Source organism: Schistocerca americana, chromosome 3 (genome assembly GCF_021461395.2).
Source record: "Schistocerca americana isolate TAMUIC-IGC-003095 chromosome 3, iqSchAmer2.1, whole genome shotgun sequence".
NCBI classification, from domain to species: domain Eukaryota; kingdom Metazoa; phylum Arthropoda; class Insecta; order Orthoptera; family Acrididae; genus Schistocerca; species Schistocerca americana.
Window position 1 is genome coordinate 476953823 of NC_060121.1, and position 72089 is coordinate 477025911.

The window sequence follows — 72089 nt, forward strand, 5'->3', positions numbered from 1 at the left end:
AAAAAAAGATCAAAAAGCCGGGCAAGTGAATTGTTGAACGTGGTCCAAAGATGGCCGAAATCGAAAGAAGATAACAGGAATATTTATCAAATTTGTTGTTTTGTGTATTTTCTAAAAAAATGTTATTTAGAGGTCAGTCTTTTCTTCTAGTGATTTAAGTACATAAGACATGCTCCAGCTCAAACTATTTAATGCGTTTTTGAGTAATGTGGTTCAATGCGTTGGCGAGTATCATATTATTATTTATGCAAAATTTTGTTTTATATCTTTAATATTGAATGAGGTAATTATACCTAAGTAAGCAGAAATGCTGATTACGGGAAACTGAAATTACAGATTTGCAGGTCATTTTCTAACATGTAAAAATATTCCAGCTCTATAACTTTGTTGATTCTGAGTGTCTTTTTCATCTTCTTTGGTTCTTTTCCTTTGTTATTCTGGCCTCCTTTGTCATACTTTGAACAGCTTTTTCAGCTTCAGTGAAGTATTGCCTATTCACTAGCAGCAGCTGACTTTTCATGTTATTCCCGAATTTCGTACCGACCCTGCTGCGGTTTTTAATCTACTTGTTACTCCGTCATTAAAACATATTGTGGCATCCATCACACCAATCTAAATACCTGACATGCCAACAAAAATAGTTTGTGGCAAGCTTTCTCAACTGCAACTATTAAAGCTTTTGCCAAGAAAACATTTTTTACAAATATCTGTATGTTGGCTTTAACTATACCATAAGAATTTCTCGCATAGGGTGTGCATGTGTACATTTTTGTTCACTTGCTTCACACCTATTATACCTACACTGCGAAGAATTTTACAGAATATCCACTCATGGGCATAAATAGCATGGATGCCAAAAGGAATGAGAGTTTCCCAAATTGCTTTTCTCATGCCACTGACATTCTCACTGTTTCATCTGCTGGCTAGACCATAATATTCTGTGAGGTTTTCTATTTGTGACTTGGCGAGTCTGCCTTGTCCACCAATTGCTTTGCAATCAAAGAGTTTTTCCCTGTCATGTCCTTTCAGAATTTCCTATGTCTTCTCCCATTCTCTTCTGCACATGTCCTATGTGGTCCTTCCATTTTTTTTTAGTTTCAGCTTCACCATAAGGTTTGGCAGCCCCAATACTTTGAAGCCTTTGAAGTCACCATCACCAAGGCAGCTTGTGTATCACACCACATCTAGCAAATGACCTACTAAAAGTAGACGCTGCCTCCTTGCTCTCCATACCACCACTGAAAACTTCAAAGTTTTTGTCAGATTTGTGTTCATTTATCATATTGGGAGCACGTTGGCGGTGTTTTGTGTTCTGTCAGATATTCATAGTTCAGCACCTTGCTTGTGTCCTCAGAGGTAACTGTGACGTCTCCATTCAGCGATGTAGAGCCTCTCTTCTGCCAGTAAATACCCATTGTTACAACAACATGATTAGTTGACAAATATCTACAGCTTCTTTCACTGCCCGATGCGTAGATTCTTCACTGACTTCTGTTAGGGTATTATGCAAACATTTAGAACAGCTCTCAAAGTTGACATGTTGTGGTGGGAGATCCATCATAGCACAGATTATCTGGGCTGCGTTTCTTCCCTCCCCAATACACCTCATGGCATAAGCAAGTCGAATATTAGCATCTCTATATTTTGTGCATGTTACAGGAGATGTCATTGTACATTCCATTACTTTACACACTTGGCATCCCATTACAATTTTGCTGGATATTGTGAGCTAACATCCCAAAGATGTTCTGGCTCACATGCAGTTCCTCTTCGTCGAAATGTCTTGGCTCAAACTCATCTAGGGGTTGAACAACACGTGTCGCATTATAAGCCCTAAATTAGACACTTGTGACCATTTGGTTAAATTGTCTGGCTGATGGCAAGTTTGCGGAATATAAACTTAATATAACATATAATAACAGTAATAATAATATCGGGAATTAAATTAACGACCCATAAATGACGTAGTCCACAAAGTTGCGAATTTGTTAGAATAATGTTTCCTCAGAAATAAAACTAATAGTGAAAGTGGTCGTATTTAGAATTACTATAACAATCGAGCTCATACCCATTTGACACAGTTCTATCATTCACAATCTCATGGAGAAACACAATACTCCACCTCGATATTTACATGAAAAGTTAGAGTTCATTCCAGGCGCGCTGGTGCTCACTGCTCCGAGACTAAGTCCCGCGATAGCACACAACACGAAATTTTTAAGTCGTTTCACTTCCTAGCTGCCTAAAGGCTTACTGTCCGCTTTCGCGTCTCAATTCGAACTCTACCCTCCGGTGTCTCCAGCCGAACTGTCCGTTTTCGCCTCTCCATCCGAACTGCCCCTTTGGTGTCTCGACCAAAACTGCCCTCTCTCTACCCGTCTCCGGCCGCGTTTCCCGCGCGCCTAACATCTTAGCTCAACTGACTAGTGTAATTCCCTTTCCTGAAGTCGTCCACCTGATTAGCTACAGCTTATTCTACATTACTTTACACTTTAACATATTTAAATAATCAAAGCTTGACCACTTCCACGTTCTAAATAAAGTAACAATAATACCCATTACATAATAAACGTTACATTTTTTTAATATAAAACCAATAAATTTTCCTTCTTAACTTTGAATGTCGCGGCCAGTAGCTTTGCACCAATGTGCTTCCTGATAAATAAATAAAGAACAAAAGTAATTATTATGCACTAAACTTTACAACAAATATTCTATTACCTAATTATTAAATAAGGCATAATGCCGTCATCGTTCAATGTGTTTTGTGTGGAGGAGATGATGATCTGATGCTTATCTGAAAATACTGACAATTTAAATTTACTATGCCTATTAAGCAAATAAACTTGCAGAGTTGATATTTACAACTTTTGTCATTTTAATGATGCGCTTCTATATGAAATGTCGATCGTTAAGATCGACCAAAGAGTTCAGATTTTAGCATTCCAGTCGTTCTTACGAAACTTGTTAATTTCACTTTAATAGTAAATCCTAAACAATTATAGACATGACCAATATTCCAGTTTTATTGGGATCACCAGGTTAAAATTACTGAGGCTTGATTCCCTGCACTACTACAGAATTAAATAGTTTTCATAAATGTTTCCCTTCATGGCAGATCTTAGGTCCGCCATATTTAACGCTGCTACGTATCCTTGGCCACAAAAGCCTTCTACTGGGTTTCTCTATGACGTAGGTTCTCGTCTCTGTCTCACTCGCACACTTCAGCGCTTAGGCGTCAATAGACAATAGACGCCTGTGAGGTTCCCCACCTCGTGGTGAATCTTGCGCCCTTTGTGGCATCCGGTCCAGGACGACAGGGTTCGTCTCACAATTCCTGAAGGCTGACTCTTTCGGCCATGTACTTAAATGAGAGCAAAATGCTCGTTAATTCTTCTCTTACTTATTTCCTCACTAAACATTACGGATTTTCCATTTATAAAGTTCTTATATTCAGCAACTGACAAAAAGAGTTCTGAAAAATTTCACTTCCTAATCAAACTGTCACTGTTATTTTCATATTTACAAAACTATCAATTTGTTCACTTGTGGTAAGATGTTTCAACCTGCATATTGAAGCACTGGCTGGCGAACTTGTGGGCCTAACCTCAACTTCACTGCGGCGTAACATTTTTACAATTTCCTACAGCACGCTTGTGTAGATTACCGTAAAATTTCCGAATGCAATTAAACTTCTTCGTTTTTGGAAGTTTGCAATGGTTGAAATATATAGCCACAACAAGAAGTGTACAAGACGAACGAATGTGAGAAACGATAATAAACTTAAATAACCTACATTTATCAAGAGAAAGATCGGTTAAAATAAATCACTGCTCATAGTTCAGTCCATGTGTTCTTCAAAGATACTATACAAATGAGTTGCTATAGAAAAACCATAATCAAAATTAAATAAAGGGGCTTTGTGGGTAAGGTTTTATGTTTGACAGTAAGCATTCAAGCGCCGCATCTCATTTAGAAAGGCCATTAAACACGAAAGTGATGAGGTGCTATACATAAAGTATATATTTTTAGAATCACGGATAACCACAGAAATTTATTAAATAAAACAGTCATTTTTTGGTCCGCACTATGTTCAGGTCCCCTTAATTAAAGTGAATAAATACAGGTTAGCAGTGACAACATTTCCTTAAGAAAATAATTAACAGTACTTCACAGCATATCAATTGCATTTACCGAGACAGAACTCTCTCTGTTACAGTTAAAATTTTCCGTCACACAGCATAACAGGATCTATGTAATTGACTGAGTTTGCGGATGAGAAAAATTATTTTGAATAAGATAACATAGAACTCACTGATAATTTTTTTTAATAGTCTCGAGAGAGTTGAACATAGGATCAAAGACGATAGTGTTTTTACTTAACAAAAGGAGATTAAAGATAAGACTTAGTGTGAAACATAACAAAAGATTACGTTCAAGTGAGAGAAAGTGTCACCTTGATTTTAGATTTCACCGAGATGTGTTATTGTCTTTCACAACATTGTCTTTCTGTACCAGGATAACAAGTCTGGTTAAGATTCGCTCATCCATACAAGATCAATACTTACCGTTGCAAATATTGTCAATCAGAAATATCTTACGCTACACAGTACAGCTCATATACTTCAGTATGTCATTTTTGTTCACTTGTACTTTGCATAACAATTACCTGAAATATAATTTAGATACTTGTCCACAGATCCGCTAACAGTAGTAAACAGTTAGCTTCTCAGTAATCAACATTTCAACAGATCTTTTATATGTATTTCATATCTATGTACGTTTATGCTGATACTTACGATTCTGTAAGTGTGAGTTTGAGTGTGTAAGTGTTGTCTTACTCATCTTAGTCAGGTATGTAAACAAAGCTAACCAGAAGAAGTTTTCGGTGATTTATTTAGTAAGAGTTTAAGCCAAGTCTTTAGAAGGATCGTGGTACTACAAGTCAGATATTGTCAGGATGCTGTAGCGACGATCTTGTGTGCTAAGGTATTAAGTATTCTTGAGAGCATAGTGAACTCTTGCTATCAGAGCTTTACATGGAATGCATAGTGAGAGTATTAGATTTGTTCATACTTAGCAGTTACAATTGAGACCTTGGGGCTTACATCAGAAAATTCATGTATAATTGAAATTTTGTAAAAGTGTCTTAACGAATGCAGTAGTAGTAGTAGCTGTAATAGGTTGGGTGTCAGAGAGGTCAGTTATGACTGTTTTGCAGAACGGAATTTTTCTTCAGAACACTGACTGCGCGATAACTCACCTTAACTCTGTGGTTTTAATAAATGTTTTCTTGAAAGTCTTTTTAAGTCATCATATAAGGGAAAAAATTGGCTTTCAGACATATTATGACACTTGCAGTGTTGGTACTTGTACTGTTCAAGAACTCCCATTGATTGGTGACAGAAGACAGATATCACTGTCACGAGTCTCAAAATACTTTCTTAGATGTTTAGCTACACTGCCTGACAAAAAAGGTGAAGTACCCAGAATGGGAGGAGGAAACTTCTTGGCTTACCCGGATACGTGATGTTGCTGCAGTGATTACAAAATGGAGCCAAATTTACAGAGAACTTGACCATATAAGCCCACTTATCATTATGACGTTGCATCCTCACTGGCATGGATACAAACAGTGATTCGGTTGTAAATTGTTGTAAATGGTTATTGATTCCTGTATTCTGACACTAGGAGGGAGTCGATGCTTGAATCGGTCCCACACATATTCTACTGGGGACAGATCTAGCATCTTACAGGACACGTGATAAAATCACTATTACGCAGCCAGTTCATAAAGACTCATTCCGTGTGGGGACGAACATTGGACAATTGAGAATTGGCACTTTGGTACTGTTGCAAGAGAAGGAACACTTGGGGACGCAAGTTGTGCCGTGGTTACACCGTTGTTGCACCGCGTTTCCTCAGTTAGTACTAGCTGTGACCTCATGCGACATGCAATGGCTCCCCACACCATTACCTTAAGAGTAACACCGCTAGCCCTCTCCAGAACATGGGAAGTGTAGCTGACGATGGTCATCTAGGGTACTGCAGAACTGCAATTCATCGCTGAACATAATGCGATGCCATACACCAACGCCCATGCTTCCTGGTCGTGGAACCACTTGAAATGGAGCCATCTGCTTTGGGGTTTTAACCGCAGTGGTGCGGTAGTTCTATAGCCAGGCTTCTGCTAGTCCCTGGCCAATGGTGCGAGACGACACAGTATGTTGCTGTATGGCGGTGGTGGTGGTAAGTTCCTATGGGACCAAACTGCTGAGGTCATTGATCCCTAGGCTTACTCACTACTTAATCGAACTTAAACTAACTTACGCTAAGGACAACACTACACGCAATGCCCGAGGGAGTACTCGAACCTCCTACGGGAGGGGGGGGGGGGGGGGGGGGAATTCGCGCGAACCGTGGCAAGGCGCCCCAAGACTGCGCGGCTACCTCGCGCGACTATGTTGTTGCAGTGAGTCCATTACCTATTCTTGGGTGACATGCGCAAATGTGAATAGGCTACGATGTCCATGGTGCTCAATACGGCTTCCTCACTTGGGTGGTTAGAGTTGGTTACTGCAACCTTGACGACGGATATGCTTGCCCTCATGTTCCCATGCAGTCGAACAGTAGCCACTGTGACATCCGAATGCCCCACAAATTTGTACTTTGCAAGATTCGACCAGCTGGTCAATTGGAGACCTACAATAAGGCTCCAATCAAATTTTGCTAGGTTCTGATAGTTCTAACTGGTGTATCGGCAACTTCGTGTTCACTACCCTTGTGTACCCTACTAGCTCTTACATCAACATCAAATACGGACAACGCCAAAGCACACGGTGACCGTTTTACCTGCAACAGGAAAATGTACTGATCATTTACATACCCACCGATGGTGTGTACGTGTACGAATTTACATTGACATTCGATCATGTCTTCTAGGAGGTTCACTTTGTATCAGAGAGAATCATCCTGACGACGAACACATTTCTCCCAATGATAGACAAGTTTGGAAATTTTAGAAACTTGTGGTAAGGTCTTATGGGCCCAAACTGCTGAGATAATCGGTCCCTAAGCTTAACCCACTACTTAATCTAACTTAAACTAACTAACGCTAAGGACAACACAGACACCTATGTCCGAGGGAGGACTCGAAACTCCGGCGGAGGGGGCGGTGGGGGGGGGGGGGGGGGAGGGGAGCCGCGCAGACCGTGACAAGACGCCTCAACCGCATGGCTACCCCGCGTGGCTAGACAACTGTGTTGATACCGTCACTGTAGAATGTTTGTCTTTGTTAATGGTACCACAATCTCATCTCTGCTTGCACCGTTTGATCTCTATCAAAGTGGAGTCCTCGATGGTCTTCTTTGAGTTATAAATGGACGAAACTCGGATGGGCCTAAGTTGCGACTACGTGTATAGAGGACGAATGATGACGGTGAAGGCAAGGCACCAGATTGTTGCACATGTCGCAGCGCTCGTGTCTGGTCTGTCAGTTTGATGCTGAAGAACGAACTCTTCGGTTAGATACTCGATTACAATACGCTGTCTCTCAGACATCGTCATAGTTACATTACGTACCATGTTACAAGCTACAATTCGGAGCCCTTTAGGGGCAGAGTGTTGCAACTTACTCAGCGAAACTGGAACCTAGACCGAGTAATATTCACGACATGTAACACCACAACCGCTATTGAGAACAGCGTAATAAATTTTGATGCATTACTTTTCAGCAAGCACTCGAATTTCACTGAGAGTACTATATCATCTGAAACGCAGCGAACGGTGGGCTACGAAATATCACAATTTTCCAACACAAGATTTGTAAATAAAGTGCGCATGCTTGAGAAAGAGTATCATTTCGCAATGACCGTTACGAGTAGATTTCCAGATGGTAAACTACTACACATACAAAAATCAGATTTTTAACCCCATACTTTCTTCAAAATTGTATTGAGAGACATTACGGAACTAAACAAGTGTGCGAAACGGAAAGTAGGCGTTTCCTCGTATCACAAGGAACCTTCCTGGCCCAGCTCGCTATGTGGATACAGCCTTAACCAGAAACAAGATTTTGTCCTGAATAGTTCGATAGCTTAGTTTCATCTTCGACAAGAAGTGATCACGAGTAAACGTCTACCGCAACAGTGAATGAATCTTCAAGAACAATAAAGTATCATAGACCAACAGTATAGAACCCGGAAGAGTCACCAGCACTAAATGCTCTATTTCATGACTCTTTCACACCGGCATCGGGTTGTTCCGTGCTGTCATTAGTCATTATCAGCTATAACACAACTAACTTTTCGATAAATAGTGGGGAGGGGGTTGGCAAGCTACCCTTCGCCTTTGTAGTGTGAACAACAGAGAAACTGGAAATGATTTGCATACTTACCCATGCAGTGTAAGATACACTGCCCAATTACTATTCCTATGACTGAAACCAAAATTAGTTTTTGAGTGGACGTGTGTGTTTAGTGATTGTATTGCAACAAATTAAACATCAGTGTAAGTAAATGTTTGTATAGGTTCGGGAATTGCTTTGTGAGGGCTGTTGCATTAAGGTGTATTTTGAACCAAAATTGGGCGATTGCTGATGTTAATACAGAAATCAGAAATATTATTTTGGCTTCGATAAAAGATAATGCATACAAACCTTTACTGTTAAAACTTTGCAAATATTGTACTCTGATAAAACGGTTCTTTACAATACGCTGACGAGTAGAAGCCTGTCATTGATAAGGCACTTATCTAAAGACGTGTAAAATTGCCTCCACGGAACTGTTAGGTTTCTCACTTAGCTCCTACTGATGTTGACTCAGTACCAGGTAAACGCTTATTGATAATGTGAATCGAATCTTTAGAAACACTTTACTAACAATCACCCCTTCACGAAATTCCTGCTGTCTTACGTCTACTCCGTTCCCAAGGTACTGCACACACTAAAGGAGATAGGGATGCAAGCTCTGCTCATGTGCACATCGACGCTTGTGGACTATATTTGTAATCCTCATAGCTGTGTTGTTAAACGCCAGACAGCGGATCGCCACAGAGATTTTAGATCATAGCTACAGGCTCTGCCTCATGAGGCGAAAATTTGTAGACTGTCAGGAATTTAATAGAGATCTACTTCGTTCCAGACTGCAAAAGGCTATCACCATCGATCCTTCTTGCAGGAACCTCAATTCATTAGTAGTGGACAGGAGATGAAACGCTTTAAAAGAGATTAATGTTTAACAATAGCATGTAGTCCCGTAGAATTTATACACATATAGCCGAGAGCAGACTTCACTGCCCAGATAAACTGCAGACATGTAGAGATAGTTTTCAGTGAATACAGAAATCAACACACTTAATTACGTATCAAAAGAACTTGAATGGTGCGTGATGGAGATAGTTGAATTCATGAGACACTCATAAAATGCTAGAGGGAGAGAGCTGTACCCACGAGGTAGGATAGCGATCGAGTTGACAAAGATGGTGACTGCAATGTTTGTTTACCACATGTTGGACGGTGTCGTGTCAATGCAACAGCGCGACGTAGTCGCTCTCGTCGATTGCAGGCACTGGCACCTATACGTCAACAGCCTTTTTATCTTGTTCTCAAGGTAACTTGCTCATCAAACTTAAAGCCGACTCGAGGCAGCAAGTGCCGAGAATACAGCCTGTACAGGATACGCTGGCCGATGCCCGGTGACCAATTGTCGAGCAAGGCGCTGAGCGAGTTCATTGGTTTGTTCAGAAGGGGAGGTGGACAATGTTTGCCACCTTCCGGCAGATGGGCGATGACGGAATCGAGACGCAAGCCTTCAGTCTTCCTCAAACGTTTTAAAGAAGTCATTGGTAATAAAATTCATTTTTCCTGTACTTAAAGATTTGTATGTCATGTTCATAACGAGGTGCCTATCTTTTCGTTAATGGTCATAGTTATTGCGATATTTACATCGAAGTAACATACTGCACGAAATTCTAAAATGTCTGCAATCAAAGATAGGGGTCTCTAAGACCTTACGTTTGGTGCATATTGCGTAATACGTTGCTCTATATGAAACTTAGCTGGCATATTCAATTTTTCCTTAGACTTGGGTAGAGGGCTCTGTCACCAATCTCGAGAATATTGATCTGATGGAGCACACTGCTCTCGCACCACGCCAGTGGTAAATCCTGAATGAAATATCCACAACATTCTTCATACGGTTTGAGGTATCAAAATGATATTCTGGCCAATGATAGCATGGAACGAGGAGAGTATTTTTCCAAATGGTAATGCTGCAGAACTTCATTATGTACTATGTTATTCCACTTACTACAGACTTTTTTGATGAAGGGTCGTAATTTTTAAGGGTCGTCGATAGTAGGTGAAACCAGAAATAGTATGGATTTTGGAACCACATAAGTGAAACCATTACGCAATGTATTTCGTACCGAGGATGTGCTTTTCCATAAGCTACTGACCTTATTTTTGCTCAGTTCCTCACTTAATAAACCAGTGTTTCAGAATTCGTTCGCAATTGTATCTGGACAATATGTTAGTGAGGTAACACTGTCTAATCATCGTTGTGTTTCGGCAACAAGAGAAATGTGTAGGTTCTACTAACATCTTGGACCTACTGATAACAAACAGACCCGAACTTTTCGACTCTTTAAGTGCAGAACAGGGAATCAGTGATCATAAGGCCGTTGCAGCATCCCTGAATATGGAAGTTAATAGGAATATAAAAAAAGGGAGGAAGGTTTATCTGTTTAGCAAGAGTAATAGAAGGCAGATTTCAGACTACCTAACAGATCAAAACGAAAATTTCTGTTCCGACACTGACAATGTTGAGTGTTTATGGAAAAAGTTCAAGGCAATCGTAAAATGCGTTTTAGACAGGTACGTGCCGAGTAACACTGTGAGGGACGGGAAAAAGCCACCGTGGTACAACAACAAAGTTAGGAAACTACTGCGAAAGCAAAGAGAGCTTCACTCCAAGTTTAAACGCAGCCAAAACCTCTCAGACAAACAGAAGCTAAACGATGTCAAAGTTAGCGTAAGGAGGGCTATGCGTGAAGCGTTCAGTGAATTCGAAAGTAAAATTCTATGTACCGACCTGACAGAAAATCCTAGGAAGTTCTGGTCTTACGTTAAATCAGTAAGTGGCTCGAAACAGCATATCCAGACACTCCGGGATGATGATGGCATTGAAACAGAGGATGACACGCGTAAAGCTGAAATACTAAACACCTTTTTCCAAAGCTGTTTCACAGAGGAAGACCGCACTGCAGTTCCTTCTCTAAATTCTCGCACAAACGAAAAAAAATGGCTGACATCGAAATAAGTGTCCAAGGAATAGAAAAGCAACTGGAATCACTCAATAGAGGAAAGTCCACTGGACCTGACGGGATACCAATTCGATTCTACACAGAGTACGCGAAAGAACTTGCCCCCCTTCTAACAGCCGTGTACCGCAAGGCTCTAGAGGAACGGAGGGTTCCAAATGATTGGAAAAGAGCACAGGTAGTCCCAGTCTTCAAGATGGGTCGTCGAGCAGATGCGCAAAACTATAGACCTATATATCTGACGTCGATCTGTTGTAGAATTTTAGAACATGTTTTTTGCTCGAGTATCATGTCGTTTTTGGAAACCCAGAATCTACTATGTAGGAATCAACATGGATTCCGGAAACAGCGATCGTGTGACACCCAACTCGCCTTATTTGTTCATGAGACCCAGAAAATATTAGATACAGGCTCCCAGGTAGATGCTATTTTTCTTGACTTCCGGAAGGCGTTCCATACAGTTCCGCACTGTCGCCTGATAAACAAAGTAAGAGCCTACGGAATATCAGACAAGCTGTGTGAATGGATTGAAGAGTTTTTAGCAAACAGAACACAGCATGTTGTTATCAATGGAGAGACGTCTACAGACGTTAAAGTAACCTCTGGCGTGGCACAGGGGAGTGTTATGGGACCATTGCTTTTCACAGTATATATAAATGACCTAGTAGATAGTGTCGCAAGTTCCATGCGGCTTTTCGCGGATGATGCTGTAGTATACAGAGAAGTTGCAGCATTAGAAAATTGTAGCGAAATGCAGGAAGATCTGCAGCGGATAGGCACATGGTGCAGGGAGTGGCAACTGACCCTTAACATAGACAAATGAAATGTATTGCGAATACATAGGAAGAAGGATCCTTTATTGTATGATTATATGATAGGGGAACAAACACTGGTAGCAGTTAGTTCTGTAAAATATCTGGGAGTATGCGTGCGGAACGATTTGAAGTGGAATGATCATATAAAATTAATTGTTGGTAAGGTGGGTACCAGGTTGAGATTCATTGGGAGAGTCCTTAGAAAATGTAGTCCATCAACAAAGGAGGTGGCTTACAAAACACTCGTTCGACCTATACTTGAGTATTGCTCATCAGTGTGGGATCCGTACCAGATCGGTTTGACGGAGGAGATCCAAAGAAGAGCGGCGCGTTTCGTCACTGGGTTATTTGGTAACCGTGATAGCGTTACGGAGATGTTTAATAAACTCAAGTGGCAGACTCTGCAAGAGAGGCGCTCTGCATCGCGGTGTAGCTTGCTCGCCAGGTTTCGAGAGGGTGCGTTTCTGGATGAGGTATCGAATATATTGCTTCCCCCTACTTATACCTCCCGAGGAGATCACGAATGTAAAATTAGAGAGATTAGAGCGCGCACGGAGGCTTTCAGACAGTCGTTCTTCCCGCGAACCATACGCGACTGGAACAGGAAAGGGAGGTAATGGCAGTGGCACGTAAAGTGCCCTCCACACACCGTTGGGTGGCTTGCGGAGTATAAATGTAGATGTAGATGTAGAAAATATACCACTCGTGACGCTTCTTTGAAAATTACAAATGGTTACCAACACAGGCGAAAATAAATCACAGTATTCTGAGCGGAATACCTTTTGGATACTAACCGAAGCAAAGCTGACCGTAGATCTTTTTGAATGGTCACCATGTAAGTGTGGGCACGGAGGGGCTCATCTAAAATTTGCAAAAAATGTAAGTGTGGACTTCAGTTTAGAACTTCACTTCGCCGGCATTTCCCCTTTAGCGCCTTCCCGTAACTCCCATCACTACCGCTGTCCCCACGCATGCCTGCCGACTGCGCATCTACTGGTCACGTTATTCTGTTCAGACTCTATATCGATGCGCATCAAAGTTGCTACAACTGTTGTTCCGAAGAGACGGTGTCAAACTAAGGCTGGGATTTTAAGACTTCTGAAACTCGCACACTAGTACGCTTCCGACTGCAGTAAAACAAACGTAGTGCCAACTCCAGGTACGGCACTGGCGAAGGACAGTCTTTGTCGAGAGAGATTTCCAGCCATCGTAGCAAAGTACTCGAGCTCTTTGGTGAAGAACATGAGCTGTTTAGATTTTGTCTTAATATAACGATGGCCAAGTTTATGAGAAAATAATAATATCCTCTCAAAATGATCACATCCGAATTTATATTCCAGTTTTAGAGGCCGGCCGCGGTGGTCTAGCGGTTCTGGCGCTGCAGTCCGGAACCGCGGGACTGCTACGGTCGCAGGTTCGAATCCTGCCTCGGGCATGGGTGTGTGTGATGTCCTTAGGTTAGTTAGGTTTAAGTAGTTCTAAGTTCTTGGGGACTTATGACCTAAGATGTTGAGTCCCATAGTGCTCAGAACCATTTGAGCCAGTTTTAGAGGTCTGCATCTGACGTTTATGTTCGTTCGAACTGTTCGGTGCATGTAGTACCGCGTAGGCCCGGCAGATGTCAATACAACCGCTGTGGACAGTGCGGGCAGATGCACCCGATTTCCTTGAAGTTAGCACTAGACCCTCATGCACGAATTGCCTGGCCGTCTACTACAGTAACCCGAGCTCCGCTCAGTCGCCCGCAAGAACCTGAGACGACGGATGGTCGTAACAATCTCTGGGAGAGATTTTCACTGGTAACTCATAAGGGTGTCTGCTACATGTACGGTGGCAAGTGCTGTGTTCTCCTTGTGGATCCGCCCTCACACACCTAAAGGTACATGTCTACAGAACACTACAAAGTGTAAGTGCTGAAGCGTACAGGTTCCACTGAAAGCTACGGTAATTAGAATTCTGTGTCGGCATGTGTGCCAGTCATCTTCGTTCATTTACGTTAGTATTAGGTGTAGGATTTGGCACTTCATATCAAGAGTTTGTAAACGTTGGCTGAGAATTGGTACATATAGACGTCGCCAACATTTTGCTTCATCGTACGATAATATTACGAAACAGTGAAAGAAAATATGGCTCTGAGCACTATAGGACTTAACATCTATGGTCATCAGTCCCCTAGAACTTAGAACTACTTAAACCTAATTAACCTAAGGACATCACACAACACCCAGCCATCACGAGGCAGAGAAAATCTCTGACGCCGCCGGGAATCGAACCCGGGAACCCGGGTATGGGAAGCGAGAACGCTGCCGCACGACCACGAGCTGCGGGCAGTGAAAGAAAAATGGACCATATATGGAAGAGTACGATGGCCAGCATTCATTATCCAGGACATAGGCCTGAATGCACGTGAATGTACAGCGGATATACGACCGTTACATATAGGAAAATATGTAACATATGTATCACTGCGCACTTCGTTTATCGAGATTAGCCACTGAGAAATATGATACCCGAGACAACTCTTTTCTGAGAAGAAAAAACTCTGGGGACTTTGTTGAGAACTACAGTGAAGAAACATTATTCAAATTATTAGGGGTAAATCCCAGCATTTCAATAAGGTTTAATTTGTCACTAACTGAGGCGGTACTACATCATGGAAACCACACGTTGCATGTTGTACCACCATACGAAGAGACCTTCAGAGGTAGTGGTCCAGATTGCTGTACACACCGGTACCTCTAATGTCCAGCAGGCCTTTTTCAATCTATCCCAGGCATGTTCGATAGGGTTCATGCCTGTAGAACGTGCTGGCCACTCTAGTCGAGCGATGTCGTTATCCTGAAGGACGTCATTCATGGGGGCACGAATTGTCGTCCATGAAGACGAATGCCTCGCCAATATGCTGCCGATATGGTTGCACTAACGGTCGGAGGATGGCATTCACGTATCGTACAGCCGTGACGTCGCCTTCCACGACCACCAGCAGCGTACGTCGGCCCCATATAATGCCACCCGAGAAAATCAGGGAACCTCCACCTTGCTGCACTCGCTGAACAGTGTGTCTAAGCCGTTCAGCCTGACCGGGTTGCCTCCAAACACGTCTCCGACGATTGTCTGGTTGAAGGCATACGCAACACTCATTGGCGGAGAGAACGTGATGTCAATCCTGAGCGGTCCATTCGGCATGTTGTTGGGCCCATCTGTACCGCGCTGCATGGTGTCGTGGCTGCAAAGATGGACGTCGTCAGGGACGTCGGCCGCGAAGTTGTGCATCATGTAGCCTGTTGCTCACAGTTTGAGTCGTAACACCACCTCCTGTGGCTACAGGATAAGCATTATTCAATATGGTGGCGTTTCTGTCAGGTTTCGTCCGAGCCATAATCCGTTGGTAGCGGTCATCCTCTGCAGTAGTAGCCCGTGGGCGACCTGAGCGAGGCATGTCATCGACAGTTCCCGTCTGTCTGTATCTCCTCCATGTCCAAACAACATCGTTTTGGTTCACTGTGAGATACCTAGACGCTTCCCTTCTTGAGAGCCCTTCCTGGCACAAAGTAACAATGCGGACGCGATCGAACCGCGGTGTTGATCGTCTAGGCATCGTTGAACTACGGACAACACGAGGGGTGTATCTCCTCCCTGGTGGAATGACTGGACCTGATCGGCTGTCACACCCCCTCCGACTAATAGGCGCTGCTCGTGCATGGTTGTTTACATCTTCGGGCGGGTTTAGTGACATCTCTAAACAGTTAAAGGGACTATGTCTGTGATACAGTATCCACAGTCAACGTCCATCTTCAGGAGTTCTGGGAAGCAGGGTGATGCAATACTTTTTTTGATGTGTGTATAAGCAAGGCCCTCCAACATCATGCATGTGTCACACATGTTTTGCACTCAGTCCTCAACCACATTTTCTATAACGATTATTGGTAAATGAGGTTGTAGTGGTTCATTCCACTGCTGCCAAACAGACTGTCCGTTTTATGAAGAAACTGGTGGCGTGAATTCGATACAGACAAGCTTGAAGCAAGAAACAGACAGCAGGTGAAACAGTCTATTTAGGATGCTGCAGTCTGTAGGTAGACATTGTGATAAAATCATGGAAATGCCTCTGGAGAGAGGCATCTCTGAAAAACTTACTGGCTGCAACAACACTACGACAGAACTCGTGACACTTCTACAACCCTTCAAAGATGGAACAGGAATGCTGGGTAGCGAGAAGTATCCAAAAATTTTGTTTGTTCTGTTATGGGTGCGTTGTAATACAGGGCCAGAAGATAGAGAGGCCCGTTAAAATTGTTGTAGACCCATATTTCTTGGTTCATACGAGCTGTATGCCAGCAAGTGAAAATTTCGCTTAGTTGCAAAACTGCTGTTTCGGCAGTACAATACAACTTACATATTATCGTCTGTTAACTGTAAATATTACAAATACTGAAAGATCGCTGTATCTGTCTCATAGAGGAGAAAGACAGAATTCGGAAGTCGCGCAGAGTGGTAGCCTAACATTTCTGCAGTTGCCATTTCGATTTATTTAAACCGAATGGATAGTGGCAACGACGACAATCGGCTTGAGAGTTAACAGCGTAACTATAGTCCCTCAGTCCCTTTCCCATGATATATAATTAGAAGAATGTTTTGTTTTCCAGCCTCAGATGTGGGGAGAAGAAGTAATGTCAGTACGGCATGGAACCTTATCTTGGAATAACGAAGCAAACTTGATGTGAAACAAGACGATTCACTGAAATTATGCCAGAAATAATTTTAAGACAATTTTGTTTCTGTTAAGTTCTAATTTATTAGGTAGTGGAGCTGATACATGTACACTTGAATCAAGAAAGCAAATGGTATTACAAAAAGAGCAATGTGATTTTTCGTTACGAGGCCGGCAGTCTGTACCAAATTTTTTGGTTACATTGTTTTTTTGCCCGCATCTCGTGGACGTGCGGTAGCGTTCTCGCTTCCAACGCCCGGGTTCCCGAGTTCGATTCCCGCCGGGGTCAGGGATTTTCACTGCCTCGTGATGGCTTGGTGTTGTGTGCTGTCCTTAGGTTAGTTACGTTTAAGTAGTTCTAAGTTCTAGGGGACTTATGACCACAGCAGTTGAGTCCCATAGTGCTCAGAGCCATTTGAACCATTGTTTTTCTTGTGAAACTCCAAGCTCTTTCCAAGTTTTCGTTATTGCATAATGCAGGCTGTGTTCTCTTAAGGCTCACAATTATGTCATCGTTAGACACTGCCGAACGGAAATACACGTGGGCCATTCGCAAAGTAAAGAACGTACCGCGTCCCCTCACCACGACTGCATTGGCGAACTTGGTACTCATCCTCTTACGTTCTGAGGCAGCTACGATCCAATACGGTTGCTTACAGCATAGCTGTTCGACTTTAAAATGTGTCAAAAAATTAATGGTCCCACCAAGCGTGAGGTGAGCAATGTTATCCGCTTTTTAAACGCGCAGAAAGTCCTACCCATCTAAATTTGTAGACATATAAGCGAGGTTCACGGTACTGTGATGAATGAAGCGTTAATTCGGAAATTGTGTATCATATTTAATGGCTGACTGGAGAATGTTCACGACGAAGATCGCTCGGACCGTTCCTTAGTGCTGACTGACGGGCTCAAGCAAGGATTTAAACTAAAATCCAAGAAGATAGGCGTTTCACAATTAGTGGGCTGGACTCAGTCTTTCCAGAAACTTCAAGAACTGTGTTTTACGAGATTGTTAGAGCGGAAATGAGCTATAAAAAAGGGTGCCAGATGAGTTCCTTGAATTTTGTCAGACGAACAGAAAACCAATCGCAGCTGCTGTGATTTTTCTCTGTAGCTATGAAAATCTTGGTTTTTGAATGACATTTTTAGTGGTTGTGAAACTTGGGACATCACATTTCAAGGCATCCGTCAACGGAATGGCATCATGCGCAATCCCGAATGAAACCAAAAAAGACAGAACAAGTTTTCAGCTACTGTAACATTATGACTATGGTGTTTAGGGATCGTAAAGGTGTCCTGCTCATCAACTACATGAATAGTAGTGAGACCATAAACGCAGCGACCTTCTCTCAGACTCTTCAACGACCTCGCTACAAATGGCTCAAATGGCTCTGAGCACTATGGGACTTAACTTCTGAGGTCATCAGTCCCCCAGAACTGAGAACTACTTAAACCTAACTAACCTAAGGACATCATACACATCCATGCGCGAGGCAGGATTCGAACCTGCGTCCGTAGCGGTCACCCGGTTCCAGACTGAAGCGCCTAGAACAGCTCGGCCACCCTGGCCGGCACTTCGCTACACTATCAAAAACAAACTGTGTGGAATGCTAATCAGTGGAGTCATCGTCCTACGTGATAACGATCGTCCACCTGCAGCGGAGATGACATACGACTTACTTCAGCGATTTCAGTGGGAAATGTTTCTCCATACAGTCCTGATTTATCTCAAAGTGATTATCATTTATCCCCCAAAATCGAAAGATTTTTTGAACGGACAATGCTACGGAAATCATGAACGTAAAGAAGCCGTTAATCAGTAGTTCAAAAACTTGGTGGCAACAGAGTAGACGTAAAAAAGCTGTTAAAACGGTACTAAAAGTGCCTAAATTTGAACGTTAAAAATGTAAAAGGCTTGTGACTAGGGCCTCCAGTCGGGTAGACCAGTCGCCGGATGCAAGTCTTTCTATTTTACACCACTTCGGCGATTTGCCCATCCATGGGGATTAAATGATCATGATGAGGACAACACAACACCCAGTCTCTGAGCAGCGAAAAATTTCTGACCCAGCCGGGAATCGAACCCAGGGCCTTAGGATTAAGAATCTGTCGCGCTGAACATTCATCTACCGGTGGCGCACAACTTCGGCGGTGACTACATAGAAAAGTAACTTGTTTATGAAACTGTATGTAAAAAAGACAGATGCCTGTAATTATACCAAATACAATTTTCTGTAGGAAAAAAATTATTTACTTTCCGGGAGACCCTCGCACGTCTGCAGCGTAACTACATTGATCTCAGCGTAGTGGCATAGCTAGTGGGAGTATGTCAGGAGCCATACCAGCCTGCAGACAAACAGAGCTGCTACTAAAACGGTAACAACAGTAGCGAGGCGACCACTGCCCTCCCCACTGCACCTCGTTCGGCCACAGCTACGAGCATTCGTTCTCGCAAGTCATACCAGAGAGCGGTGGACTCCAGCGAGTTTGAGCGAGACGTGCGCCCTGTTGGCCAGTCTCTACCTAGCATACGAATAGTGTTCCTCAATAGTACGTTAGGCTTCTATCTATTACGACCTCACTTCTCTCTGAATTTTTGATAGGGGGTTAATGTGGATTTAATGTTTGGCAACTTCCACATTTGATTTGTTATGCGATAACAAGTACACCAGTGAGTCACTCATTAAAAATGAAATCTGTATCAGGATGTACTGATTGGTAATTATGTGGAGTTCCTCTTCTTCTTAGTGGCTTCTCGTGAGAGCAAACCTTTACATCACTACGCCGGGCAAGCCTTATTAGGGTTGTGGCGTTACATATTCTCTAGTGATACGCTGCCGATCCTTTCGCTATCGCTATAGTCCCGCAGCGATCGCAGGGTCGGCGTGGTTACAACGGATTTGGCAATGTTAGTTGTTTTAGGGATGGCTGGATGCCCTTCCTGCCGCCACCCCGTACGCTCCAGGACGGAATCAGTGTACCTCAGCTGTCTGCGTCTAGTGTAAATCGTGAAATATTGCGGACATGTTTCAAATGTCTGCGACGGGTGGAACGGAGGCGGAACGTGGGGACCAGCCCAGTATTCACCTAGTGGGATGTGGAACACCGCCTAAAAACCACATCCAGGCTGGCCGGCACACCGGTCCTCGTCGTTATTCCGCCGGGCGGATTCGATCAGGAGCCGGCGCGCCTACCCGAGTCCAGGAAGCAGCGCATTAGCGCTCTCAGCTACCCTGGCGTGTTTGTGATACGCTGCCGATATGAGAAAATAAATACAGGGCGTATGAAAAAGAATCATCCGGTTAAAAAAAATCATAACTACGGTGTTGTTTGAGATATATGCGTGAACAACGTACTGTTGAATCGAGCAGACTCTCGAGTTTTACCGTCCCTTCGCTAGGTAGCACCAGTGTGCGCCCACTTCAGTTGTAGTAAAATTAATGTCGGGACAACAGAACGCGTTTTTTCCAACGTTTCATGCAGTGGGGGTTAGTAATAACTGTTCAGCGTCACTTTCGTACTAGGTATGGCGTGGATCCTCCTACAACACTATTCCGAGAAACAGGTTATTTGTGTAGAGGGAAATCGCCGGGCCGTCTCCAAGTGTCTGTCACAGACATCGAACGCATCCGCCATAGTTTCACAAGGAGTCCGCAGAAATCCGTTCACCTTGCAGCTCGACAGCTCAAGATGCCCCCGATGTTCGTCCGTGTGTTGCGTCGACCTTTATTCATGAAACCATACAACATTCGGCTACTGAAGCTCTTCTTGAATGTGACAAATAACAACGTGTACAATTACATAACTTCGTTCTTGGCAAGATAGGGGACGACAGTTTTCTTCAACGCTTAGTGTTTAGTGAAGAAGCAACATACAATTTAAATGGAAAGGTGAAACGTCTTAATATGAGAATATGAGGTACAGAACAACCACATTAAGTTGTACGACACGAGAGGGACTCTCCAAAACGTAATGTGTTTTGTGCAGTTTCTCAGGAAAAGGTGTATGGTTCATTTTTCTTTGCCGAGAACACTGTTACAGGAAGTATACATCTCTATATGCTTGAGAACTTTCTTTTCCCAGAGTTGGGACTGATTTTTCGAACGACTTCATATACCAACCTGTTACGGCCCTGCCACACTGGCATCTGGAAGTGCGGGAATTTTTATATCGAAGGATTACTGAATGATGGATAGGTTGCACTGGATCAAATGATTCAGCCTTACATTACTGGCCTGCAAGGTCAACGGACCTGACTGTGTGTAATTATTTCTTGTGGGGGTTTATGAAATGCTCTACGTGCCTCCGTTACCAACAACAATGGGTGAACCGAGGCATCGCGTAACGGCGCCTATGGAAGCTGTAACTCAAAACATGCTTGCAGCAGTGTGGGAACAATTTGAATACTACATTAACATATGCCATGAATCCCAAGGGAGTCATATTGAACACCTATGAAACGATGTGAAAGAAACAATTTGAGTTTTCTGTTCATTAAAAAAAAAAAACAATTCATTGTACATTTTTATTAATTTTAGAAATTTAGACGAGCCAAATCGGATGATTCTTTTTGATGCACCCCGTATTTACATTCCATCTCCGCAAATTAGGATACGGTTCACAGCAAAGCTTTCATCCGTTGCACCAAAGCTTTTCCCCAACCCTGCCTCTTTCATACCGTCCCCGAGTACTCCAGAATTTCTTATACGTATGTTATTGGAAAGTGGGCATCCTGCATTTTGAGATTATATATGGCGCCATTATTGCTGCAGCTTTCCTCGGACTTTGTGTACAATTTCCGTGACAATCTTGCGCTGAGTAAATAACCCCTTGAAGAGTCTTCTGTATGTATTTCTGCAACCAACAGAGGTTGTTGTAGAGTTCCTAAGAACGGCTCGGATGGATATATTGTAAGCGACTTCATTTGTGGATGGTTTACACTGCCTTATAATGCTCAATGGCTTCTTCCTCCCACACGACTGGAATTACGTGCTCAGTCCGACTTAAATCTCTCTGGATTCCTTGTTCGAGACTTATTAAACTAAAGCACTTATGGCGGGTAGCGTAATCAAAAATTACACAGGATGGTTTCATCTACTAGCTTTATATGCAATGGGTGGTTAGCTGTCAGTTTTTCAGTCAAGTATTTTAGAATTCCTTACTGTCCTTTTATATTTACCTTGAGTATAGACTGTTTTCTACCTTGTTTTACTCGACGGAGGCAAGAAACTATACAGAATGCTTGCTAGAACTCAAGAAACATGGCCATCTACAGCCTTCCTGCTGTCGTGATAAAGCTGATATTCATGCAATAAGTACTGAATCATAAAAATCAGTTTCTCAGATAAAAATTATTATCATAAGCAAGTACATAATGTGACGCATAATTATAGTGAGTATTTGTTATTAGAAACTAATGAAACAATCAGCAACAAGCAAGAATCAGAGCACTGAGTTGGAGAACATAAAATAAATAAATTTTTTTTAAAATTGCCCAGATTCGTCAACAGAAATATTATTTTCATGGTTATAGACAGCGCAAATAACACTGAAAAAAGAATGAAGTTCAAAGTGGATGTTTAAATATCATCACAGTTTTCACTACAAGACTTTTTCGATTGCTGCTTGATCATAACAATTCTCAAGGAGAGAGTAACAAATTCTCAGTGACTGTATTGTCTGTCAGAGCGAAGAAGATTTGTGGATGACACAGTTCACAAAACACTCTGGTGAAATTTCTGCTTGAGTTCCTACGAAACGACAATGCGTTATTGTGTTCTAAAGCGTATAAAGATGCCCCTCCCCCTTAACTAAAAACTTTTATTGTTTGCTGAAATATACGTACCAAATACACTCGATCGGCAACAATTCGAACCAATATCCCAAAAGCGATCTCTACCTTTTAGGTTCATGACGTAGTAATTACAAGTGGAACATAAACCCACCGGCTGACCGACTTTTCTCACACTTTGTATTACTTTAGTACATATTTACATTAAAAAATGATATTCCTGTGCAAAGTGCCCCTCAGACGTTTCCCAGTGCAAAGGTACGTCGAGGAAGAATGCTTGTAATGTTAATTAATGTATGCAAATTGGCTTTGTTAATGTGACATAATTAAATCATTCCCCTCCAAAATAAAAGTCACTGATTAAACAAGAAATTAAGCAGAAGTTACATTTAACTCAGTGTTTTACATTAAAGTGAATGATAAATGATTTGACAAATATTGACTATGCTAAATTAATACCTTGCGCATGTCTGATCAAGGGATCTGGGGTCTATTTCTGATAAACACATGTGAAGGTTAAAAAACAATATTATATTCGCGAAGTCGTACCGTGATTGCTGGAAGGTTAGTATTAAAAGCAGGAGGCGCTACAGAAGGGTATATGTTTGCATCTATGACAGGACAGCATATTGACCGCACTAGCAAGTTTGAAGGAGGAAGCTTGAAATTACTGAAACTAGGTGAAAATGACTTCACTGTCCTTACACCACATCTCTCAGTCGCGGCTGGGTCTCACCATGTTGACCTGTACGTGGAGGCTGAAGTGGCAGCAAAATCACTCATTAGTTTCCTACCAACAACTTGCCTCTGCGGCTTAGTTCAAATCAACTGGAAAAGTTTGTAAGTCCCCGGCTCAACTACTCGACGAGACGGCTGGCTGCGAAGAAGTCTGGGGAGCTGGGGCCTGCCGAAGAAGTAGTCTGACGGAGAAGAGATTTTGAACTGGCTGCTTCGTAAAAGGAAGATAGGTGTCTCCGCGTTTTCGCTCGTCACATCGTTTTAATCGGTTGAACTGTGGATGTCTTAAAGCAGGCTGTCTTCGAGCTACCTAACACTTGGTTCTAAAAATTGTCTTACTACCTTTCTGTCTCCCTTTGTGGACAATTCGGAGGGACCTCTATGGCATAGTTGGCTTTCTCTTAGTTCTAAATCTGTACTGCTACCTAAACACAAGTCACAGTTTAAAGTTGTTACAAAAAATCTCGGAAACCTCTCGACCGACTTACGTCAGATTTTTATATGATGTTATAACAAACGTTCTGTATATATATATATATATATATATATATATATATATATATATATATATATATATATGTGTGTGTGTGTGTGTGTGTGTGTGTGTGTGTGTGTGTGTGTGTTCGGACGGAAATGAGCTACATTTTTAATACATATAAAACCTATATAAGCATGTATCTCTATGTATAGAAGGCAATGACTCAACTCACTGACTCGCTCACTAACTAATATTTGTGCTTCGCAAACCACTGAGGATAGAAACATGAAATTTGGAGGGGATGCTGATCTTATACTGAAGGCATCGATTAAGAAGGGATTTTTCCAAATTCCACCGCTAAGGATGACGTAGGGCTTGAAAGGTTTTTTCAAAATACGTCGCTATTAAGACAATTTTGAAGATAGAACCACGAAAATTGGTATTGATTTCTCAGTAAGATATTTAAAAAATTTTCAGCAATTTTATAAATTCATCCACTAAGGTAGTTAAACAGGAGTTGAAAATTTTCAGAAAAATACTTAGTTATGTAAAAAAATTGAGCTAAATCTATCGAAAATGGTGACTCACTTCTCGGTTCGATATTAAAAAAAATATGGTAGGGCCTTTAAATTTCTTCGGAGGTCTCACAACAAGAAATCAAAAGGTATGATTAGCAAAACCCTTGGACTCCAACTACCAGAAATGCTTTTCGGTCAGAAGTACATTCGGTAACGACCATGGCATTAATCAGCGTGAAAAGTTTAGGTGTAGTAGTTATTGAACAAGAAAAAATCGATTGAAGGAAACCCTAAACATCTTTGCAGGCCGTACAGTCTACGTGAGTGAAGCAACGGACGCTAAGCTAGTACACTACACAAAATGAGAAGGGTTGTTAGCAAAAATCTCGAAAAGTTATTCATCGATTTACTTCACATTTTTGGACAACAATCTAATAAATTATACATAAATTATTGACCAATTTACTTCAAATTTCCTCTCAATACTCTAATAAAGATTCGGACACACATAGGGCACATATTTTTTACATGCATATTGCACATAAGTATGTGTGTATTACGTAAAGTGGAAAGTATGTTAAAAGAAATGTGAATAAGTTGTTGACCGATTTACTTCGAACTTTTACACAGTATTCTACTAAATGTTCAGACGGACACAGGTTACATATGTTGGAATAATGTGGTATAAAAATATAATTAAAATATAATAAGGGAAAACGTTGTTAGCAACAATCTTGAGAGTTGTTGATCGATTTACTTCAATTTTTACACAATATTCCATCGGATGTTCCTATGGAGATAGGCTATATATTTTGTAATACATATCGTATACAGATATATGTATAATGTACGAAGGGGAAAGATTGTTAGGAAAATCTTGAACGTTGTTGGCCAATTCAGTTCAAGTATTTTACAGGATACTCTACTAAATGCTCAGACTGACAGAGGTAATGTATTTCTTTTAAAATAAACATTTGATATAGATATACTGTAATATATCAAGAGGAAAAGTTTTCAGAGAAAAATTCGAAAAGTGCTTTACCAATTTGCTTCAAATTTTCATACAATACTCAAATAAAATTTCCATGGCCATAGACTGTATATGTTTTAAATATACATAATATATGAATATATGTAAGATACGTTAGGCAAACATTGAGACAAAAATTTCAGAAAGTTCCTCCTTGACTGATTTCAAAATTTTCCACGGTAATTCTAATAAACATTCAGGCTGACATAGGCTACGTATTCTTTTAAACGACAGTGTACGGAGGTTCTGTTAAAACTGACTGCAAGAAAAAGATGGAGTGCTGTGCCGAGCTGTGGAAATGTGCCGTTTTTTCTTTCTCGCAACCAGTTTAAATTACGATTGTGGGGCATTCAAACTGTTGGACAAATTGTTTCTCCTATATCTATTCTTTCTCCGTTTACATTTTAAACGAAATGTGGATATAAAGCTATGTGCTGTTTCGTTTTACTCCTAGCAGTCGGATTTAACAGAAAACGGGAAAGTTGTATTTATGGCTTGTTGGCACACGATTTGAATACCACTATGGAATCTGAATCATCCGAATCTCTGTAATCTTACCCATTCGCAGATTACTATCGTTAAAGCTACTATCCTCACAGATACAGCAGCTGGAGAGGTACCTCTTAAATCCTTACACAGTTATCCCGACTGATTTAACCACTCATTTTAAGAGACTTCGGTGTCAATCATGGTTTCCTTTGCAATGCCAATAAACGAGGATCAAAGTCAGAAAGGGGGGGGGGGGGAGAGGAGGTGGACAGAGAGTGGTTAGGTAACGAACATAGAGAGGGGAAGCAGGAGATAGACAGGGTGAGAAAGAGTGGAGGTGGACATAGAGAGGAGAGACGAGGAGAACGACAGAGAAAGGGAGATGGAGGAGATGTACAAAGAGAAAGAAGGTGCAGGAGCGTGACAAAGAGAAGGGGGAAACGGAGATTATGACACGCATCCAATTACCATATATATTTAGCAATTGCGAAGCATCGCCGGGCTCGTCAGTTATTTATATTACCCAGTGATTGCAGTTCTTACATTATCAGGTTACCTTCCATTAGGAACGTGGGTGCACTCAGCGACTGTGATATGATTTATAAATTATAGAGCACAGCAAGCAGTCGTCCTTTTTCGCAGGTTTTATTTGGTAAACTCAGATTCCGGCTAGTGCCTAGCCATTATCAATGCACCCCTCTACTCTCAATGCATATCAGTTCCCTGTTGTTCGGGCGTCAGTCACAGTTCTTTGAATACTACTGACGCCCGAACAACAAGGAACTGATATGCGTTGAGAGTAGAGGGGGTCACTGATAATGGCTAGGCACTAGCCTAAATATGAATTTTCCAAATAAAATCTGCAAAAATGGACGACTGATTGCTGCGCTCTATAATTCATAAATAAAATCTTACGTTATGTTAAGTATTTTTGTCTGGTAGGGCCATAACTGATGGCAGCGTCCCACGGCTTCAAAACGCGACTTAATTTCCCTGCTCTCGCTGACTCTCAGATGTTATCTACAGCGATATGTGTACTCCAAGGAAGCCCCGCTTTCTACAGTTCTGTTCATAAATGCGTCCTTCCAGGTCTTTGCCAGAAATGGCACATTCCCACCTTCCACACGCGGATCGTTTAAAACGGATGCTAGTGGCCTGGCACCACGTGAGCTGATATCTGCATTGTGAGCCTTGGCGACCAGCATTCGGTGTGGTTCTTCAAAGTGCCTCGTGGACTACTCTCGTCCGTTGGCTTTCAGCGAATTCCGGCCAAGGCCAGCTATCCTCACCGGCCTTTATGGCCCACCTGTGTCCACTCACTCACAGTCCAAGTCCAGCGCAGTTTACTTCCGTATAGGAACCTCTTATTTAGGAGAATCAGGCATTTCAGTACGAAACAGTGATTTACGTTAATTAAGTACTGGCAATCACTGGTACTAATACACATTTCGTTTATCAGTGACGATTAATAACTCTGATTTAATTGGTGTTTTTGATTCTGATTTGATATCTGTTACAAGGCAGTTTTGAACAAAGCAGTCGTTACACCATAACTGCAGGTTTGAACATGGATCTCTGAAATGGATAACATGTACGTGTTCGTGACAACGTCAGTCACGATCGCAGTGGGCACGGGTATCATCGAGATAGGACGGTGGATCAAAAGTAAGTGTTGGTTGGTAGGATAAACCATGTCTTGTGTTAGATCAAGTCGATGGTTGTTTCCAGATACGCTTTCGTCGAAGCAAACGGCTGCTCGAAACATGCACTGTGCCAAAGAAGCTTCCCAGTGGGGCAGTATTATATTATGATTGTCACTCTTCTGGTCTTACAAGGGACCTGTGGTAGTAGTCGAACGCACTACAACACGTGCACCTTAGTGAACATTATTACGGACAACTTGCATCCTTTTATTTGATTTGATTTCTTAGCCCATGACCATGGAATCTTGCAGCAGGCTAACTGTCCAAGGCCTGAGTCGTGCAACATTCCATTGAGGACCGTGATATTGCGCTCACGTTGATGTCTTGGCGACTTAATTCTCTTGATATAAATCGATGGAACAAGTCTGAGGTGCTATCGTGCGCCAGCTCTGCTCCCACAAACCCCCGCCCTTAAATGACGGGGGTTTATGTGATCTGTGTGCAGCCATCAGATACCAAATATCTTCAAATATCTATCTACGACTTGAAACTTCCTGCTGAAAGTGGAGATGTTGAGGAGGGGGCATGAGTCGTGTTTTGGTAGCTCAGATGGTGGAGCACTTGGCCCCGAAAGGCAACGGTTTCAAGTCTCGGTCCGGCAATCAGTTTTAATATGCCAAGAAGTTTCCTATCAGCACACACTCCACTGCAGGGTGAAAATTTGGTTCATATCTAGCACTTTTCAAATGAATACTTAATAACATCTTCACTCACTTTCTGAACGCAATTCAGCAGCGATTCTGAATGGCATACGTCGAAAAAGGCCTTGAAATATTTCCAGACATGCAGTAGGACTCTCATTTTCGGATATTGACCATGGTTCAGTGAGAATCTGAGAGACTGGTGGTGGTAAACAAAAAACGTGCTCAGTGGGTCTACAATCGGGACCTGCGAACGTCATACCAGTCGCACCAACGGAAGGAAAGGATACTAAACAGACAACGAATAGGACAATGTCCACTGACGAACAACTGGAAGTGAAGCTCTTTCGGCGCAAGATATTTTCACTACATGGCTCTGAGCACTATGGGACTTAACTGCTAAGGTCATCAGTCCCCTATAACTTAGAACTACTTAAACCTAACTAACCTAAGGACATCACACACATCCATGCCCGAGGCAGTATTCGAACCTGCGACCGTAGCGGTCGCGCGATTCCAGACTGTAGCGCCTTTAACCGCTCGGCCACTCTGGCCGGCTTTTCACTGCATGTTCTTCATATGCTGTTATAAAGGCAACCCTCAGCTTCTCTTGGGAACTGTCCACCATCCCACAAGACAACAATAATAGAGCAATACGCAGTTTAAAATTTTGCAAAAAAAAAGAGCCTCCTACTTAAAGTACTGTGTAGAGCATGTCACCTTGGTAGCTCTGGTGCCGTTTTGTTTTATTAAGTGGTCAGACATCCACATATAACGGACAGTTTTATTATTTACATTAACCTGAATCTATATTCAGGAGCAGTACAGCTTTATTCTATTACGACAAAACCAGTCAGAGTGGAAACACTAACACTGTCACGAGATTTACAGACACTGGCTATTTTTATACGACGTCAACAACCTTTCAAGCATCTTGGCTTTCATGCAGGAAAAAATGTATGGACATAGTTACGTAGACATTAAGTACACTAACGTCACCACTAATTAACCAACTACCATGGATACAGTAAACTGAAAATGTTTCTGTGTCATAGCGTGTTATATGGACATTTTTCCAAGATTTTAATACATGACAAAGGAACTGATGAATTGTTTGTGTCAGTAATGAATCACATGTTTGTGTCGACTTCGCCATAAGAGTATATGCTGAAGAAAACTAGTAATTAGTGTCCGTGAGAAGGCGTTGCAGCAATTCCGCGTTCGAGATACAGACTTCTTACAACTCACGAGATACGGTGAAGACTATGCTGTTGAGAGTCGTAAATCCCCATCACTGTCATCATCATCATCATCATCATCATCATCATCATCATCATCATCCACATGGATGTTTGAATCTCATTCCTCCCGGATGCAGGTCTGATTCAATAAGAAGTGAGTCACAAAGTGCGATCCATCCTCAGGTTAAACAGTTCTTTCCAGATTTGTAGTTCGTACACCAGTATTTCGCTATTGAGCGTTGTCGGTATCCAGTTTTAGCGTATGAAGGCATTACGAAGTTGTTCTACACCTATGTCGCACTTTCGACTTCTTGTTTCCTTTTAACTGATGCTGCCTCGAAGTAAACCAGAGCTCTAAGCATACGCCTATACAATAATAATCCATAAAAATACCAGCGGAAAAATGCTCATGTCGGAGCGTAAACAATGTCTATATGTTCATCTTTAAAAGACTGTGATTAAAACAGGGTAACCTGCCACCTTCCTCACTTCAAATTTTGGCGTGAGAACATATCCACGCTCTTTTAAAACAGGTAATTCTTAACCCTTCTCCACAGTCTCTCTTTATAGTTAAATCTTCATATTCAGCATGTTTTTCTCACTCTCACTGTCTGCATATGCCTCTCTCCCATTGTCTCCTTCTATTGACTTACAGTAAATCTCACTGCAACTGTCTCCTCTCCCGCTTACACTGTCTCCTTTCGCCTTTCTTAACTTTCTTGCCTTTCTTGTCTTTCTATCCCACTGCCATTGTCTACACCATCCCTCGGCACCTCACAAATTCTGGAGTTACAAATCATTTCGCCTCCACACCCACAAGTTTAAAATTTCGTTCCGAAATACGCCCTCCCCTGTACCTACGTGTTAAAGTTCACCAATCTGGGAGTGTCCAGACCTCAGAAACTATACATTGCATCCGCTCATCTCTTTTTCATTTACACTGACTTCTCTCTCTTTTCCTCTCACTGCTTCTACCTCCATCCATCTCTCTTTGTCTCTCTCTGATCGTCAGTATCCCCTTTACCTCTGGCTCACACTGTTATTGTCTTCATCCATCTGTCTCCTTCACTTCCCCTTTCTCTCTCCCGTTATCACTGTTCCTCTCTCTGTCTCTGCCATTGGCTCTGTCTCCTCTCTCTTCCATCGTAGCTGTTTCTCTGCTACTCTCTACCGGAGCGAAAAAGTGCAGATACGTTGGAATGGCAAAATTTTTGGAGAGGAAGGCAAAATGAGGATTAAGGCAGCTGGTTCCGCACTTTTCTGTCAGAATCTTTTAAAGACGAATATATTTGCCTTTTTTGTCATAGAAGGCAGCAGCCAGTGCTTTTTGACACTTCTCTACCCTGGTGTACAGTTCGTTGTCTGTGCCAGAATGTTGCCTTCTGAGGCAGCGGTTCACGAGAACAGAGATGAAAATCAAAGGAGCTAAGTCCGGACTGCGCTCACCACCTGCATCATCGACGATAGAACCGACAGTGGTCCTTTGGTGCAGTGCCGAGTGGAGGGTCTGAATCAGAGGCTCAGGTGGTTCTGTGACCGTGCAGGCTGCAGATTCCTTGACTTGTGCCATCGGGTTCCGCTTAAGAGGTCAGGAGTCCACTACACACAGGAAGCGGCTACACGGGCAGCGTTGGCTGTGTGGAAGGGACTGGGAGGTGGTGGAGTATTTGTTGCTGTCAGAAGTAGTTTACCTTGAAAACTGAAGAAAGTAGCTAATGCGAAATAGAATGGGTAGGGGTTATATTTGCCAGTCGACCTAAACTACTCGTATTAATTGGATCGATCTACAGACACCCCCCCAGATTCAGAAGATATAGTTGCCGAGCAGTTCAAAGAAAATTTGAATCCCATTTCAAATAGGAACCCCACTCATACAATTATAACCCGTGGTGACTTCGATGTACCCTCGATATGCTGAAAAAATTATGCGTTTAAAGCCGGCGGCAGGCATAAAATGTCATCCGAAATTGTACTGAATGCTTTCTCAGAAAATTATTTGTAACAGTTCATGAGCCCACTCGAAGGGAAAATGATTGCGAAAACGTACTTGACCTCATAGCAGCAAATAATCGAGAAATAGGGAATACGGATTAGCGACCACAAGGCAGTTGCTGCTAGGCTGAGTACCGCAACGCCCACAACCATCAAAAAGAAACGCAAAGTATATCTATTAAAAAAAAGCTGATAAAATGGTCTTAACGCCTTTTTAGGAGACAGTCTTCACTCCTTCCGATCTGATCATGTAAGCGTAGCAAAGATGTGGAATGATTTCAAAGAGATAGTATCGACGACAATTGAGAGATACTGTATATACGACGTAAATTAATAAGTGATGTTACTGATCCTCCATGGCACACAAACGGTTCAAATCGCTATTGCAGGAGCAATGAAAGAAGCATGCCAAATTTAAAAGAATGCGAAATCCCCAATATTGGCAAAGTTTGCCGAAGCTCGAAATATAGCGCTTACTTCAATGCGAGATGATTTAATAATTTCCACAACGAGACGCTGTCTTGAATCTGGCAGAAAACCCAAAGAGATTCTGGTCATACACAAAACACACAAGTGATAAGACGCAATCAATACCTTCACTGCGCGTTGATAGCGGTGAAGTCAATGATGACAGTGCCACTAATGCAGAGTTATTAAACACGGTTTTCCGAAACTCCTTCACCAAAGAAGACGAAGTACACACATCCACGCCCGAGGCAGGATTCGAACCTGCGACCGTAGCAGTCGCGCGGTTCCGGACTGCGCGCCTAGAACCGCTAGACCACCGCGGAATAAAGGCAAGACTTCGGGTCCAGATTGTATACCACTCAGGTTCCTTTCAGAGTATACTGATACAATAGCTCCATATTTAACCATTACATACAACCGCTCGCTCACAGAAAGATCTGTACCTAAAGACTGAAAAATTGTTCAAGTCACACGAATACCCAAAAAGTAAAGTAGGAGTAATCCGCTGAATTACAGGTCCATATCAATAACGTCGATTTGCAAAAGGGTTTTGGAACATATGCTGTGTTCGAACATTATGAAGTACCTCGAAGGAAACGATTTATTGCCACATGGTTAGCACGGATTCAGAAAATATCGTTTTTGTGAAACATATCTAGCTCTTTATAACATATCTAGCTCTTTATAGTCATGAAGTAATGAGTGCTATCGACATGGGATGTCAAATTGAGTCCATATTTTTAGATTTCCAGAAGGCTTTCGACACCGTTCCTCACAAGCGTCTTCTAACCAAACTGCGTGCCTATGGAATATCGCCTCAGTTGTGCGACTGGATCAGTGATTTCCTGTCAGAAAGGTCACAATTCGTAGTAATAGACGGGGTAAGTAATACCCGTCGTTCCCCAAGGAAGTATAATAGACTCTCTAGTCCTGACCTGGTCGTTAGTGTAGTTTTCTGGCAGTGTGCCTTTCCTCGCCCTGTTGATGCTGTCCAGCACGGCGTGTAGTTCGACGGCCTTTTAAGTTGTTTAGTTCATATTTTGCTTAGAGTGGCTATTGTTCCCTTGGCTGTTTTAGACGCAAATTTCTCAAGATGTAGTGCTGTTCGTATCCTCGTCCTTGGCCGATATTTTCCGTCGTTGTGCCGTTGGTCGGACGGAAGGGAATTGGTTAAATTTTTGGTCGGTCCTAGAATCGTCCCTAGTTTGGGCTGCCATGCGATTATTTAACTTCAACTCTTGGCTGCCTGTCTCACCTTACCTTACGTTTGAGCCACCTTCTCAGGCCGACCCTTGGAACACTTCTGAGCACCACTTGTTCTGTTTGTTTTAGATTGTGATTTTCACTTTACTTTGAAATATTGTGTGAGGCCTTCGGCCATGTATGAATTTAGTTCTTTTTAAATTTTACATAAAGGCCTTCAGAGACGTTAAATTAAAATTTTGAGGATTGAGTTTATTTTTAAAATAATTTCCTTAAGATTTGTTCTGTCTGAAATTGTTTGTTATCCACGCCCTAAGCCGTTTGATGTGTTATGTGGGGCCTTCAGCCGAGGATTTACGTGAACCCCTTTTAATAAGGCCTTCAGCCACGTGTATTCCTTAAAGGAAAATTCTGTATACGAAGGAAGGGGTTTATTTTAAATTTTTTGTCTGACTTGTTGTTGTGGCCTCCAGCCGTTCTTTCAAATTTGTATGTGGCCTTCAGCCGTGCAAATAAGTTAATGTTTCTTTAATTAGGCTTTCGGCCATTCTGTTGTAAGTTTAAAAAGAAATTTCTAGGCTAGAAAAATTGTTTATTATTGTGTTTTATTTATAGTTGTCCTTCAGACGAGTGCTGTATTCCTTCAGCCGCTAATTGTTTTCGATTGCTTTTGAATTCTTGTTGTGGGTGTGGTTTTGGGCTTTCTGCCCAAAAAGAATCTCAATTTTTGTTTAACTAGGCCTTCAGCCGCATTGTCTAATTGTGATCTTTTAAAGCAATGTGAAGATAAGTGGTTCTTAGAAAAATAAAGTTTTGTGTTTGATTGTCCAACTCACAGCAACTGTTTACGGCCCCATCCAAAATCGTAACCTTATCCTTTCCTCTCTCTGAGTACCTACCAACCAGGTTTCAATTACATAGATAATGTTGTGGGTAGAGCAAACAAAAGACAGCCATTCATTGGCAGAACACTTAGAAGGTAAACATGTCTACTAAAGAGACTGCTTACACCACACCTGTCCGCTCTATTCTGGAGTACTGCTTTGCGGTGTGCGATCCTCATCAGGTGTGACTCACGGATGACATCGGAAAAGTTCAAAGAAGGACAGCTCGTCTTGTATTATTGCGAAATAGGGGGAGATAGTGCCACAGACGTGATACGTGAATTGGAATGGCAATCATTAAAACAAAGGCGTTCTTCGTTGCGACGGGATCTTCTCAAGAAATTCCAATCGCCAGTTTTCTCCTCTGATTGCGAAAACATTGTGTTGGCACCCTCCACCATACGAAAAAACGATCATCACGAAAAAATAAGAGAAATCAGGGCTCGCACAGAAAAATTTAAGTGCTCGTTTTCGCATGGCGCCTTTCGAGAGTGGAAAGGTAGAGAGACAGCTTGAAGGTGGTTCGTTGAAACCTCTGTCAGTCACTTTATCGTGAATAGCAGAGTAATCACGTAGATATAGATGCAGATGTAGATGATCAAACACTTCATGTCAATAATGTTGCGGGGGCGTCCTCATCGTCCCTACAGCGTGCGGCAGAGAATAGTCATGAAGAAGAAAATGTATGACGGCTACGTTAAGTAGGGTTGCGTGAAATCAGGTGAAACCTCTCAATACGTACCCATACACCTAAGGCCGAATATTACATGAATGTTTTACCTACTTTGAACCTCTATATCTCGATAACGGATAATGATACTAAAAAATGTTTAGACATTCCCCGAGAATATCATCTTGAGAACACAGGGTACAAATTACGAAAATTTGCCATGAACAGAAATTATAGAAATGGCCATCCCCACAACTGGTACTTTATATACCCAAAAATCGTGATTTTTTTTGGGTTTCATCAGTTACCGCCCACGAGGAAATGGTGCTTTTATGTGCCGCTAGAGGGTCACCCTACACCGAATTTGTTTAATTTGCTGAGTTGAAGGATGTATGAAAAGTTTAAATTTTGACACTGTACTGTAGAATCTACATTTATATCTAATTAGATACTCCACAAGTCACCGTACGATTCGTGACGGTAGGTACCCAGTACCACCACTTGTCATTTTCTTTTCTGTTACACTCTCAAATAGAGCGATGGAGCAACGACTATCTAGTGCCTCCATATGGGACCTACTTTCTCGCATCTTATCTTTGTGGTCCTTATGCACAATGCATGTTGACGGCAGTAGAATCGTTCGGCAGCCAGCTTCAAATGCCGGTTCTCCACATTTTCACAATAGTATCTTTCGAAAAGAACATCGCCTCCCCTCTAGGGATTCCCATTTGGGTTCCCAAAGCATCTCCGTAGCACGTGTTGTTCGAAACTACCGGTAACAAATCTAGCAGCCGGCCTCTGAACTGCTTCCGTGTCTTCCTTCAATACCACTCGAGCAGTAGTCAAGGACAGGTCTCATTAGCACCCCGTATGCGGTCTCGTTTACAGGTGAACCACACTTTCCTAAAATTGTCCCAATAAACCAAAATCGACCAATCGCCTTCCCTACCACAGTTCTCACATGCTCGTTATATTTCCTATCGCTTTGAAACCTTACGCCCAGATATTTAAGCGACTTGACTTTGCCAAGCACGACACTACTAATACTGTATCCGAACATTACAGGTATGTCCTTCTTACTCATCCGCTTTAATTTACATTTTTTTACGTTTAGGGCTAGGTGCCATTCATCAGACCAACTAGATATTTTGTCTAAGTCATCTTGTATATTCCTACAGTTACTCAACCACGACACCTTACCATACACCACAGCATCGTCACCAAACAGCCGCATATTGCTGCCCTCTGAGCCAAACTTTTATGTAGTATATAGAGAACAACAGCGATAATGTCACTCTTCTCTGGTGCTACCCTGACGATACCTTGTCTCTAACCACGGTATTCCCGTTTTTCCCTTTCGTAAACAAATGGACGCTGAACCAAGAACTACCAAAAACACTTCTTATCTCTGCGATCAATACAACCCGAGATCACATTTTCGTGCTTGGCTTCTTGGAACAGATTGATACCGCTCACTGTCCCGCATGGACCGATTTCAGACAAATGCATGTTAACTTCCTATCTTCCCAAACACGTCTCAAGATCCTGTTTTACTTAGACGAGCATGACACCAATTTATAAGAAGTAAAGCTCACGTAGCACCCAGGCTTGGGCACACCTTCGATGTCTCAAATGTCAGGTCCACTGCTTATTAAATGAGGGAGGTTCTAATTTGCCCACACGATGCTGAATACTTTCTATCTCATTCCAAGCTACCTTTAACAATTCGCAAATACCTTCGCGAATCGTATCCTCCCCCTCCACTTGAATATCCAGCAGCTCCACCACTAGACTAAAAGAAGTGCCTCAAAAATGTGTGCATATGAAACTGAGATACTAGAGGGTATCAGATAGATTATATAATGGTAATAAAGAGATTTAGGAACCAGGTTTTAAACTGTAAGACATTTCCATGGGCATGTGTGGACTCTACCACAATCTATTGGTTATGAACTGTAGATTGAAACTGAAGAAACTGCAAAAAGGTGGGAATTTAAGGAGATGGGACCTGGATAAACTGACTAAACCAGAGGTTGTACAGAGTTTCAGGGAGAGCATACGGGAACAATTGACAGGAATGGGGGAAAGAGATACAGTAGAAGAAGAATGGGTAGCTCTGAGCGATGAAGTAGTGAAGGCAGCAGGGGACAAGTAGGTAAAAAGACGAGGGCTAATAGAAATCGATGGGGAACAGAAGAAATATTGAATTTGATTGATGAAAGGAGAAAATATAAAAATGCAATCAATGAAGAAGGCAAAAAGGAATACAAACGTCTCAAAAATGAGATCGACAGGAAGTGCAAAACGGCTAAGCAGGGATGGCTAGAGGACAAATGTAAGGATGTAGAGGCTTATCTCACTACGGGCTAGACAGATACTGTCTACAGACAAATTAAAGAGACCTTTGGGGAAAAGAGAACCACTTGTATGAATATCAAGAGCTCAGATGGAAACCCAGTTCTAAGCAAAGAAGGGAAAGCAGAAAGGTGGAAGGAGTATATAGAGGGTCTATACAAGGGCGATGTGCTCGAGGAAATATTATGGAAATGGAAGAGGATGTAGATGAAGATGAAGTGGGAGATACGATACTGCGTGAAGAGTTTGACAGAGCACTGAAAGTCCTGAGTCGAAAGAAGGTCCCGGGAGTAGACAACATTCCATTAGAACTACTGACGGCCTTGGGAGAGCCAGTCCTGACAAAACACTACCATCTGGTGAGCAAGATGTATGAGACAGGCGAAATACCCTCAGACTTCAAGAAGAATATAATAATTCCAATCCCAAAGAAAGCAGGTGTTGACAGATGTGAAAATTGTCGAACTATCAGTTTAATAAGTCACAGCTGCAAAATACTAACGCGAATTCTTTACAGACGAATGTAAAAACTGGTAGAAGCCGACCTCGGAGAAGATCAGTTTGGATTCCGTAGAAACGTTGGAACACGTGAGGCAATACTGACCTTACGACTTATCTTAGAAGAAAGATTAAGGAAAGGAGAACCTACGTTTCTAGCATTTGTAGACTTAGAGAAAGCTTTTGACAATATTGACTGGAATATTCTCATTCAAATTCTAAAGGTGGCAGGGGTAAAATACAGGTAGCGAAAGGCTATTTATAATTTGCACAGAAGCCAGATGGCAGTTATAAGAGTCGAGGGGCACGAAAGGGAAGCAGTGGTTGGGAAGGGAGTGAGACAGGGTTGTAGCCTCTTCCCGATGTTATTCAATCTGTATATTGAGCAAGCAGTAAACAAAAGAAAAATTTGGAGTAGGTATTAAAATCCATGGACAAGAAATACAAACTTTGAGGTTCGCTGATGACATTGTAATTCTGTCAGAGACAGCAAACGACTTGGAAGAGCAGTTGAACTAAATGGACAGTGTCTTGAAAGGAGGATATAAGATGAACATCACCAAAAGCAAAACGAGAATAACGGGATGTAGTCCAATTAAGTCGGGTGATGCTGAGGGAATTAGATTAGGAAATGAGACACTTACAGTAGTAAAGGAGTTTTGCTATTAGGGGAGCAAAATATCTGATGATGATCGAAGTAGAGAGGATACAAAATGTAGACTGGCAATGGCAAGGAAAGCGTTTCTGAAGAAGAGAAATTTTTTAACATCGAGTATAGATTTAAGCGTCAGGAAGTCGTTTCTGAAAGTATTTGTATGGAGTGTAGCCATGTATGGAAGTGAAACATGGACGATAAATAGCTTGGACAAGAAGAGAATAGAAGCTTTCGAAATGTGGTTCTACAGAAGAATGCTGAAGATTAGATGGGTAGATCACATAACTAATGAGGAGGTATTGAACAGAATTGGGGAGAAGAGGAGTTTGTGGCACAACTTGACTAGAGGAAGGGATCGGTTGGTGGGACATGTTCTGAGCCATCAAGGGATCACCAATTTAGTATTGTATGGCAGCCTGGAGGGTAAAAATCGTAGAGGGATACGTAGAGATGAATAAACCAAGCAGATTCAGAAGGATGTAAATTGCAGAAGTACTGAGAGATGAAGAAGCTTGCACAGGATAGAGCAGCATGGAGAATGGCATCAAACCAGTTTCTGGACTGAAGACCACAACAACAACAACAACAACAACAAAATGAAACTGAAAAGAAAATGACGATGTAAAGTCAAGTCGACTAGGATATCATTATAGAGGCGGAAAGATATGGATAGAAATCAACCATGTTTCTTTTGAAAGGACCATCCCGAGGCGGTGCAGTGGTTAGCACACTGGACTCGCCTTCTGGACGACGGTTCGAACCCGCTTCCGGCCATCCTAATTTAGGTTTTCCATGATTTCCTTAATCACTTCAGGCAACTGCGGGAATGGTTCCTTTGAAAGGGCACTGCGGACTTCCTTCCCCATCCTCTTCTAATCCGATGGTCTCCTCGCCCACATCAACCAACTATGTGAGGAAAGCACGGAAAAGCCTAAAACTGAATGGCTGGACAGGGCCTTGAAATGCCGTCCTCCCGAACGCGAGTTAGAATCCTGGTTAAGAGACTTCGAACCACTCTACCCAAAACGAATGTTAAAGAACACTTGTTCAGCAGTAAGAGGTCGAAAAAGCAAATCTACCCGTAACGTGACATGTTTGTAATTTCGTGCACCTTCAGAAGTAACACGTTTCGCGATTAAATATACCCTGCTGAATCTCAACTTCAAAATGAGACGTAATGCAACGAAACCTTTAGGTTATGTTAGATATCACATTCCCTTCTTCCCTACAGTGTGGCCGTTGATATCAAATACGAATTTTCCTTCCGTCCTAAGTTTTATGAAACTACAATGAAATGAATACCCCTAGCTGCATACAGGCGTTGATATAAGTCAACGGGAACAGCTGAAAATGTGGGCTCCGACCGGGACTCGAACCCGGGATATCCTGCTTACATGGCAGACGCTCTATCCATCTGAGCCACCGAGGACACGCAGGATAGCGCGATTGCAGAAACTTATCTCTGACACGCCTCCCGTGAGACCCACATTCGCAACTTACTGTCCTGCACTATGTTCATAGTGTCCCTGCCCATCATACTCATTACTCGTGGCTTTACTGCCGATTCCAGTAAGAGTTCAGGCACTGTTTGTGCATCCACACAGAAGAAGACAGTCAATGGCCGGTGAGCCTTATATATATATATATATATATATATATACATATATATATATACACTCCTGGAAATTGAAATAAGAACACCGTGAATTCATTGTCCCAGGAAGGGGAAACTTTATTGACACATTCCTGGGGTCAGATACATCACATGATCACACTGACAGAACCACAGGCACATAGACACAGGCAACAGAGCATGCACAATGTCGGCACTAGTACAGTGTATATCCACCTTTCGCAGCAATGCAGGCTGCTATTCTCCCATGGAGACGATCGTAGAGATGCTGCATGTAGTCCTGAGGAACGGCTTGCCATGCCATTTCCACCAGGCGCCTCAGTTGGACCAGCGTTCGTGCTGGACGTGCAGACCGCGTGAGACGACGCTTCATCCAGTCCCAAACATGCTCAATGGGGGACAGATCCGGAGATCTTGCTGGCCAGGGTAGTTGACTTACACCTTCTAGAGCACGTTGGGTGGCACGGGATACATGCAGACGTGCATTGTCCTGTTGGAACAGCAAGTTCCCTTGCCGGTCTAGGAATGGTAGAACGATGGGTTCGATGACGGTTTGGATGTACCGTGCACTATTCAGTGTCCCCTCGACGATCACCAGTGGTGTACGGCCAGTGTAGGAGATCTCTCTCCACACCATGATGCTGGGTGTTGGCCCTGTGTGCCTCGGTCGTATGCAGTCCTGATTGTGGCACTCACCTGCACGGCGCCAAACACGCATACGACCATCATTGGCACCAAGGCAGAAGCGACTCTCATCGCTGAAGACGACACGTCTCCATTCGTCCCTCCATTCACGCCTGTCGCGACACCACTGGAGGCGGGCTGCACGATGTTGGGGCGTGAGCGGAAGACGGCCTAACGGTGTGCGGGACCGTAGCCCAGCTTCATGGAGACGGTTGCGAATGGTCCTCGCCGATACCCCAGGAGCAACAGTGTCCCTAATTTGCTGGGAAGTGGCGGTGCGGTCCCCTACGGCACTGCGTAGGAGCCTACGGTCTTGGCGTGCATCCGTGCGTCGCTGTGGTCCAGTCCCAGGTCGATGGGCACGTGCACCTTCCGCCGACCACTGGCGACAACATCGATGTACTGTGGAGACCTCACGCCCCACGTGTTGAGCAATTCGGCGGTACGTCCACCCGGCCTCCCGCATGCCCACTATACGCCCTCGCTCAAAGTCTGTCAACTGCACATACGGTTCACGTCCACGCTGTCGCGGCATGCTACCAGTGTTAAAGACTGCGATGGAGCTCCGTATGCCACGGCAAACTGGCTGACACTGACGGCGGCGGTGCACAAATGCTGCGCAGCTAGCGGCATTCGACGGCCAACACCGCGGTTCTTGGTGTGTCCACTGTGCCGTGCGTGTGATCATTGCTTGTACAGCCCTCTCGCAGTGTCCGGAGCAAGTATGGTGGGTCTGACACACCGGTGTCAATGTGTTCTTTTTTCCATTTCCAGGAGTGTATATATATATATATATATATATATATATATATATATATATATATATATATATGAAGATGGTATCTGTTCTTTACGACATGTCCGAAAGAACAGGTACCATCTTCATATGTACAAAGTCTTATGAATGGCCTCTGACTTTTCATTAGAACAGCTAGAAGGATCAAGCGCATGTTTTCAAACTTCAATGGGAATGTGATGTAGCAAAATATCTCCACTACATTTTCATCATCTCTACAGAAAGAACATACAGCTACTAACCTTTCTTCGTCATCTTCAAAAATTAACCAAGGCTTTCCCTAGACCGCATTACTTGCTGTATTTAAAAAATTATATCCTCTCACAGTGAATTCTGCTTTATTTTATGGCAACCCATTAACGTAAAGTTGAGGTCAGTAGCGGCTGGAAACTGGGTTACACCACGTATAGAATGCTGAAGCAAAATAGTTTACAAGTCCCCGTGGATACTTAAAAAGGCGAGGATGCCCTGGAAAACTGCAGCCATTTAATGAAACGATCACTTAGGGAACAAAATGAAACCCCTCTGTGGCAGAGGTAAAACTTTATCGAAGCTACCTTTGCCGAGACCATTTCCGCGATAGTAAATGTTACCTACTTTTTTTTTCTCCTGGACCGTAGAAGGTTAGATTCCGCTTTAACTTCATTTATTGGCATTTGGGAACTGAAAACTCTTGAGATCGCTAATTTTCAACTGCAAATGCAGCAGAGCTCTCCTGGTAACATTACCTCGAATTTGTTCTCGCTTGGAAAGATATTCGCAAAGAAAAATCAAGCTCCATATACCTCACTTTGTTTTAGTAAAGATTAATGCTTCTGACTGTTGTGTTTGTTCTTCGCAGAGTATTTTGTACAATATTAATGAAAAAACACACGACATTGGTGTACCAGTCTATAATATTTATTGTTTTACTAATCGTTTTTCGGCAGTTACGCTATCGTCAGACACAAAGATACTCGTAAATTGAAATTTTAGTAGAATCAAAGCTTTGAAACTAGTACATCTACGCTCAGTACTCAGTACTAGTTTCATGCTCGATGTATCATTTGTACGATAAACGGTAATGGTGTGGAACGAGTCACTATATAATATCAATGTTTCGTAAGTATGCCTCCATGCTGATTATTTACTAATTTTTAATTTTTTTTACCATTTCGATCACGAATTATTTTTTTCCAGAAAAAAAACATGGCCTTGATATCCAGATCTTCTAATTAAATTATGATTTGTTAGATGCATAAAATATTCCAAGGTGCCCCCTAAGAGGAGATTCAACGCATCCCCAAATCAGGGTATTGTGTTCAAGACGGTGCAGAATAAGACTAAAATTCTAAGTATTTTATTTCATTTTATTTCACCGGAATACGTAAATTACACAAATGACATTTGCATAACGAATGGAATTCATGATATCCAGTGTTTTATGGCGCTATACGATAAGTTCGTTTATTTGGATAAAAGTGTATGGGGCCTGAAGATAGCAAAATGAATTGCCGAAATTGGTTGCTTTCTGAACAAAATACAATGTCCTAAAGAATACGGCTGTTGGTGAAGTTTATTGACATTGAAAAATTCATTTTATGTCGATTTTGAGACAGGCACACGGCCGTATAGATTTTTTCAACGTCTACATGATGGAATATGTTTCAGGTTCCAAAACCGGCTATAAATCGTGTTCGGTATCGAAAGCAGCTAACTGCATGTTGCCTTCGGGTGAAAAGCCCGCTAAATGTCCAGTAGGCATCGCTGTCGCCGTGCCATGACCAAATGCAAAGCACGTGAACAGACATCAGACATACCAATCTAGACACTCAAAGCTATCTTTCAGTCTGTTACTATTAGAATAGATATTTTTCTTATTGAGCTTTAGGTTGGCTGCAATGTAACAAATTCGTACACAATGCTAACATTCTCGCTGCCAATGGGAAGAGTGTTTCGTGATTATCTCAGTGTCACTTATCATGCAGTTAGCAGGTTTTGCGTCTAGGCTACTCAGCTTTAAATAAACCATATGACATAAAACGTCTAACATTACCTCCATCATTATCCTCTTGTTCAAAATTATCGCCTGCATCATCGGATAGATGATCAATTTCAGATGAATTAAGGAGCTCTGTGACTTCTTCTTCTGTAAGTGGCCTTCGTCTATTTTGGGGTGTGCGCAATGTGAAATCACCGTCACATGACTAAAAAGACACCGAAATAATGTCCTAAATTTCTACGCTATTACAACCTTTCAGTTACAATGTCCTCATTTGGAAACGTATAAAGTTATAAATAAGGCACTTATATTTCGTTCTGAAAGACACCTTTAGTTTTCACCTTCAAGAATGCACCTTTCTAGGCACAATTTTTTTTTACTTAAACTCAGACGATATTAACCGGCTGATGGAAGGTAAAAAGATTATTGGGAAGTGTCCATGCGACTGTGCACATTCAGTTTTGTTTTGTGCTACCACAGATTGACAGGAGATGTCGACGCTGTTCTCAAATGAACTCTCTGGTTGTGACAATATGAGGACAAAAATCACAAATGGTAAAAATAACGAATTTTAATATACTAAGCATTTATTTAGTACGTCCTTATATGACGACACCTTGACTGAAAGGGTTAAGCAAAGACAGGCAGATGTTATTAATTCCTACTCATCACCATTTCGACATTAGAGTAACAGATAGTCTTCTGCAGAGTCACATGAGTTGTCAGGCAGTTATCATAGGCTCCACCAGCCACTCCTTTCGTCTCCATGATTTCTACCTCTCCATTTATGGTCGTCCCATCCAGCTCACCCCCACCCTGAGATATCTTGGCCTCACTTTCGATCGGCACCTTACCTGGACCCACCACCTCTTGACCATCCAGCAGAAAGCCCACTCCTGCCTCCACCTCCTAAAACTCCTGTATGGCCAGACTTGAGGATTGCATACTTCCACCATCCTCCATACCTACAAATCCCTCATCCGTCCTATCCTCTGTTATGCCACCATTCCCTGGATCTCCGCACCCACCTGTCTTTACAAGGCCCTCCAAATCCTCAAATGCCATGCACTTCACCTTGCCTTCCGTATCAGCCTTACTTCCCCCACACAGCTCCTGTATGACCTCATCCCCTACCCCCACCTCCTCCTTTTCCTCCAACATCTCCACATCCTTTACACTGTCCACAGGCTTGATCCCCCCACCCCCTGGTTTCCTCCTTCCTCTCCATCCCCCACCCATTGCCTTGTCTGTATCACTGTATCCCTCCCTCTCTCCACCTCCACACCCTCCATCTCCTTCATTAGGGCAATTTCCAGCACCTCCCCCTCCTGGATGTTGCACTTCACTGTGACAGCTACCCTTCCTTCCAACTGTAACCTGGTCTTGTTCCTCCCCTCCCCAGGGCCCCCTTTTCTTCCTCTCCCCTCCTTCCCTCAGAGTGGATTTTTCTCCTTCCCTCCCTGAGTACCTGCATCCCCTCCTCGACTGCTTCCCTCCCACATCCTTCCCTCCATGGCCCTCTTAGGCTCACCCCCTGCCCATCCCCCACCCCCATTTCTTTCCTTCCCTCCCTTCTTCCCTTCTTCCCTTCTCCCCCCTCTCCTCCCCACCTTCCCTCCTCCCTCGTCTGTATGCCCCTGGCAGATCTTCACTGTTTGCTCACCGTCATCATTGTACTACGTCAGTGTTATGTTTTGTGCTGTTCTCCTGTGCGCCAAGTGCCGTGATTTTAATTGTGGGCTGGACTTGTACATAGTGTTATTGTCAGTGATTTTTATGTGTTACGCAGTGCGTCGATACTTTTATGATCCAGTGTGTAGTTTTGTTTTGTGTGCACCTATTTTTATGGTTTTTATCTCCATTTTACAGTCCTCCCCTTTTTGTCTGTTCTCTTCCGTACTGTTCCCCACTTTTTTGTATATATGTAAGCCATATTTTCTCCATTCTGTTATTTTGAATGTTTTCTTTGTATAATTACTGTCTTTCAGCTGAATAGCAGCGCATGTGCTGCTGTTTGAAACACAATAAAGGGGAAAAAGAGCATCAGTTGCTGTCTGTAGGGCATTTTATATCACTGGGTAGATGATCAGAACTCTTGGTTGCAACATTGTGAACCCCTGTTTGGTACTACAGACGACCTAAATGTGACGCAACAGACGTTTTTTCTGGTATTGTAATTATATAAATCATTCTTCCTTTGAAGTACAGTGAATTATTTACTACAAAATTTCATTCGGGAATAAATATACTCTGAAGCGGATGGACTGCTACTCACACGGCGAGCACCAGACAGGCACGACGAAAAGAGTGTTCACATAAGTTTTCGGACAAAGTTTTCACCTGAAATGATGCAAAGTGCTCACCCACATTCATACAATCATTCACACAAAATTCACGCATGCATGACCGCTATCTCCGTCTGTTATACCCGGAATCTTTTTTACAGAGGAAGGAAGTGCAATGAATAACTATCAGCGAGAGGAATTTAGGGCATGGAGATGCTGCACCAGCAATCAACGCGGTCATGTAGCCTTGTGTTATGCAGGGACGAGACCATTGATACAGTGTGGCTCGCATGTCGGCATGTTTGAGATTTGGAAGGCAATGAAAAACACAGGAAAAGAGGGAAGGAAAAGATACTGAGTAAATTAAAACTTCAGAGGACAGTAACAAAGGAAAACATCACTGGTTTGTGGGAATAGAAGAACAGGCGTTAGGCAAAATCAAACAATGGGGGGTGTCCAGGTTGGAATATCAACAACAATCGCCAGTTCTGGCAACAGCAACCGGTGACGGCGGTCATGTGTGCTTGAGTTTTGTGTGTATGGTTGTATGAACGTGTGTTTGTGTTTTCCTTCGTTTTTGAAGAGGGGTTTGGCCGATAACTATTGTGAACACACTTTGTGTTATGTCTTTATGTTGCTCTACGTGTCTTCTTTACGGTAAGTAGCAATCTATTCTTCTCACTTTTCTCAAAATTGTTGATATTCCAATCTGTATTTTCCCTTGTATTGTCTGATACACTGCGAAGCAGTAGTCAAAATGCCTAACTTCGTATACAGACATCTTCAAGCTGACCGTTGGTGAGTACCACATCGTATTCTTACAGCACGATTTTGAGCAATGAATATATTATTTCATTAAGATAAATTACCCAAGAGCATTATTCCATAAGCCAAAACTGAATGGAAATATGAAAAACATGTCAAAGCACTGATCTGACTGATCATAAGATTTTCAATGATTCCAAGTGCGAATGTGGCTGAATAAAGTTTGTTTTAGGAGATCAGAAGCGAGCTTTATTCAGTTTAAATCCCATTAATATGAACACTATGCTTTACGCTTCTCGTTGGAGGACTACCTCTAGATGTAAGAAAGTAAATATCTTGTGCCTTTTCGAGATCAAGGGTGAGATCATTTGCAGAAAAAACAAGTCTATGATACTTTTAAGAACACTGTTTACCATACCTTTTTTTCTGTATGTATGTATGCATGGATAGATTATAATACTAGTGTCCTCAGAAAGAACTAATTCTGGTGAAGACACATATCTACAACATCATTTGCTGATGAAACTAAACCACCTCTGCTCTCCCTGTGTATGAAAGAGTAAACATTATGACTCCCGTCACCTCGCAGCATTGAAAATCAAGTCTCACATAGTGAACTTTCTAAGAGCAGAACAATATACACAACAACATGGGCCACCACTTCAAAGAGAAGAAAAACCAGCTTCGCATAGTCGTGCAAGTGAGTCCCAAATGGCTTTCCACATTTTGTGACCATGAATTATCTGAAGCGACACTGCTTTGTTTTTCAATACTCAATCCTACATAATTAAGAGTAAGAATTTCCTCCAGCGTTACATAATTGCTTTTGTCAGATTTACGAATTACATTGAGTACTAATAGTCTCCTGTAGTTAGAAACAAACTGACGAGTATCTGGGCTATTGATTCATCCAACACGAATCGAATGCTACTTAAAAATATATTTGTTGTTCTGAGGGCATTTGTAAGTGGGAAGAAATTTCAGTACGGATGCAGAAGACTGAGCCTCAACTGACGTTACACAAAAGCGTAAAACATTTGAAATATTTATAAGGAAACCAACAAATACAGTCTTCTTGTTGGAGTCCACAACTCTTGAACCTTGACGTAATGGAGACACTGCAAGTACTTTGATGTACATCTGTATATCCAACAAAAAATCTTCGAGATCTATAGTAATGAAGTATCAAGCGTTTGCTTCCACTGATTCTGGATAAGGCTCCTGGAATTCATCATACCAAATAGGCGGTTGAATATGTGAATAAATCTGATTGTTGCAGATACAGGTCACAGCAATCTGCTACGGAACTGCTGAGCAGTTGCCCTGATAACCTCACTTTCGTTTTATTATTGACGAAATGAAAGTGGCTACTTGTAAAGCTGTTGCCTAAAAATGGAACTCTTCTTTTATCTGGACTTTATGAAGTAATGATATCGCCTTGCTCGTCCCACAAGTGTTCCATTTCTCCCAAAGATCTCTTTATGAGTTTCAACAGATGTGCAGTATCTAATGTAAATGCCACTTCATAGTTGACACATTCAAAAATGTTGTCTTCAGATCATGAGGGCTGAGACTGCACCCTAAGCATTTGGTAACTGATAGATTAGTGGCACAGCCATCAAAACATAGACACTGCACCCGAATGGCACTGGCATTGTCAAGGCTGATGCGCTGTTGCACTAAGTTAGCTTTCTGCTTCCCAGCTATCCCAGAAGTAAAAAAGTACCCCACTGTAAGTTTCCAAGAGCCTTGAATAGCAACCAGCATCAGTAAAAATGTCTCTTTAGCTGCAAGTAAATCATCCACAGCCAACCAGAGTGGCCGATCGGTTCTAGGTGCTACAGTCTGGCACCGCGCGACCGCTACGGTCGCAGGTTCGGATCCTGCCTCGGGCATGGATGTGTGTGATGTCCTTAGGTTAGTTAGGTTTAAGTAGTTCTAAGTTCTAGGGGACTGATGACGTCAGCAGTTAAGTCCCATAGTGCTCAGAGCCATTTGAACCATTTTGAACCAAATCATCCACAGCAATAGAGAACCTCATATCAACATAGCTAATAGTATTGAGCACAATCAAACTCAATGTGTTGCCTTATTGTGATCTCACTAACTAACAAGCTGCAGAGAATGACATTACTGGATCCCCGATGGAAAGCTTTTGATATAATTATGGCAAAAGCCTCTGAGGTAAAAACCAGGTGCACCACCCATTCACTGGTACCATCTAGCTATTGTTCTAGGAAGTGGCATGCATATGCTAAAGCAGCGTCTAACACAGTTTTATACGCTTAGCGGGTAACAATGCAAACGAGGACAAATGAACGGAGTTTTGATTGGTACGATTTTGGCACACTCTGACAGGTAGGCTCTGCCTTTTTCCCACGGAGCCCATTCCAGTAAAAATGCCGCAGTCCCCTGACGTCATTGTGAGGCTGCGTAGTGCAGTGCAGCAGTGTGATTATAAGGGAAATGCGGCGTACCACAGACGCTATGAGGTGTTACTCGTTCATTTTACTTTCTGTTTTGTAGAATACACAGTCAGACAAATCAAATCAAGTGATATGACAGATGAATCACACATTAGAATCACATAAATGACAATCAAAATAAAAAAATAACTCACTCGTTAGATGAAATAGCACATTTTAATGTAAGCTGTTCGCCATTTCTATTGCCTTTTACGAGATGAAAATGCAGTCGGTAGCTGTTTCCGCCTTATGGTACATCTCTTCGTGGCCTTCAACTTCGCTTTTTCATTCAGATACATAATATAAACGCTCTTCTTCTTTAATAAAGAACAGCAACTGTGTCATGAACCACAGGACACTTTTGTTTCAAAATAGAGGACAGAGATTTTACACTTTTTACTAGCAAAATCCATTTCCATAAAAAAACAGAAAATTTTTCTTCAAACTGCAATACTTTGTTCGTGCATGCTGACGTTGGAGAATAACTACCACCACGAGATATAACTGATATCCACTCTGCATTAGTCTCTCCTACTTCACTTTCTGCTGCTGGTATACCTAGTGATTTATCAACGTTTAGGCACTTAAATGGGGACAGCGAATCTAAGCCACAGTGAGAAGATTCTTCGTTTAATTCTTCAGTAACCGGCGATTATCTGGAAACAGAAGTATCACTTGCGTTACCCGTCATTATAAGGAGACGCACTCTGTTCCTTGCTTCTAGTGGCGTAGCGCTATTACGAAGTTCACGAAGTACACGAAGTGTACTCTCAAAAAATAATTTTAGAAGAAATTTTGATTGGTTTGAAAGTTAATATGTAGCTGAGTTTCATTCTTTTCAGGCTTTCTAAAAGACCAAAGAAAGATTGTATTGACTTAAAGAAACCATTTTCGCATTGCTGAACAAACGGTCAAAGAATCTTTGTAATGTATTCTCCTGAATTGCGAGATTCATTCGAATTCCCCATGACATTCATCTTTCGGAATGCTATAGCTCAAGACGTCAATGACGTCACTAATGAGTTCAATATAACTATTTTCGATTTCCTTGTGAAGAACTATTTAAGGGCCTAAGCTATTAAGAAGATAGGCATGCTCTCGTCCAGTTAGATTTAAGAGCGCTTCGGTAGTGCGGTGGGTTATTGTTAGGTAACTTTTTCATGTTTAATATGTTCTTGTATAGTTCCCTTAGTTGTTTTGGACCCATTAGGTAGCGTAAAATGGTTCAAATGGCTCTGAGCACTATGGCACTCAATATCTGAGGTCATCAGTTCCCTAGAACTTAGCACTACTTAAACCTAACTAACTTAAGGACATCACACACATCCATTCCCGAGGTCGGATTCGAACCTGCTACCGTAGCGGTCGCGCGGTTCTAGACTGAAGTGCCTAGAACCGCTCTGCCACACGGGCCGGCTAGGTAGCGTAACGAAGTAGTTCCTCAATAAGTTTAATAGATGCGGTACATCGAAAAGAACCCATACATTCCTTCTAGATTAACGAAATATGTTTTATATGTATCGACACGCAATTCTGTCCAAAGTTTTATATTTTTTCCACCTGTGTCACATGTCACAGCTACAATATTTATTCCCGAGTCCTCAACTGACTTAATGATACTCTGAAGCAAAATACAAACATTGCTTCCAGTGCTTACACAACCCGTGGATCATGAAAACTGGAACACTGGAATGTGGACCGATTTCTGTATCCTCTGACGAATCGTAAAATACGCAGACATTAACATTCATTTACCCAAGAGTCAAAGCTGCTAGTCTCTTTTAAGAAGTAAAAGTTTTTGACTTAGCCTTCAATAAACTTGGGATATCTTCGAGAATGCCGGGTCTCTTTTAAAGTCCTTCGTTCATTTCTGAGGTCTTCGTTTTTCAAATAAGCGTGTGCTTTTGACGATAGAGCCCTTAAAGTCAATGCATGGTTAACATCCCCTGAATTCCGTTTTACTTTTTTGCTTTCGTTCAACAGACATCTGTGCTGGTGTAAATCATTTTGACAACACATTACTCACATTTCACAATTCTGCGTAATATTCTTCTTTTCTTCAGATGATATTTTTCTCCGCTTTCAAGAAAGAACACGGCGCAGAATATTTGTTTTATTTCATAAGTCTACATCGCTTTTCTTTAGTACTCCTTCTTTCTGTCCATTTAGATTGATTGAAAGTTAAATCTCCGCACTCAGCTTCTAAATCCGTGCTTGCTATTTTACTGGACCCACGAAAGAGCTCATTAGCTGTGGTCTGGTCGGCTTTCTTTCTTTTTTTCACTTGACGCAGTTTATAAGTCACCAAAGCTCATTTTTGCAAACGTCTTGCATAGCAGTGTTTTGCACGACTTCCAAATCTCTGAGGAATGAATATACTTTTATTACCGCTGGAATTATTTACTAAGTACTACACAGCCACATTAATTTCTCTTTATTAATCAAATAAGCAATAGACAAAGGCGATAAGATATCAGTAAAATACATCGATGCAATAGCTCATTTCGATAGAATTTAAAAATAAAAATTGAACCAATCAATAGATTTAGAATTCACAACATTCAGCATGTTATGCAGAGTCCCTGCCAACTGGGCTATAAGCCCCCTTCACTAACACCTTCATTGTGCTTTAGAGCACCCAGGTTTGAGAGTTAAGTAGCAAGTCTTACTATATTCTTACATTGAAATAGTTGACACATCTTGAGAATCTCCACCAGAAATCAAGCTATCGTATCTATTTATTTATTTCTTACACAATATAGCGAGTCATTCACTGTCGTAGAGTAATCCAGTACCTCCTGAAAAAAAAGCATTAAATTTAAGTGAATTAATTTAATTTACAGTAATTTTTGAGTTATAATTATGTTGAGCGTTATTTATGTACTGAATTCTCATCTTTTCATCTGCATCGCTCTTACCTGTAATTTTTGCCGCTTGCCAGTTTGGAATTTTTATGCTGGTGATTGTTATGGGTAGTAACTTCTTTCTTGAAGGTAACCCTAAAAGTTTTTTCTCAAATCTCGTTCATAATCTTCAGGCCGAAAATGAACTGGCCACACAAGTGAAATTTTCATTCTGTCCACTCGTTTCTATCGAACTATCCATTCAAGTTGCAAGTTCTCATCTTTGGGTAAACGGGGATAAATAAAGTCTGTCGTATTTCGAGTAACTATAGTTACTGACACGAAACGATTCATTTCCTCTGGACGTACACCACGACTCCCTCGTTCTGCCATATGCGCAGCCGAGAAAGCCCTGAAAGCGACGTCAGGGCGCGCAGTGGTGTCTGAGAATTGTTGCTCGGTAGGCCCCGGAATGGCCTACCTCCTTTTACTGTATACCTTGTTTTCTGCAGCTTGTCGTTGCAACAGCCCCTTGTTCATTCCAGGTATGTTTTCCAGAGCACTAAGGTCACTTCCGTAAAAAAGATGTTTTCTTCTCAGTTCTCAAAAAGAAGTTTTCTTCTCATCCGTCAATTCAGTCAGTTCTTCTTTAATTCTTTTCCTGAGTTCTTCATTTTTTTGCTAACAGAACACTGTTAGCCCTCTTAAAATTTTTACAGCTACTAACTCTTCATCGGTCTTTTCTCCCAAACTGAGACGCTGTAGCACCAAAGACGACACTTCACTGTCAGTCGCAATGGCAGGATATATATCGACAAATTTACATCATCCTCCTGCTGCTGCTGTCTTGGTGGTGGTGGTTGTGGTGGTAGTGGTTCTGGTGGTGGTGGTGCTCTCACAATTAACAAAATGACAAAATAAAAATCGCTAAAACCAAATTTAATTAAAGCTGTTACATGTTACTTAAACTTTCAAAAACTAGATCGTATGTAAATACGTATCAATTCTGGAATAAAGTACATAGCAACAACAATAATGGCTCATGGCCTTGCATAAAGCTTTTATATACTAATTCTATAGAAGTTGAATTCGGAACTGATATGTTACACTTAACTTTTGTAAGTGGGAAGAGCATTTTTACTAATATGCACAGTCGGAAGCGATGTTCAGTTCATGTCAACCTGCCGGCCGCGGTGGCCGAGCAGTTCTAGGCGCTTCAGTCTCGAACCGCGCGACCGCTACGGTCGCAGGTTCGAATCCTGCCTCGGGCATGGATGTGTGTGATGTCCTTAGATTAGTTAGGTTTAAGTAGTTCAAAGTTCTAGGGGACTGATGACCTCAGATGTTAAGTCCCATAGTGGTCAGAGCCATTTGAACCATGTCAACCTGCTGAAAATACTGCGAAAATATTTTGCTAAATCTGGTTGGTTTATCTAAAGTCAAATGACAGAATAAAAAACACTGCAATAAAAGTAAACAGCGCAGCCATAATTCATGTACACAAAAAAAGATATTGCTTGAACGGCTCCACTTACGGATGAAACGTGGTTCCTTTAAAGTTAAGATTGCGATCGGATCGATTAGTACACACGTAAATGATGAAACAACTACGCCTCTACTCAGTCAAAGCACCAGATGCTATTTCGGATATCCCCAGTGGGGATGGACGAAGGATTTTAAATGCAGAGAGGGTACTCTCGAAGATATCATACGTTTATTAAAGGCTAAGTAAAAAAACTCGAAGATAGGCTATGTTTATTGAAGGCCCCACCAGAATGTTGGATGCAAGAATGCAAATTTGCAGGCATTGTGTTATACAGGTGGCGGATGTACGTTTGTGGGATCTATTACCGCGGCTGTTGCACTTGGACGGTTAATACTGTTTGTAGATGACACTGGAGTTGCCGTACGATGATGTCCGACATGTGCGGGATTGGAGACTGATCTGCTGATAGAGCAGGCCAAGGCGACAAAATCGACTCTCTATAGAGCATGTTGGGTTATAACAGCGGTATGCGGGCGAGCGTAATACTCCCCCTGAAACACTGTTCATGAATGGTAGCACGACAGGTCGAATCACCAGACTGACGAGCAGTTTTGCAATTAGGGTGAGTGTGATAACCACGAGAGTGCCCCTGCTGCCATACGTAACCGCACCCCAGTGCATCTGCAGGTGTAGATCCAGTGTGTCTAGCAGTCAGTCAGTTTGTTTTCAGGCACTTAACTGGCCTCCTTCTAACCAACAGACGGGCGTCATGCACAAAGACACAACCAGCCTTCGCCAGAAAACACTACAGGCTTCCATCCTGGCTTCCAGTGAGTTCTCCCATGACACCACCAAAATCGCAAATGGCGTTGGATTGGGATCAGTGGAATGCACGCTACACGGCGTCCGGCTCGGAGCTGTCTGATTCGTAACAATTCACTGTGTCACTGTGATCCCGACTGCTATTCAAATTGCTACTGCGGATGCCGCATATTGCGCCAGTCATACGTAGAACACTGTGGTCTTCGCTCTCGTTGGTGCCACGTGGCCGTCCGGAGCCTGGTCTCCTTGTGGCCCTGCATTCTCGTGACGACCGTTGCCAGCAATCATCTATAGTGGCTACATTTTTGTCGGTTCCTACCATGCCTTTCTGCAATGTCGCAGAAGGAACATACAGTCCTCGTAGCACCATTAAACGATCTCGTTCAAATTCAGTAACGTGTTGATAATGGTGTCTATGTCACATTAAAGCCATTCTTGACTAGCAGCAGCTCACGGCGTCCGATCACAAAGGTAATTAACGTTTGCGACCATTGCAGCATATTGTTGTTGTTGTGATCTTGAGTCCTGAGACTGGTTTCATGAAGCTCTCTTACAGTAAAGGTGCATGCGCTCGGGAAAAATTACGGCTGTAGTTTCCCCTTGCTTTCAGCCGTTTGCAGTACCGCCTCTCAACAGATACCCCTCCGTTGTGGCTGCACCTACGGTACGGCTATCTGTATCGCTGAGGCATGCAAGCCTCCCCACCAACGGCAAGGTCCATGATTCATGAGGGGGTTGCAGCATATGAATGAAGCAAAGAGGCATGCAAGCCTCCCCACTAACGGCAAGGTCCATGGTTCATGAGGGGGTTGCAGCATATGTATGAAGCAAAGATGTGGAGCTACTAGCGCCACTCTTAAGCGACTGGCGACTAGCGAATGGCGACGTCTTGTTTCAGATCTAAAAACACTCCCACTTGCTTTCGCTTATGTCGCACAACTCCTTCTTTGTTACGATTTTTTTTCCTTCAATTTATTGACAGGAAATTCCTCAAACCCCTGTGTCATACGAACGGTATCGACCGATTCTACTAACTAACTACAAAATAAGTTTTGGGTACCCTGGGACTTACACATGTGCAGTGTGTGACAAGTTTAGATCCTACTGTTCTGCACTTGATCTCTAGATAAACAAAGAACGTGCAACTTGTGTAAAAACTGAATAAGCAGACACATCATTTAACCACATAAAATGAATTACAACACAAGAAACCAAATACGTTTTACAGGAGTAAACATTCCTAACGTTTGAAGCCGAAAAATTATGTGATCAAGAAAGCAGTATGCATGGACTAGCAGAAAATCTTCGGCTTCCTAGTATTTCGACGAATGAAGAATATTACCGCAGGCAGCTATCATTTTATTCATTCAGTATTCAGTTTCTTTTTTCTGAGAAATCCCTATTTTATGCAAGTGACGAAACACTTTCCAACAAGCGATCTGTGCGTGAACTCAGTATGTTCTATGATTCCTCTTTGAACAGAATAAAAACACAGCGGCAGTGGCACATCTCTCTCTCTCTCTCTCTCTCTCTCTCTCTCTCTCTCTCTCTCTCTGTCTCTCTTGTGTCATCTGGGTTCTCAAATCGAAGATCTGTGAATAAACAAAAAACTTTTTCTCTAGTACTATGAAAAGTATTACATCTGGTCCACCTACTGAAAAAAAAAGATTATTTGTGAGTTGAATTCCTTGCCAGATATAGAGAACGTCAATATCATCTGTAAAAGATAACTTGTTTTCAGAATGCTTTCATTTTATTAGTTTTATTGTTCGACCAATACAGAATCTCACCTAAAATATCTTGAGAAAGAAGTAGACCCCGTACGTGTCCAACACATGGATTCCTATCCAAGTCATTAACCCTAAGTCACTGACAAGGAATCTACTGCGCAATGGCATGTTGTCTTCTTCTGACGTTAGTTTCATGGTTGTGGTCGATTTCATCTGAAACTGTTTCCCCTACCATAAAAGTAGGAACCACGGCTCTATGGCTGTTTTATATTTAGGCCATTTTCAACTCTTTCTACCTCCTTCGTTTTATCATTACCATCAACTTCAAATTTCTGTCATCATCACTTTTTTGTCTTGTAATCTGGAGCAATATCACTATCTTCCGAAACTTCAACAATAATATCTTCCAAGATCTTTTCGAAGCATACTTCACTTGCTCTCAGATGTCATTCAGAGTAACCAGTGTGTTCAGGCTGTTTTGAATTCTAATGCGGACGTGGTAGAGGCTCCATACTTCGCAAATTAACTACGGGAGAGTGTCGGAAATAATCATAACACACCACACCATAATTATCATAATAAACACGAAATGAAAACAAGTCTACGAATGACGCAACTGATATTACATCTGCGAGATTTCATGTCGGGTTTATTGTGCATTTACTGAAGGTCAGATAGGATTAACGGCACTGCGGCTTCACAGGGAGAAGACTGCACGCCACCTGAAAGATAAACGGAGTGAAAAGGTGACACGATCCTAAAAGGGGAGAAAGTTACTTCAAAGAAGATCGACAGCGAGCTTGCAGAAATATGTAACTAATTAAGGATTCAAATACCTAAGTCCTTTAAGAAATCCTAATCTACGCCCGCGGGTCAACACGACACATTCTTCTTGCAGCTCGTTTCCGTGCAATCAGTACTTTCTGTATAGGTGAACAGTTAACCCCGAAAAATTATTCCGCAAGATGAATGCCGATTTACTTGCCATACCAGTATGAGCGCAGAGCAAATGTTTAAAACTTAACCCATCTAAAATCTCAGCAATCTCAGTCGCTCAAAAAAGATTCATTACCCCTCAATTCAGATAATCTCTTCCACCGTTAATCCTAAACGACATAGAACTAACCTTTTCTACTTCTGCAAAGTACTTTCATACTTGATTATGGTGATGCCATTTTCCGAGTACTTTCGTGCGAAAGCTTACGTAGATTGGAAATGGCGATGAATGCTTGTCTGCGATTCACTAGTGACATTCGCTTTTTCGACCATTCGCATTTTCGAACTTATCACCCCAGTCTACGAACAATTAACGTGCTAGTAAGTGTGGAGACTACCATACTCTACATTTGCTTTGTCGTCTTTTCAATAATTGCACTCGTTCTTACTTGTCTTCAACACTTACTTTATTTTCTTAGCAGTACAGCAGGAGCATTCATTCTCGACAAAGTAAAATTGTCTCTGTCCCATCACACAGCATTTTCCTGTTCGGTGAATAAATCACACAGCTTTTCCATGTTCTCTAAATCACTTTATGCCTCAGGAACCCGACTTTGGAACAATCTTCGTCAAAATAGCAGAGAAATTAAATTCCTTCCGAACTTCAAGAGACAGCCAATGCCCCACCATCTATCTCCTATGTTCTGCACAACTCATTCTGGTCAGTCCCAGTCCCCCAGAACTTGTTCCTAACTCCCGTCGGCAGAGTTTCTCTGTTTATATCCTGTTCTTTCCTAACAGCCACTTTCACCATCGTTTCAATCTTCTCCTCTTTCTTTATCCAATCCGATTCTGATAACACTAAACTCAGCTTCAAACATGTCAAATACCCTTTGTTGTCATAATTGTTATTATTTTCATTGTTGTTATTAGTATCAGCTCTTACTATTATTGATAAGATTTGTAGTATCTATTGTATGTGTCGGTCTTTGTCAGATGTAAGAGAGGGCCTGAAAGCCCAAATCAATAAATAAATAAATAACTAAATTACCGATTGAAAATATGGAAAATACGGCGGGAGTCTCATCTGCTTATTTGCAAGTCTAGCAACTATACGAAGAATAAAAGTAGAACAGCTTAGTAGTCCCTTGGCTTTAAATCAAGTATGAAATACATTTTCATTTGTTAGGTCCATTAAAAGACTTTCTTATCCTAACTGAATATTTGCTAATATCTCGTACAAGACAGTGAGGGGACTGCCAGGTACACATTTTCATGTTTTAAAATTCTTTGCCTGCATACCTTCTTACGAAGCAGACTTGGTAAAAGATTGTCATAATTTGAGGTATTCTCTATTTTTTTAAGCTTTCTGCAAATAATTTTGCTTGATCCATTTGCATGGCTTTACTTCTACTAAAAAACCTTCGACTCCTGTTCCCTACCGTCAAGTGTCGAACGGCTTTATACAGTTCTTAAGTTGTACCTTAAGCGCCGTCTAAGGTGGATCTTCAATGTCCAGCTAAAGTAAAGAAATGTACTACTGTGTATTTTATTGTGTACTGTGTTTTTATTGGGTAACAATCATCTGTTAAGTGCTACATATATGGACGTGTCCACGTGCACAAGGTGCTTTTTGATTTTAAATGTTCTATTTATGACAAAGTTTTATGTAATGTGTTACATTACACGTACAAAACAACTTGACGAAAGGTACAACTCAAAATGAACATATTTTGTAACAAAAATTTTTCAAACCTGAAGTCAACTATAGTCTCTCGAAACGAGTTGTTTGTAAATAATGAAATTTTTGTGCAATCTTGGCTTTAGAAAGCTTTACCAAATAAAACAGATCGCTCCTTCTGATTTCTCATCTTGAAAAGTAATGAGAAAATTCAGCAACTTTTTCAGGCATTACTTCCACAATGTCATTGTTGTAACCATAAACTATCTGTGTTTCTCACCATTTTTTGAACAGCGTAAACATTTCAAGAAATCTTTCAGTGTGCACAATTGCTTATCCACAGTTACTTCATGGCCACCGTTCATATGAAACGATGAAATATGGTGCCTAGGAAATATAATTTTTTTTTTTTTTTTTTACTACAATATTGTTGTTTTCGATGTTTGTCTTTCATTATCTTTTCTCTGCAGATTTTCGCATCTTTGCAGATTCTGTTACGAATAGTCTTGTTTCATTAAGCATATTCCGTTGCACTGGGGTGACAAAAGTCATGAGACAACGATATGGACATGTACAGATAGTGGTGGTATCACGTACACAAGCTAGAAAAGAGCAGAGAATAGGTAGAACAATCATTTACACTCTGGTGATCCATTTGGAAAGGTTTCTGACGTTATTATGGCCGCACGACGGGAGTTAACAGACTTTGAACGCGGAATGGCGGTTGGAGCTAGACACATAGGGCAGTCCATTTTGGGAATCATTCGGAAATTTAGTACTCAGAGATCCACATTGTCAAGAGTATGCCGAGGATGCCAAATTTCTGACATTATCTTCCATCACGGACAACGCAGTGGCCAACGATATTCACCTAACGACCGAGATCAGTGGCGTTAGTGTAGAGTGGTCATTGCTATCAGACAAGCAACACTTCGCAAAGTAACAGTAGAAATCAGTGTGAAATGTATGACGAACGTACCTGTTACGACACTGCGTTTGCCATTGATGGGCTATGGCAGCAGACGACCGACACAGCTGCCTTTGGTAACAGCACGACATTGCCTGAGTGTCTCTCTTGGGCTCGTGACAATATCGGTTGGACCCTAGACGACTGGGAAACGGTGGCCTGGTCAGATGAGTCTCGATTTCAGTTGTAGAAGCTGCTGGCAGGGTTCGATGGTGGTGAAGGCCCCACGATGCCATGAACCCAATCTGTCAACTAGGCACAGTGCGAGGAGATGATGGCTTCACAGTGGTGTGGGTTGTGCTTCATGTACTGGAGTGCGGTCTGTGTTTACATGGAGTTGACTGGGTCTTCTGGTCCAACTGATATGATCATTGGCGGGAAATGGTAATGTTTGGCTACTCGGAGACCATTTGCAGCCATTCACTGACCTCATGTTCCAAACTAAGGACGAAATTGTTATGGTAGACAATGCGCCATGTCGTCGGGTCACAATTGTTCACGATACGTTTGACGAACATTCTGGACAGCCGTGACGAATGATTTTGACACCAAGTTCGCCGGACATGAAGCCCATCAAACATCTACGTGAGATAATCTAAATGTCAGTTCGTGTGCGAAATCCTGTACCGGCAACATTTTCGCAGTTATGAACGGGTATAGAGGCAACATGGCTCAATATTTCTATATTTCGGCAGGAGACTTCCAACGACTTGTTGACTCTACGGGCATCAGACGCCATATTAAAAGGTATCCCATAACTTTTGCCACCTCGTTATAATCCCTAATATCCTTCCCACTTATTTGCTGGTTCCATTTGATTTTTTTTTTTTTTTTTTTTTTTTTGGAATCTTCATACCTGTTTTATGAGCCGTGCTACAGGAATCGAAACAGAAATCGTAAAAATTAAATAAACAAATGTGTTTAATCACGTTGCTAGAACTTCAGTTTACTTCCTTGTACACCAGTTAAATTTACATCTCAAAACGTTCTTCTCGGTTAACGTCTTTTTTGCACATGTATCTCACCCTTCCCGATTATCACGCGAGAATAAGGTGACTTGTAAGTAAAATGAAACTCTGCAGGACTGCCCCCTTGGCAACTAGAAAGGCGGGCGATAGAAACAGCACGGGATTTCACTCGGCGCGCGACGCAAACTTCCCCGGCTCCCCCGCACCGCTGCAACAAATTGAATTCTTTCCGCCTCGCAGTCGGCGCGCTCGCAGCGCCCAGGTGCCGGTTGGTTTGCCTTTGTTTCCACGCCTGTGCCCGTCACTGACTGCGCGCGCCGCCCCTACGCCACACCTGCTGGCAGCCGCCGGTGTCGCCTTTCCCCCGGACTTCTCTTGTTCGCTCGGCGCTGTGCACAGAGGGCGAAAGAGGTGGAACTTGACAGGCTACACCTGAAGCGAGGTTTCTACAGAATACGCTATGTTCACATTAGACAAGCGAAAGATTTAGCGCTCAGAGTCACTTCCTGCGACATACCAGACGCTAGTTGTCCCACAATGACAGAGCAAGTTTCATCTCTTCCATAGAAGTAGTATCGCTACATTTTCTCCTGTGTGACTTAGCAGCCGCATCAGTTTTACAGGTTCAAAAGTGTTCTTTTGTGAAAGACAAATTTTGCCTTACGACAGCGACGGTGTATCTCTCCTTTTCACGCTGGAAGGATTTTTCTGTAGGTAGACAAAGTAGACTTCTTTTTGTGTAGGGACCATTCCGACGTTAAGACATAAGGGAAAAAAGACACTGGTTGCCAGTGTATAATGATTTATATCAACAGCGCAAGTTGAAAATTTGTGGGCGGATTGGAATTCGTAGCCCGCATCTCGTGGTCGTGCGGTAGCGTTCCCGCTTCCCACGCCCGGGTTCCCGGGTTCGATTCCCGGCGGGGTCAGGGATTTTCTCTGCCTCGTGATGGCTGGGTGTTGTGTGCTGTCCTTAGGTTAGTTAGGTTTAAGTAGTTCTAAGTTCTAGGGGACTGATGACCATAGATGTTACGTCCCATAGTGCTCAGAGCCATTTGAACCATTTTGGAATTCGTATCGGGGTCTACTGCTTCCGGAGCAGTTACGCTGACTACTACGCCAACCGGAGACATGTCGGGATATCTCCAAAAGAAGAGACACAGGATATATATGTATAATTAAGGCAATGGTGGCCGATGTTCCCTTCAGTACAGATGCACACCAGATTCGAACTCTCACCAGAATCGGTGCGATGCAGCGATTAATGAGGCTAATGGGCAGGGATACTACATCAATATTGTGTGGTATTCGCAGAGAACTTTGGTGTGATGGAAGGCGTGTTAGATTAGTCCGTACGGTTCTGTTGACTATTGTGTCCAGATGGCGGAATAGTCATTGCAACTTGGAGCCATTCTTTCTTATTGTAAGTGAAATATTTCTTTTTATTTGTTTTGAGTTATTTATGTGAGTCATTATGTCACTTTTTGTTTGAAATCTGTAAGTTTATTAATATAATAAAATAATTTAGATTTTTCAAGGAAGCTAAAGGCTTCAGAATAACAAGCACGTGTTACATTGTTCAATGTTTTGCATTTAGTATTACATGTTTGAGACCGTAGTGATATCTTCTGTTCTGTTAGCTCTCTTTCAGTGAGAATCTCGGTTGCATTTTTTTTTTTTTTTTTTTTTTTTTGTCGGAGTGTGTCATTTATGAAAGATTCGTTTCGTACGAGTTACGAATAAAACAAAATCAAAAGTAATCTCTGGTTCAGCTCCGTTATTTATGGATCTTAGTATGTACCATTATTGAAGTGTTACGTTTTTATATTTTAGGCTGATTGGTTTGAAAATGCTAGACAGCACGTACTATAATTTTGAAGTCAGTCTCTATTCAACAGTAGTTAAACAATTTTTGTAAAAAAGTTAACTTCCGATGGTAGCACAGACCGATCGGCTGACAGTCATTTATTTGAAGAATTTCACAGACTACACTCCAGCAACCTCTTTGACTTCCAGCGTGTAATCTGGCGTCAAAACTTAATTACGACGAATACAAGGTGTCAAGACACTTAATTTCAATTCTGAATGCTTGAAATTAATTCTAATTAAAGCAAATAGAGTTTGTTCACGGAGTTAGACTGAGCTTGCTTAATAAGAGGGTTTGTGAATAAACAGTTTACGACGATGTCAAGCTACGTTACGTCCGGTATTACTGTTTCAAGACATTTCAATGAAATTTGTGACTCGTCCTCCCAGCTTTAAATATCAATAAAGTGAACTCGACCCTAGAGATCGAAGACCTCGTCACCCCCCAACTTAATGAACTAAAATTTAGAACCCACGACAGAATATAAAAAGGAGGAAGAACCACAAACTGCTTAGTAAGGTGGAGACCTAGGTTCGAATTACGCTCTGGCACAAATTTTCAGCTTACCCGAATGATGTAAATAAATGCCGATGGGTACCTACGTCTTCAGTTTCTTTGTGTCTTGATTCATAGAGACTGCGGGATAAAAATGGTGTCTGTTCTTTTGGATATGTCTGAAGGAAGAGACACTACATACACAGCGTGCCCATTTTAACTGAAGACATCGAAATATCTTGAAAACAACACATTGGCTCAGAAAAGCTGTAACATCAGTTTGTTTCCCCGGTGGGGTACATCCAACAATGCCACACTAGACTCGCCACCCCACCTCTTGCGTGGACGACTGGGGGCAACTTTGAAATCTTCAAAGGGAACTCCAGCTTTTATTTCAGATTACGATTCTGCAGTAAAATCTGCATACGTTTTGTCTGAAGTATTTTTTTCGTTTCTCCACAGATGGCACCGTGATCGGAGGAATAGAAATGGATACACAATTGCAATTTACTACATGCTCCTTAACGGCCGTTGAAGTGGATCCATACCTCCACGTTGCGACGTTAGGACAGTCCAGTATTTCGTAACTTCCAATTGGAAACCTCATTCGCAATGTTGTATTCCTCTGTGATACTCGACGCGCCACCGTGGCCGAATAGAGAACTTCGACGTATCATAACAGGCGGTACACTGCGACCGGAGATCACGTATCGCGCATACGTAGAAGAGATAGCGGCCTTACATGTTACAGCACTTGTGCAACTTTATTGCCTGCACACCTACCTATCATTTGGAGAACAAATATGCAAGTGGACGATCAATGTTGCAACCACAGAAGAAAATATTGAAATTATTCTGATTTACGGAGAACGTAGGAGAAAAGTCGAGGTTGCTGTTACTTGTACGCCCTGTATTTTCCAGAGAAAGTTCCCTCTCGTTCATTCTTTTATAAGTCGCTTATGTCTAATGGTAGCTTAGAGACTGGCTAAAGGAAATGAAGCAAACGTGTTAGAGGAGAAGTTAATGAAATAGCTGTACTAGCGGCAGTGCACCACAACCTGCAGATAAGCGCCCGGCAATTACAACTGGACTGTCCTACCCTCGCAGCATGGATGTGGGGTCCCATGTGCCATTGGATATTCAAGGGCAACTGAGTAGCATGTCGTAAATTGCGACTACGTACCCATATCTATTCCTTCGATTACAAAGCCAGCTGAGGCGCAACGAAGTAAATGCTTCAGACAAAGTATATATTGATTTCGCCGAAAAATCGTGATCTGGAACAATAAACGGGGATTCTCATTCAAGAATTCAAAGTTGTACCCCGCCACCTACACACGTTTTGGGATAGTGGGTCGAGTGTGGTATCACAGGATGTTCCTCCTCCGAGACAATCAAATTGGAATCATAACTTTATTTGACCTCTTGCCATTACGACGGGATGGTGGATTGCGGCGCTGTTATCTTGTTACCGAGTACCACGTCAGTGAAGTAATCCTCTTTTCAGTTTCACGGGAAATGTGCGTGTGTCCGTTACAGCTTGGAGATAGAAATTTTGGTTGCTTTGTAAACAGACACGATCACAGTGAAATTTGTATACCTGTTTTTTTCATGAATACAAACAGAAAGGCAACTGAATTATTTTAAGCGAAGCTTTTTTTTTAAAATGAAACTTGAAGAAAACCATCATGGGATAAGCACACATTTAAAGTGCCATTAAAGATCGATTTTACATGGAGTTCATAATTTACAAATAAATTTATAGGGTCTCTGATGGTCCGAAGAACTTAGAAGTAATCGAATTAAAAAGGTTAAGAATAATTTTGAGTTTGTCATTCAGAATCTTATCCCGTTGTTTTCATGTGTGATATACTCCTATAAAAATACCTTAACTGCAATTCTTCGACATTATTCACAATGGCGACGAGATATCATAGTACACACCAAGTTTTTGGCAAGATGATCAGAGAATTAATTGCCTATACTTTATGTCGATGTGGCCTGTTGTCCGCTGGAAACAAATCAATATATGGAAATCTTATCATCTCATTAGTTATTGGATGTCCTGCATCATGTAGACCGAAATTTTTCCGGAAGTTGCTCTTCCAAGGATAAAAAGAGCACTCACGTAATTGATACATATTAGGAGTATTTAAATTTCGATATCTCCCCTTCGAAGTGGTTATCTGATAACTTTGTTTTAACAGTCGGTCGTCGTTCACTTTACGGTACGATATTTCCACTGGACATCTGTTTGTCATTCTCAAGTAGAGAAATGCCAAATAACTCGACGAGACCACCTTTCAAACTCTGCCGTTTCACATGTGGTTTATCGGTGTTTCTCGATTTCCCTTTACGCAGATTTTGGCATTATTTATACAGCTTCTGTACACCAGCATGGATATTCTCCACCGTCTTAACAGAGATATTTGCTTTCCTCCACAGTTTCTGCAGTTTACTTACGATAGATTTAGTAGCATCTGAAAACCTTTCTTTCCTTTCCTTGTAATGGTAAATAAAAATGAAGGACATTTTCCTATGATCAGATCCGAGCTCCTAAAAACTAATCGCTAGGCACCTTTTCTAGCAAATACCTCTTTTGGTTCCCATTGTAAAGTTCAGTTGCCTTTAAAAGATGAAAGACATACATGAGAAGCTCAGTAGCGCACAGCATTTCAGTATTATAAATTTCAGTGATTTGAAATAAAAACGATCACTGGGTGCAATTTTTTTCTCACTTTGGCCCATTAGTGCAAAACATTTCAGTATCATACATTTCAGTGATTTGTGATAAAAGCGATCAGTTGGTGCAATCTTCTTCCTCGCTTTGGTCGTTTTCCAGTCTGATTTTTGTGACTAATGTTATAATTCAGCCGTTACAGGATACTGATGTGTTGCCATGGCAGCTAGGTGGTGGGGTTTCCACCTTTAGGTATCTGACACACCTATATTTTCTTTTGCGGATGTCTCCCTTGGATGGTTGCCAGCACTACAGCTATGGATCCATCTCTGAATCCACCTCTTCAAGTTTGGTAGAGTGTCTTTCCTGTCTTTGATCAAGATTGTCTCCTCTGAGATTGTTGATTCCTCTACGTCCAAGAGACCCCTCGCCTACTCTATGGATTAATAATAGTCTGACTCTGGCTCAGGAGACTTGGATTGCTGGGTTGGCGTTGCCAGGAACTTAAGTCCCCGCCAGCATAGATCTCTGGGTCACAGTAGGGTGCGTGAATGCCTCGCCGCGGTGAGGAGGCAGTCCTCGAGGAGAGGCAGAGAAGTATTACAGTATTTGTTGTCAAACTATCCAGTTCTATGGCTCAAACCGAAATGTGTTTCACTGTTTCATTACTGGCAATCTTTTCGCTAGGACCACAGCTCCAGTTACCACTGTTCTCCATTACCCTAACATCTGTTACAACAGACGAAGCCGGTGCACGAGTATGTATGGAAACTTGTTGCTTCTTAGCTGCGGCTCGGGTCGCATACGGTACTCCTTTGCACAATGTGTCCAGAGCATTGTGCGGCTACCACCACACTCTGAGCAACAATAGCACACCGAAACACAATCACGAGACGGGAACAGAAGTCCCCGCATCGCACACATTCAGCTGCTCCATGAACAGGATGTTCTTAATTAAAGTATCAGTTTCAAAAAGAGAACCACAGCTCAGAATGACGTCAATATGAACAGCATTTAATTGACACAGGGAGAAACGTCAAGGTACAAAAAAGTTTTTGAAAATTCGACAGATAGATGACACTGTAAAAGTCAGAATATGCACATTAACAGACATGCGGCACACGGCTGTTCCTCATTTTGTGTCCGAGACGCTCAACATGAGTGTCTGAACGATGGATAGCGCCCTGCGGGTAAAGCCCTTTTAAAAGAGTGGTGACGGTGCGCCAGTAGCCCTGCAGCAGTTCCGGGCACTCAATGGTATTAAAAAAAGGCAGTTGATCCGACCTCTGTCGAAGTTGTGATCACAGCCTTGCAGGAGTCGACTGGTGGTATGCAAACATTCAGTGCACGGAGAATTGCCCAGACGTTGAATATGCCTGCGAGCACGGTGCATAAAATCCTACGAAACATCCTGCATTGATATCCATATATATCTTTTACGTTCAGGAGTTGCTAACGGCAGACCTGCCAGTAGGACAAACGTTCGCTCTGGAAGTTTTTGCTCAAACGAAACCCATTTCAAAGGACAGGCCATTAGGCAGAAACCCGCACGAGCATCAACCGGTACCACTTCATTCCGCAAAGGTGACCGTGTGGTGCAGGTTGACGGCATCGTTTATCGTAGGCTTTTGTGGAAACGAGTGCTGCGGGTTCTGTTACCTTCGCCGTCACTGGTAAACGCTATGAAAGTGTTTTGCACGCCACCGTCATTCCAACCATTCAACAGCGTTGATGTGTGGGTAGGATCATTTTTATGCGTGATGGCGCTGCTCCGCACATTGCACAGCCAATGAAACGGCTGCTGCAGAGGCATTTGGAAATGCTAGAATTATAAGCCGTCGTTTCCCTACAGCTTGACTGTCCATATCACCCCATCTTATTCCGTGTGAGTTCTGGCTGTAAGACTACTTGAAAGATGTTGTGTTCAGTGCTCCAATTACAACCGTATCTGAACTAAGGACACGCATTGCCTAACGCATTCTGAACTTGACTCCGAGACATTCCGATCTGTTGAGGAACATGCAGTTTCTCTATTTCAACTTGTGGAAAAAAGCGATGGGCGATATATTGAACATGTCTTGCTCCTGTCTTACGACAGTTAGAAACCGATGTCATTTTGCTTTCTACTTTTTTGGTCACAGGACAATGAAAATCCGATTTTTCCCATCCGATGTGGTACTATCTCGTTGTGGTGGATGGGCTTACCTCACTAACAGTGCCATAACTGTTGATTCCGAACTAGTGCAGTCATACACATTGGATAGTTCGTATGGTTTAACGTACAACTCAAGCCATAGCCATGAAATTGTTATTCATCTGTCATTTGTAGTCGACCATACTTACATTAAGACATTTGATGTGCCATCTGTCGGTAAAATTATCATTAAATATTTTTTGTCGTTCCATGACGTTTCTCTCTGGGTCGGTAACATGTTGATATGTTTCAAATTTGACGACATTCTGAGCAGTGGTTTTCTTTCTACAGCGTTTTGAACCTGGAGTTTTAATTGTGAACACCCTGTACATGACTAGCCACAGAGATAGGTGACAGAATGCTGTCTTGGCACTTGAAAGGCGGATAAAGATCGCCTTGACTGAAAACTGCTGGTACATGCTGGTGCACGTCCATGGTAGAGTACAAATACGCTAGAAACCCCTTGATGCTCCGTGTCTCATTTGCCAAGAGGCTGATGTTCCGATTAGTGGTGTAGACAATATCCTGTGGGCAGTGTTCATGTGGGATAAATTTGGCCTCTGATACAATGACCTATTGAAGTGTATGTTTGCGTAAACAATACTGCATTTTGGAACTGTTTCTTGCATATTAAGTTCGTGCAGGTCCGGTTTAAGGCCAAAGTGGCGCAAGCGGTCACTTGGTGCCCCAATCTGTGTAGAGGGTGTGTCATAATTAGACGAGAAAAGAAGCAAAATATAATCCCTGAAACGAGCAACCTCTGACTTCAGTATCAAAAGCAACCTACTTAGTGTAAACGTAAATCGAGTGTAAGCTTTTAGATTTTTCTCTCTTCGGATTCTGTCCAAACTTCACGCAAACACCACCGCATCATCTTGTAAGTCTTGACAACATTATGCAATTCACTGTTCCACTTACTGAACCGCATAAATATGGATGTTGTAAAATTTACCCTCGAGAATACCATAGAAAGAAGAAACCGGGTTGCAGAGACCAAGTGACCTGGGATGTGAAGGTTAGACACGGCCTCATAATATACTAACCAAACTGCCTGGGGTAGTTGGAGACGCAAAGAAAATGGTAACTGAAATTCACTGCTGGAGCCTATTCATCAGTAGTGATATCCTAGATCTAATTGTGGTCAACACTAACAGGCGTATAGCTGATCTAAAAGGAAACTTTGCTCGCGAGAGTGACTGCAAGGACACAGACGCAATTGAAATAAATGCCTTTCTTGGCTTGTTGTACCTTGCTGGTATGTTCCATGGTGGGCGACAGAATGTTCACGATTTCTGGACAGCAGATGACCTTGGTCTGAATATTTTTAGAATGACTATGTCCGAAAAACGTTTCCTGTTCCTAATAAGATGTGTTCGTTTTGATGATGGAGCCACAAAACAAGAACGGCGCAAGACACACAAATTAGTAGCCGTGAGGGAAATGTTCACCATGTGTTTGAATAACTGCAAGACACATTACTCCCTCGGTCAGAACGTCACAGTTGATGAGCAGCTACCAGCACTTCGAGGCCGGTGTGGATTTGGCCAGTTCATACCATCCAAACCATCTAAATACGGCATCAAAATTTTCTGCCTATGTGATGCCAATCTTTATTACACTTACAACATGGAAATACATTGTGGATTACAACCAGAAGGACCCTTTCAGAATAACAACACCGCCAAAGAAGTAGTTCTGAGACTTGCCTGTGGTGTCACCGCCAGACACCACACTTGCTAGGTGGTAGTCTTTAAATCGGCCGCGGTCCGTTAGTATACGTCGGACCCGCGTGTCGCCACTACCAGTGATTGCAGACCGAGCGCCGCCACACGGCAGGTCTAGAGAGACTTCCTAGCACTCGCCCCAGTTGTACAGCCGACTTTGCTAGCGATGGTTCACTGACAAATTACGCTCTCATTTGCCGAGACGATAGTTAGCATAGCCTTCAGCTACGTCATTTGCTACGACCTAGCAAGACGCCATTATCATTTGCTATTTATCTTGTGATGCATGTACCGTCAGACCAATGTTCACCAATTATGGATTAAAGTTAAGTATTCCAGAAGCTACGTACTATTTTTGCTACTATAAGACCTTGACCTGTTCCAGACCTCACGCCAGCCTGCGTGAGCTAAACGAGTGCCTTTCGGCTACCCGTCATTGTGGATTGGCTGTCTTGCCAGTCCACAACATTGCCGAACCAATATATGGGACAGGTAGAAAGTTTACAGCAGATAACTGGTTCACTAGTTTGGAGTTAGTAAGAGAACTGCATAAAAGGAGACTGTCGTTTGTAGGCACGATTAGAAAAAACAAAAAGGAACTGCCATCGAATTTCGTAGCACCAAAAAGTAGACAGCAATATGATAGCGTATTTGGCTACGGCAAGAATGAAACCCTTGTGTCGTATGTCCCGAAAAAAGGGAAAACTGTAGTCCTCCCTTCGAGTATGCATGTATCGTCAAGTGAGGTTTCCGAAGGTTTAGAGAAAAAAACCAGCAATTATTCTACACTAGAATGACACCAAATCAGGAGTTGATGTAGTTGACAAACTCTGTGCAACCTACAATGTAGCTAGGTCAACAAGAAGATGGCCTATGGTGATTTTTTCCACCTGTTGAACATTGCAGGCATCAACGCAAGAGTAATTTTCTTGGGAAACAAGATTAAATACTCAAATCGGCTCGAGTACCTCAAAACCTCGGCTCTGACTCTACTACAAGATCATCTCAAAAGAGGAGCTCTTATTATGACTCTACCTGATGATATAAAGTCAATGCTAGTAAAGTACAAACCTAAAGGAAAAGAGCAAGAAAACGCTGAACAATCCTTGGGATCAGAAAACAAGAAAAGAAAAAGGTGCCAGTCATGCTACAGGGAGACAAAAAAGACCTGTCTCAGCAAGTATACATGTGAAAAACGCGGTACACATCTTTGTTTGCAAAAGCACACAAAAATAATTTGTGAACAATGTCTTTCTGTAGAGGGCAATCAGTAAAAAGAGACATGCTTTGATTAGTTCAATAATTTGTTTGTATCTATAATAAAATCAATTTTTAAAAGAATTTCATGTACTTCTCCATTACAAAATGTCAGATATTTCTGTTTATTTGAAAGTGTAATGAGCCTGATGTTCACTTCTGTATTTGTAAAATCTGTAACAATAGAGGTAACTGCAATTTAAAACAAAAACAAAAGAAAAAGAACCTGTAAACAAACAAAAAACCACAAAAATCGGCGCATGTATCCACGATATACATCGCGACTAGTGGCGTCACGAAAGTTGACGCGCCTGCTGGAGGGTTAAGATTTTTTTTCATTCTAGTACAAAAATCTGTAATAAAATTTATTAAAATATAAATCAGTTAACTCTTCTAAGATGAATGAACTGACTCACTATCAAAATTCGTCCCTCAGGAAGTGACGACACGTATTAGTGGGTAGAATTATTGATTGTCCGGAGAAAAGTTCTCAGGATAAGTTATTATTGCTTCCTGGCGCAGTGGTGAATGATATCACTGTGACTTAGTGGGAAACACTCTCTATGGGAACGATAATTACAGCCATAGTAAATTGAAGTGTACACGTTGTTTCTAGATACGACCACGTAGTTCACCAACTAAACACGCCGAAAGAAGTCAGATAGCCTGATGAATATTCAGATAAATACTGAAGGGGATGACATGACTAAGAGATTGCAGTTTACTCTAAAATTGTGTTCAGAGTATCAATGTTATTGCTTTTAGCTGCGTCTCAATGGTTTCATACGATAGACAGCCAAGATACTAGAAAGGTCACACAGCTAACTGGCGCAACTACACACTCGTAATAAAAAACTATAAGAGAATGCTGTACTTACGAGTAGAAAAGAAAGTGTAGGGTCGTTCTAAAGGTAGAACGAGTCAGTACGTCTAGCTCTTTCCCCTTTAATGGAAAAGTTTTAAACATCTCAGAAATTACCTTGTATGGAAATGGATTTTTCGTGTTTTAATACGTTCCACCGTTATAAGATTTAGAAATTTTGTTTCCTTATAGATGAATGTCTATGAAGCAGTAATTTAAAAGAAAAACACCTAATTTCCATGATCAGTAGATTTTGGATCTTTTTACGAGTCGTACCAAGAGTTCAAGGAATGACATCAGACGTCCAAGGTGGAAAGGAGTGGACTCAAACGATAATTGCGTGTGTTGAAATATAATCTCGTACCAGACCTTGGTCCATGGCATCATTGATCGGGACTCCTTTGCAACCGCTTCCTGCAAATGAGAGTAAAACGAACTGAATAACCCTCATCTTCGTTTCTTGCATTTAATTTGTGTGTATCTCGCTCTCTGTCATACACTCATTATCACAACACACCTTGTTTGGTCGGCTAGTAACTAGTACTGGCATTACATTTTGACTTCAATAATGTATGTTCGCTAGCTTAGGGAAACTAGAAAAATGTACATCAGAAGGAGAAAGTGGTGGGCATTACGTAAAAATGTAGGGAAGTAATTTCAGCATTAACAGTAATTATGGTTTCAGGTTTTACTTCCTAATTTCCAGTCATCAAGGCAGCTGATAGTCAACAGCGCTGCGCAGTGTTCACAAACAACATTTGTGAAGCCA